Source organism: Ixodes scapularis, unplaced genomic scaffold (genome assembly GCF_016920785.2).
Source record: "Ixodes scapularis isolate PalLabHiFi unplaced genomic scaffold, ASM1692078v2 PGA_scaffold8__174_contigs__length_109621045, whole genome shotgun sequence".
NCBI lineage: Eukaryota > Metazoa > Arthropoda > Arachnida > Ixodida > Ixodidae > Ixodes > Ixodes scapularis.
Genome location: NW_024609883.1, coordinates 18544512 through 18616600, shown reverse-complemented (window position 1 = coordinate 18616600; position 72089 = coordinate 18544512). Strand labels below are relative to the sequence as shown.

The following is a 72089-nucleotide window of genomic DNA, read 5'->3' as shown; positions in this document are numbered from 1 at the left end:
CAAAGGAGGAGAAGGAGGGTTGGGAAAAAAGGCTAAGATGACCCTAGAACTCCCCCTCCCTCCTTGTGCCCTCGTCCAGACCGCGTCGTCGCCGGTGGACACCAGTAATCCCTCCCCCCCCCTCCCCCCCCCCCCCCCGACATATCACCTGGAGTGCCCTGAAGTCATACGACGTTATTTGTCACCACCTGTCCATTCAAATAAATACGAACGCAGTGGTTAAGGTGGATTCAATGCGCTAATTCAATTTTATACGCCACAGTCTCATCCACGTAAACGCCGCCTTTGTTCGCAAAATCACGTCGAGGGCCGTTCGACGTTCTTTGTCTTTCGTTTCCCGTGAACGTCGAGCAGAAACGCTGGAATGGCACGCACTTAGCAGCCCTATTTTTTACAGTGGAAGATAGCACGAAAAAGGGTACGCAGCATGCATAAGAAAGATAAAGTGCAAACTTCGAAGAAAGACCGGAAAACTTAGAATGCAAAACTGCAAAACATAGGTAGAGAATCGCGCTGAGCCGTTTTCCGCAGTCCAAGAGTGAGGCAAAGATTTCCAGCTGATAGCGGGCGCGAGAGTCGCACCAGCTGCATCATCATCATCAACATGGCGGCGGCCTAGGAGCGTTTTCTTAGAAAGGTGTACACCACGAGTCGCTACGGCAGTGACACGAAAGCACATTTCTTTGTTATGCCTATTATGCCATAAACATTATTCCAATACCGCCTTGCGCGTGCTGCCAACTTTTTCTTTTGTAAGGTGTCAGATGCATCGTGAATATGTGCAGTAGCTCTTTTCTGTAAGATATCAGACGTTGCGTAGACGTCAACCGCTTTGTGTTTGGTTTCATTCGAGACCAGTCTGGATTGATTTTATTTACCGCGGCCATACAACTTCCGGGTACCCTTACGCGTACAGTCACAGTTAGCTAAAAGGGTTTGGCTGCCTAAGAGGGCAAGATCATTGATGAGTGCATGTCTCAAACATGTGACAAATTACCAACAACCATCTTCTAAATGACTAAATGTCGTCTGCGAGCCTGGTGCCAAGGCCAGTTGATGACTGTGCTCCGCCACGGCCTGTTATTTCACAAGGGACGGTTTGCTAGTGATGCGGGTGTTCTCACTGGCGGGTATAAGGGGTTTCAGGGTCACGTTGCCGGTTCTGTAAGAGGGGGAGGGGGCTACTTAGCGCTTCAGCAGATTCCACTCAGGAGACATAAACCGTGCCCATAATTTTCTTTGATTTTCGCTTATAACGACCTCTCCCATAAAAAAACCCGCGTGCGGCCCCATAAACCGCACCAATGCAATTAATTTCACTTAATTTCCTCACCTGGTCACCTCCTTTTTGCGAAAGAAATCGTATTTGAATATTAGAAGCGAGGACGACCTTTTGGCATCCATTTGCCTGAACCGCTATCGGCGTTAACAGTGATTGTGCTCTAGTGTCAAAGCTGGCGTAGCTTGTACACAGCAGTAATGCAGACAAATCTACTTGTGCGAGCGCGTCGCCTTGTTTGGCGTCTCCTTTGCACGAGAGTGCGTGGGAATGAGACGTCAAACGAGGCCACGTGCTTTTGCAGCAGTGCTGAGCGACAGCCTGAGCTGCAGCACTGCGCAAGCGACGCTAGCCTTGACAGCGTAACGGAAAAGAGTTGATGCGGAGTTGTTTAATAAGTAACTCGTCCCCACGAAGCAGGTCACGTGACCAAATATCTTTCTCGCTGAGATTTTAGCCACCGGGAGGGGAACCCGCCTTTACCTGCAAAGCGGCCCAGGACATGAATTAATTTAAAAATGCTATTCAGCCGAGTCCCCTAAGCTCGTGGCAGGAGGCAAGGAAAACGCTTTCAAGCAATGGTTTTGCGTTGCTCGGGCCCGGAGCCCCTTTAGCTTGTTCGCCACCGGACATTTAAACAGGGTTCAGCGCAACCGGGCTGAATGCCCATCACGGCACCCACCTCAAGCGCTTTTGTTTCCCCCGACAAAAAGAGCTACTCGGCAGTCCGTTCCAAGCGAGGTGGGAACCAGAATTGGGGGGGAGTGAATGTGCTGGTGATCACCACTAGTGTCTTCCCAGTCTTATCTATGGTTTTTGAAATTGTCGTACTTTCTTCAAACTTTCTACACTTAGCTTTACTTAATTTTGTCATGAAATGACACTTTCCAATGCAGATAAAGAAGATTAAATTCATCATCGTCATTATAATCATAAACTTTATTAATAGATAAAGTGAAAGGACCTGGTGGTCTCTGATCGGTGTCATTTGTCCAAGGCTCCGTGTTGGCCGCCCAGATTCGGCGGACTCGCTCACCCAGTCGCTGCTGGTCACCGAGCTCTTTGCCGGATAGGGCCGCCTCACAGGAGTAGAGGGTTGGGAAAGGAATGGGGGTGATACTCTCACCGAGGAGGGGGGGGGGGGGGGCATTCCCAGCTGAATTGGGACACGTTAAGATGATCCCTGCCACATCCTGGACAGATGCCTGGGTAGCGGTTGGGGAACCTGCGATATCGCTAGTGGAGATTAGGGAACGTAAACGTTTTGAATTTGTTGCCAGTCCGCTGCCTCCGCCCGGGATAGCACCCGATGCGGAGGGGGCAGGACCCGGCGGGTTGTTCGGTAGTATTCTGTTATCAGGTGGTAGGCGTTAAGGTGTGTTTCAGCTGGGGGTGCGGAGGGACTGGAAGTCCGCGGGTGCGTTTGGCTCTGGGTCCCGCTGTATCCTGATCCAATCCGGCAAAACCCGGTTCGTCGCTACCGCTCGGGCTAGTGCGTGAGCACTTTCGTTGCCGGATAAGTCCAGATTTGCACGGGTCCAGATGACCCGGATGACCGGTATTTGTAACCATTCGGTGGTTATGGCGTTGATGAGGTGTGCTGTCCGTTGGTAGAGGGTGTTGCCCGCAAACGTTCTGCACGCTGCTTGCGAGTCGGTGGCGACAATTATCTTACGTTTGAGGTCGGTCGTCTCTTTGCGTGGGATTGCGTGTGAGATGGTCAACGCTATGGCCATCTCCTCCGCCTCGTGGATTGATACTTTGTTTGAGATGGAGGCCGTGCTGTGGCAGGTGCCGTCTCTGTCTGTTACTGCGATGGTTACTGCTCCAGCTCTTTCCCTGTGGAGGGCAGCATCTGTGTACCGTGTTTGTGGGTCTGAGCCGTAGACTTTCTGTAAAGCCAGGACCCTAGCCTCTCTTCGTCCTGCGTGGAAATCTGGGTGCATGCTCTTAGAATAGGTGCCGCCTGTACGCGGTACAGGATGTCCGGTTTCAGGCGCGCTGGGGCGGCTGGTTCTTCCTACGTGAGATTGGTGTAACCAATCTCATGCAGGACATTTTCATTGTGAAAATTTCATTTACGGTGACATTTTCATGAAATGTCACGTTCAAATGCAGACTTCCAAAAGGATTCAGTTCCTACAATACTCCTTCAGTCACATAATCCGACACGTGATCAACGACGATGAGAGTGTGGGCATCATTAGGTTTAACTCGTCTTGTAAAGTACTGCAGCACCTCATAAAATTGAGCATAAGTGGGGCACGCGAAAACCTTGATGACATGGTGGATCGCCTTGAAGTCGGTGGTGGGACCTCTATCGGCTGCGGTCTTCAATTGGGCATAGAGGTAAGTCTTGCCCCATCTGGGTCGGATACAAAAAGGCGGTGCGTGGGCGTCTGGGCTATAGACAATTGCAAGCATGGCCCCTCACTGGTGCCCCATGCGTGCAAGCATGTGGAGCGTGTAAATGAACGTATCATTAGCAAAGTTGTAAAAGCACGCACTTGCTAGCTAGAGAAGAGACATGGCGGCGGCCAGATGCGCTGCTTGCAGTCGTCTATACAGAGCCTTTTGACGTAATAGTGATGTCATCTCAAACTTGACTGGTAGATATATTGCTCTTCGCACTAGACGATGGAATGTAGAATGTATTGGAGAAATTAAAACTAATGAGTGCGCACGTAAAAACGTAGAGAAAGTCTCCGGGTCGACGGAGCTTACAAGACTTCTAACAGTTACATACGCCACATTTTGATAGATGTAGGTGGAAGAGAAAAAGAAGAAATTGACTGCACCACCTTTTTGGTCCTTGATAAACCTCTGAGAATCGACATAAATATGGGCTCGAAAGCACTTATCAATTGTCTGTCTAGTAGTAATTGATTATTCAAAATGCTCTAAAATTTGGCAAAAATAGCACGTACTTTTTACTACTCTTCTCTTTTTTAGCTTTTCACCGTTGGTAATTTCTAGTCCACAACCTACTCAACTCGTTTATTTCTTCTCGAAGTAGCAAATCAGTTCTAAATTTAAGTTGACCCGTTCGTGTTCGTAAACAAACTAAGGCTTCGGTCGAAAGAACAAACACAGTGTTTTACCAAAAGAAGTAATAATAATGAACACGAAGCCTGAAATATTAGTGCGAGATTTCTTCGTGACCGCACTATACATTGCGCTCTATGTTTGCTTACGAATGAAATCTATAATTAACAATTTAATTACTTAAATTGTGAAACTTAACTTTTTTTTTAATATTGACACGTGCGTGACCGAGTGGGCAGGGCACGCGGAGGTCAACGGATTGAATGGCGGTAGCCTGTGTTTTTCTTTTCGTATTTGTCGCTTATCTTTGAAACATCTAGTGGATTCTCCATATTTGTTTGTGTTCTGGTTTACAACCTTTGGGAACAGAAAACGTCTCTAAAAGCAGCTACATTGAGTCAGTCTGTTGTAAGCGTTCGATCCTGCTGATACGTCGCCGTCATTGCTCTCCATGTGAATTGTAATTTTGGGACGATCTGGTTACATTTTTCATCGAATTTCTGAGTTATTTAATATTTTCTTACTTGTCATTCGTGAGATTTTGTGAACCTTCTGGGTTATGTAGTGTCTAAGGTTGTTCGAGGCTCAAAGTTAAACTGCTGTGGAACGGTTGGTAAGAATACAAACTTTTCATTTAGTAAACTGATTGTCACATGGCCAAATTTAGAATAACGATGAAGACGCGATGTCGGAGTCTGTCACGGCCGCTGGTTCCTAGTCGTCTCCGTTGCGTCTCCTTGGTGGTCTTGCGCGGTATTCCATTCTACCCTCGTGCGAAGGGTTACCTCTTGGTGACGTGAAGTGATGCAGCCGCGAAGCAATACGGTAACCAGACGAAAGAGCAGTATCCGTGGTGGAATGGTGAGATTGTAAGGATATTATCCAATGTTTCGCAACGTGGATATTGCGCGAAACTTATGTAAGCGTGCGATAATTTCCTCCGACGACGAGCACTTCGAGTTTGGAAACGTAATTCGAAGCTCTCGGGAGGCGATCGAGTCGAGCAGAGATATGTTCTCTCGGAACCCGCTGCGTGTCCACACGTGACCACACTACCTATGACCTTCGACCGACTCCCCGCAAGGCACCGAAAGACAAGTGCCGTTTGCAGTCCAGTAAGAGGTTATCTTGTAGAAGAAGCCCGGTATCGAAAAATTCTGCGGATCCGAGGACAACTGCTAGAGTTTGCTCCCCTTCCAGAGAAGCCAAAAACCAAAAAACCTGTTGTATATCTGTATATAAAGCCTAGCACACCTGCACCATTCCCTTTAAAGATCCACGATCACGTCTAAGACTGGATTCAGCACAAACAAAACGGTGGCCTGCCACAACAAATGAACGGCCAAACGGTCCTCTTACGGCGTCTACTTTCCATTGGAGGAAACAAGGCGGAAATGATTCGAGAACCAAGAAGCTTCCTTTACATAATGAGATGCCTGTATGGCTGAATTGAAGGACAACTTAACCTGTGAGCACTGATGGCTGCGAGCCATAAACTTTCTGTAAACAAGAAATCAAGGCCTCAACGAAAGCGTCACCAGCTTCATCGAACACGTGCTACTCCTCAGTTTGTGTGCCGACCTTCAAACCCCCGAGGAAAAGTTCGCATACTCGCATATTCATGGAGGGAGTGAACATCCGAGGCAATCTTGTCCGCAAACAAAATTCCGAAATCCTACGAGCCCTTGTCGCTAGGGCCTCCTTTCACCCCTAGGCTGAGACCTCGGTGGAAGCTATGTCCTTGATGGACAAGTCATAAATAGCTTCCTTTCGCTGCTTTGTCACGCTCCCGCCCATACCCCTTGGAGAAAGCAGGGTCGTGTGACGAAGAGGAGGCTGATTGGCCCGGCGGGCACTTAGATCCGACCGCAGTTTCAGCTGAGGGCAGCATGCCCCTGCGCCGTCTAGCGGCGTTCAATACTTCAACCTCCCTGATCTCCCTTGCATTTTCGAGATCGATCGGACGTCGTACTGGAGGAGCCCAAGAAGATGAAACCTGCTACGGATGGCCCGGCATACCTCTTCATTGCCGAGATTGTGGTCCGGGAAGAAGTACAGCGGGCTTTATTATGTTAAGCTTTCGTCGACGAAGCATACGGCACCCGTCGAGCCAACGTTGATCTGCTCCGCGATGGCTTAGAGGCCACTGCCAACTACCCGACCGTACTCAACGCCACGTCCACGGGACCCTACCGCGCCATAGAATTTCCGACGTCGAGAAGCACAGCCCCACTACGTACGCCTCAAACAACTTGCGCCGTAGATGGTGTTGTGACGATAATGCCGACCGTTGACTGCTGTGTTACCACTGCGGTGAGGCAGAAAATATATATCGTAGGTGCCCATGCCGCCAAGTAAGCCTGTGAGGATTTGCGCCGAAGAACCCCCGACAACTTCTTGGAGTGCGACCATGAGACATCGTGAGTATCTGCAACATCATATGCTCCTGGAGCCATTCCCGTCACAATGTTCCTGCTTGCCATCGCGTAGACGTACGCCTTCACCCGTCCGCTGCACTCTCAGGGAAAACCTGTCTCCCCTGTTCCATCTCAAAATTATGCTCGGCAAAGACTGGATGTGGCCTTGTCGAGGGTGAACGATGCAGAGAGCCTACAGAGGTGTCAAAGAGCTCCAAGTCAAGTGGCGACAAACCCCCAGAACAACGATTTCGGCTTGGCGTCGAATTACCTTAAAGTTCTCATAGATAACACGATGCGACAGTCCTCATCGACACTGGAGCAGACTTTGGGTTTGAATGAGTAGGTCTCTCGCAGCCTTGGGAAACTATCGAGAGGTTGACACGGTCCAGAAATTGCAAACTGCAGAGGTACAGTGCTCGCGTTACATCCACTGAGGCACCTGTCCGGTGAGATTCATCGCGCTTCAAGACTGCTCGATGCACATTATTCTTGGCGTGAACCTCTAGGGTAAGTATAGAGCTGTTATCGAACTCGGTTAAAACACGCTAAAGCTCAGAAAGCTTGTTGTGTTGTCATGATAATGCAAATATTGCAAAGCAGCAAGCGATCGGGCAAGATTGACGATAATAATCCCTGGACAATGGGAACAAGGGGGACAAAGAATAACCACAAATCTCCAAACACAGCTAGGTGACTGGTGCGCGATCGAAAAATCCGTCTGGTCTTGGTATCCAACGAGGGACATCTAGAGGTCCCTGATTTGGTACCAGGGCTAAGCGGATTTTTTTCGGTTGCGTACAAGAGGTTCCTGGTGCAATAAGCTTCCCCAATATTATCTTCATGAAAGTCATATTATGTAATAATGTAAAAGCCCTTCACTATAGAACATTTTGTTTCATTTATTCCTTCCACTCTTCATATACTAGCATATCATGATTACTCCAGTCAGGACCTAGACACACTTAAACTCTGCCTCAGTGTCCATGTCCTTCTCCTGGTCATCGAATATTTTACGACAATAAGCATCTAAAACAATCTTCCTCCTCTCCACGTTTTCCCTTGTTTCAGGCATTCTTTTTAATTACGTGCAATATTGTTGTCCACGGTCGGTTATCAATTATCCTTGGCAATCGAAGGCCGGAATGCACTACTTGACCACAATGTTTTATGAATAACTCGCAGGTTTGCGGTAGCCACAACTTTGCTTGTCTCCTCTACATCAAATCCAAGGTCGTTTTTAGATGTAAGTGTATGTCACACTTTCTTGTATAATACAGATATGACTTTTCAAGCAGAAGTAGCTTGTGGTGTTACTTGACGCTCTTCTGGGTCGATAATATTATTGCAAAACAGTCATGACTTTATTTGAAGTTATTTTTTCTTATATAGTAATATCAGCCCTTATTTATACAAACTGTACACAAGAGGCATTTTCGTTCATTTTTATCAAGTTATATATATATGAATTCCAGAGAAAAACTCACCGGAGAAAAGCTCACCGCAAAACCGGCGGATGCGGAGAAAAGCTCACCAATATTTTTTTCTTCTTTTCATATGGAGGTTGTTGGATCACGCTCAACATATATACATATATGAACATAGAAATCCGTGAGCTTTGTAAAAATAATAACATTCGTTTTTGTAATATTTGCTAAGCCTATTGGGTAAATAAATAAAAAAAATTGTGGCCGAGTGTTTTCGGCAGTTTCCTCTCTAGGCAATGACAGCTTAAGTGAAAACTTTATGAACTTGAAGAGGATAAAGGTCGAGGACTTAATAATGTATGCCTAAATCCTAAAAAGGAAAATTGTGAATTCCCAAAATTCGAAAGTGCATGCGGAACAACGCGGTGTCTGAAATTATCTTTGAAGCTTTTGTTAATCTTTGAAAAAGAGGATAGAACGGTCAGTAGGACATCAAGGCTTGTTTCTTCCACGGACATGCACGTTTTCTATCCTGTTTTTAAAGGTTAACAAAAGGTTCAAAGAGAATTTCAGGCACCATTCGTACTGGTGCTTCCACACGTTGCCTTTGTGTCATAGTGCCCTTCTACAGCGAGCCACTCATGACATTCAGAGCTGCGCACTGTCGCCGTTCTTGCTCGTGACCTATATAACGACTAGTCTTCTATAAGGTAGCGAATTGGGAGAGTTGGTAAGTGTTATACATGATGAAAACCGCTCAAACGAGGGAGACGAAGTAAAGACAAGAAACACGATAAGACGAAGCTGTTCTCGCAACTACAGATTTAATAAAGAAAATAACAAAAATCAAAAACAGCGTAGCTGATGTTGGGTACATCAACAAACACCTATTTATCTATCAGGCACCACACAATCTTCAGAGGTGAAGCGGTTCACACCCGCTATTCTTATTAGCTCGCAAAAAAAACAAAACTCTTTATCTGACAGAGCTACCGACGGCGCACTGTCAAGCTGTTAATAAATTGTATTCTTCATGGATGTCCGAAGTTGTCATTTTATACTTGCGGCGTTATTAATATACAGAATGCGTGATTACTAATTCCTGAGGAATTAATTAATATGCCTAATTAAGTTGAAGGATATTACAAACAAGAGGACAATGATATTTAAGTGACGAATTCTAATTGTGTTAAATTGCCACGTTTGACGCACAATCCGCTAAGCTAAGAAAAAAAAATCGGTGAGCTTATCTTCGCATCCACTAAATACCCTGTGAGCTTTTCTCCGCATCTGCTAGTTTTGCGGTGAGCTTTTCTCCGCCTCCCATATATATATATATATAGGGTGTTCCAAATAAATAGCACTAATTTTAGCGAAAAAATGGAAAGCTATGCGAGTGTGAAACCAACTGTATTAGTCATGTTCAGTTAACCTGTGACTGGAGTAGAGAGGAAACATCAAGACGTAGAAGAGACAGAAAATAGACAGGAAGGCGTCTCAAACTCGGCTAACTCATTTATTTAGTCCACCTCGTTATGTAGTGTCTATCTCAAGGTCATCTTCACCAACACAGAAGCACAAAGTCTATACGGTTCAAGCGCCAGTCTCCATCACACAATGCGAGAATGTGGACGACCTTACAGGTAGGCGCGATAAGAGAACATCCATTTGAACTTGAACAAAAAAATATCTTCCTCTTCTATTCTAAACAGAATAGCACCTCTGACTTAAAAGAGCCTTCTCCACCACAAAAAACAAACAAACAGTTTTTGGGTCAGCACTTGTAACACAAGATGTGTTTTACATTTTTTCTTATGGTCACAGTCAAGATCGCCCTTCAAACAAAGTAGCACATACAAAAAAGAAAGAATTTACATCATATTAAAAAAAAAAAAAACTTTTTAAATTGCTTCCGAACTGTAGCGAAGCCTGACATATACAGTTGCCAAGAGATTTTATCCGCACAATCTCTCTCTCTCTCTTCCTCTCTTTGTGTATGATTTCAGTCTCCAACCAGAGCGCCGTGAAGTTGTTGCATTCCTGAATCTGATTGGCGATTTCCGAGTTTTGTGCATTGTTCTTTACATTTCCTTCATGTTCGGTTAGTTTGTCATTGAGGCAGCGTGACATCTGTCCAATGTACTTAAATCCACACTCCCGGTCCCACTCAGTAAGAGCGACATTTCTTCGATTTTTTTACCACTTAACTTTAATGGGGGCACAGACCTCTTAATATAATATGGGGATGCTTCCCTTTAGTTAAGTGAGACACCACCCCTCTTAAAGTAAGCGATACGGCGTCCCCCTTAAATTTGAGGTCAGAGTCCCTTAGTAAGAGAGACATTTATTGTATCGTAGAATTTCTGCTCCTTCGTGTTTTGACTCTCAGCTGACATGCTGCACTGCAGTGATATAGTTCTCACGCTTTCGCTGATATTGTTTAGCCAAAGTTGTTTTATGGTGCGTAGCAGAATTGAAAATTGGTCGGTATATTATGTTTGATGAACGAAATCAATATGAAAAATAAAACAGTAGTAATCTGTAAAAGTAGACACGTGTTTTATTTGCCATGACACAATACAATATATATCAAAATACTAATTTTATAACAATGTTCCGGTAGCTTATAGAGACAAAAAATACGTTAGAACGACGCCAGAAATTGGCGTTTCTTGGGAACTATCACACAAAGAATTTTGTAATGCAAAGTGACTCTTTTTGGCTATCATAAGCGATACTAATGCGACCGTGCTGAAATTGCCGTTTTTCAGTGGATATTACAAAAAATAACATTATATATTAAAAAAAAAGCTCGTGCGTCTACTTTCCCGTACAATACTTGAAAAGCCATTCACCATAACTAACTCAAGAAAGCAGCTCAGCGAAAGTCAATGCCGAAACGTATGACTATACAAAAAAAAAACAAAAAAACAGTCTGAGTTGTGATACTAAGCAATGCAACCGTGACTTTTTCTATTGCTTAATGACACAACTCAGACTGCGTTTTTGGTCTATTCATATGTTTCGGCATCGTCATTCGCTGAGCTGCCTCCATGAGTAACGGTTATTGGCTATCCAAGTGTTGTTCAGAAAAGTAGATTCATGTTTTTTTTTTTTTTTTTAGTGTAGTTACCTGCTTTATAGCATTAAACCAAATTACGCGGCGTTTCTTGCAATCAAGCGAAGCTCAAAATTGCTGTTGTTTTTGAACGGCCATAAGCAGTTTTCTGAGCTTCTACGACCTGAATTGAATCGAAAACTCGTCATTTTCAACGAGCAGACACTGGAGGAGCCCAATGGTTTGTCCATATGCCGCAGGGTAGGAGAGTCCCCCTATGTAATACACGCCTAAGCACATGACTAGTGCCTCCTCCTGAGTCGTGCTAAAGGAGTTTCACTGACTGCTTCCCAGAAACGATCTGTTTTCTCGAACCGAAGAAAATCTTGGGTCCTGGAACTCTTTCGTCTGGGGTACGCTTGTCCTGCAAGCAGCAATTGTTTGGAAAGTGTGGCAGCGTCAAAATTACAATTCTATTTTTACATCCACTTTTTCACGTACCGTGGTGATGAGAGAACTTCTGGCCGATCAAGGCCGGAGGTCGTCTTCAATGTTCAAAAACGTTGTTGGGTCGTCTCCGCAGAAGGCCCTTTTCACCTCCTCCAGTTTTCTCATCTTGGTGACCATTGTGCTTTGGAACCGAAGCTCTGCTTCCACCTTTAGCTGAATGAAAAACCATAGTGTTTTCCCTTAGATACAAAGAGAGGGAATTACAATGAAGTTAACGAAGAGCTTTAACCTGTTTTCAAGCAGGCGGTGGGAAACAAGTACGAAAATAAAAATGCAAACAGTTAAAAAATTTGAAATCCAATCTGTAGTGACTGAATCGATCATCTAAAAAGGTATAACATTAAATGTTGTAGGCAATAAAGAAAGGATGTATGATTTCATTGAACTTTATCGCACCAAACGTCGAACTTTATGGCACCAAAAACGTACGTTCTTTTTATAAAATTAATTTTCTAAATTAAAGTTCTAAAAAATTACATTATGCCTTGGTCAAAATCAAAACTCGTAAAATTGTTTTTCGTGCGAGTACTGACTCGCACGAGAAACAATTTTCCACCCTGCACAGGGACCCGGTAGAACTCTTTACACGAGCATTCCGTGCAGAACCCCCGACTTATACCCTCATGTCAACGTTCATAGCCATTGCCCTACTCTTAAAACAAGATTTTTAACGGTCATTTAACGCGTTGCCAACTTAGCCCCAAAGCGCCTGGAAATACAAAAAAAAAGAGGAAAAAAGCAATCTTTCGTCTATAATTTTCGCACGTTTGCGACATAAAAAAAAAAAAAGAATTCAACCAGCCACAAAAAACAAAGCTGAAAACAAACAACATGCATAAAATCTCCAAAAAACAAACGCATGGTCGGCGCCAAAAAACAAAAAGAGCGGTAGCTTTGCCGGCGCGACCGTCAAAATATAATGCAACACGCAAAAAAAAAAGATCAAGAAACATGCACACCTGGGACACCGTGCCTCCTTCCCCTCTTTCCGCAGACGGTCGCGTCGCACTGGACTGACAATCATGGAACGCAACGTGAACGCGCAAAAATAACTTTTTTGTTGTTGTTGGAATTAGATGCTTCTTCTTTTCCATCCCCCTCACACACACACACACACACACTATGGCTTTTTGCTCGCCTCCCATTTGAAGCAAAAGTTGATACCCTCTGCAACGCTAACGGTCTACCATATAACGTTGCGGCTACGAACACTGATTGCCTGACGAGCTAGGGCACCTTTATCTGCACTTTGCCTTAAGGAGGTTGATTCCATCCTTTGTGGTACCCGATGCCGACAGTGCAGACTCACGGATAAAGTACAAAGAAACTGCCGGTAATAAAATTGCGGGGAGGCAGTCCCAAAACTTGCAGCTCGAGCTGGGAGAAGATCGAACGCGCGTTCCAAATTAAAAAATAGACAAAACCGTCGGACACAAAATGGTCTGATATCACCAGCCTAAGACAGACGCATGCACATTCGGACACCCTAGCCCGTGCAGTACCGCTACAAGAGTTTTGGGCGAAAGACAGTCATGCGGCTCACGGCATGGCCAACGACGGGCGACGTTTTGTCCAGCTCAACGAGCAGATAATGGAAGCGACCGCGCACTGTACTGCAGTCAAGCTGAAAACTCTCACTCTACATGCAAAGCTCGAGCATTTCACAGCCAGCGTGAAAATATTGGTGGCTCGTTACTCCCACCCGCAATGTACTCGAAACAAAGCGTCAATATGGCAGGATTACTCACCTAAAGGAAGTCAAACGAGCATCATGACGCTTGCGACTCTCCAGCCACAACCGTTTCCAGCTCCGCGAATTGGCGCGAAGCCTTAGCACCGCCTTAAGGCCACGGTCCCACTGAATGTGGCAGTTTAGGTACTTTTTGGCAGGTTATTACTCATCTCCTTTTAAATACTGTTTTGCGGGATTGATGTCAGTCGAAAGGCAATGCAATTCTCTTTCATTTGATATTATGTATGTGTTGGTTTTTACTGTTCATGCGCGTTTGTAGCGTTGCGAATATGATGGCGCGGACCCTCACTTGCTCCGCTAGTTCATGTTTTATGGACGATCCATTAAAGATAGCACGGTTCCAATATAGCAGTTTTGTTAAGATAATGTCGGAGCAGAATGTAACGATACACTTTTTTGGTATTTGCACTACTTTGTTTTTTTCATCAATCCAAATATTGCCTTAAAATTGACATTTTTCAGCACAAATATGTTTTTAATGACAAGCGCTAGGGCAATGAAATTAGCTACAGATGTAGTGCTTATAATTGGTGATATGCTAAAAAAAATTTAATGTTGTGTAAAATTTTTTTGTTTAGATATTTCATATCAAACGTAGCATTTTTTTTTTGTGCTTCCAGTCATAATACTTCAAATGCCGCTGAGAAAATAATTAAACTATGATAAAATCTTTTATAACATTTAGAGCTACAATGGTTGCCCAAGAGGTGGACGATGGCTTTTTTTCATTTTCAAAGTCATAACACTCCAGGAGCCCTTCAAACTTACCTGTTTTTGACGCATATCTTTCTTGGGCATCAAACAGATTTATTGGCATCTAAGAATATTTATTGCTTGGAATAGATATAGATAGCGATGTATTAAATTTTCACAATAATCTTGCGTTGGTTTCTTGTTAGGTGTAGAGCTTAGCTAATTTTAAAAACAATTAAAAAGTGTTTGGGTATTTTGTCGCGCTACCTGGCGGATGGTAGACAAACGGCTGATTTCTAGTGTTCAAAAAATTTCCGAGGGCGGCGTTGGCGTCTGCATCATCATCAATCTCCGTGTCTCTTTACCTTCACATTTAAAAAAATATATTGGAAGATTTACTATCGATAAGTGACTGGTTTAAGTACTGGGTCAGGTTAATAAATCTAAGACAAATAATTACACACGCGTAGTTCGATATAATGTGTTCATTATTCGATATGATTGAAATCAATAAACAATGAAGACGAAGAGGAAAAGAATACACCAGCCTAGAGTCACTAACCGAGCTTTAAGGCAGTTCATGCCTAGAGTCACTAACCGAGCTTTAAGGTATCGGCATTCCTAGAGCCACTAAATGAGCTGCGCTTAGAGTATCGGCACTCTTTTTCGAGTGTACTAAAAACGTTTTCTGCGCGAAATGTGTTTCTGTCTGCATTTTTAACGGCCGTTCGGTTCCTGTCGTTTCCCTAAGCGTTCGTGTCCTTCACGTTCGTTTAGCAATAGCAGAGTCACTCCAAGTCTTTCAAGTTTCGCATTTCGACGATAGGTTCGCGGCATCAGGATGATTTTCCGTCGGGAGTCAGTGGTGGCGGTCACCTCGAAGACGAAGGCCTGACGATAGCGTTTTGGCCAAAACAGTTATCGACCGTAACTTTGGCGTCAAGCTGAAGCGTTTATTCTGATTCTCAAGAAAGACCTGCGTGGAACTACCAAGCCAATTCCGATTCCCGGCGTTCTTCTCATGCCCGTTAGTGGGCGTCCACAGATACCAGCGGACGAAGCATGCAGTATTATGCGCAGCTACGGGGCATGCGAGGGCCAGTGTACTAAATCCAGACATCTGCAATGTATCGGAGTCGTCAGTAGGCATCCAAGAGCAACTGAAGTCTGGGACGATCAAGAGTGCAATACCTTTCCCGTGTCTTGTGGGAATTCGCGTACCGCCGCCGATTCGCCGTTTCCCACGTGGTCCGTCAACAACCCGAGTCCAGCCTGGTTCTTTCACGGGAGCGGGATTCCGCTCCCAGTTTATTGGTACAATAAAACACAACACTACAAAACACTCAATCTAAACTACAAATACAAGCTACATTACACAATTATTTACAAATGCACGTTAAGGCTAAAGCTAAACACAAAGGAGGCCCTTAGGCCTCACGTCCCGCGATATCCTAGATCCGGTCGCCACCCACTTGCCTGCCAGTCCCTGCGTCTCGGTCGCGTCCGGAGTTCTTAGAGGCCTCTCGCCCCCTGCCCCACCGAGTATACCTATCGATGGGCGAGGAGGTTTCTCCTCGCCTGCCACGGGGGCGCCTGCAGCGCCCTCCAGTGGCTAGGAGAGATAGCGGCGCGTCGGGAGCCGAATTCGAGATCCCGATCGACCCCGCGGCAACACGACCATGTGATCGTGTCGCGGCCAGGATTGGCCGAATGGTTTGATGGGCGCCCTCGTGAATTCACGGTGCACCATACTCCCCTTTCCTAAAAATCGAAGTACGCCGGAATTCAGACGTACGGCTAGGCTGCTGGGAACACCGTCGCTTTGTTTGGCCTGCAGAGACCCCCCCCCCACACGCACACACACACCGCTGGTCCCAGGGGTCGTCCTCACTGAGGTCCATCAGTTCTCCCGAGCACCTCACAGTAGACTGTGTCGACTTCAGCTTGGCGGCGGCCTCCGGGGCAACGGGGTCCTTGAGCAGTGTGCCTGGCCACCATGAGACTGGCCCCTCCACAGAGTGGTGCACCGGAGAGGGACTGTGGTTGCGACTCAGCTGCGACCGCCCTCCCGGAACGATGCGGGGCTGGAAGTCCAGTGTCACTGAGAACTGCACCCCGGCGTCCTGCGTGGCGTCGCGGACGTCCTACAAAGCTCCCCGAGCTGTGGTTCCTGCCGGGGAATACGCTGCCAGAAGACGAGGAGTTCAGCCCAAGCTGGTGTTTGTCCAAACGGCGACTCCTCCTTTCATCCTCTCCCAGAGAGGACCATTCGTGCACACCAAGTTGCGTCTCGAAGGAGCAGCCGCAGGGGCGATGACGCACAAGATGGGAAAAGTCCAAGGCGTGCGCCCAGCGATGGAGCAGTACCCCAACACAAACAGCAACGCCGCACAAAAAAAAAAAAAAAAAAAAAAACATTCAAGGCAAAAACAAGAAAAACAAGCACTAAGGGTTCCGAGGCACCCTCCCCCCACCCACAAAGAAAAACAAAAAACAATGAAAAAAATATATGCCGGGAACGCCGATTTCGGATCGTCCCCCCTCTTATTCCCTTTCCCCGGCCACGCACTCTACGAGGTTCCGATCCCATCGGGTTGCCTCCGGCTACGCGTGTTGGAGCTGTGCCGCGGTGGTCCCAGGAACTCCTGAGATTGTTGGCGCCCGCGAATGCCCCTTTGCGGCCGCTTGACCGGCTCATCCCCTTCCCTGGGGAAAAAGGATTTCAGTTCGCCGATGTGAACTGTCCCGCGGACGAGATCCGAATTCTGGTCCCTCAGCGTGTATGTCAGTCGAGACTTCTTGGAATCGATGACAAAGGGGCCAACCCACTTGGGGGCCAACGCCGCCGAGAAGAACTTACTCGCATCGCTCTGCACGTGACTTCGCCGCAGAACGGTGTCGCCCACCTCGAACTGCGCATCGCGGTGCGCTTTGTCATAGGTGTTCTGCTCCGCCCGCGCGCGAGCCCTGTTTCCGCGGGCGGCGTCCAGCGCCCGCGACAGTCGCTCTCTTGTGCGCGTCGCGAAGTCCTCGTGCGAGGGCACCGCTCTGGCCGCGCTCTATCGCGGGCGAAGAACCGCATCGGTCGGCGTAGAGAGTTCTCTGCCGAAGTTCAAAAGCGCAGGCGTGAACCCAGTGCTGCGGTTGAGGTTGGACCGCAATGCAAACGAAATCGAATCCAAATGCAGATCCCAGTCCCGCTGCTTTCGAGCATACGCCCCGAGCAGCGGCTTGATGTCGCGGTTCCGCCGCTCGGTCACATTTGCTTGGGGATGGTAACACGAAGTCTTACAATGCTTAATCCCGAGGGCCTGGCAGGTTGCCGCGAAGACTTTCGAGCAAAATATCGAGGCGTTGTCACTCACCAGTCTCTCGGGGAACCCGTAGCGACACCAGACCTCGGACAGCCTGCTCAGGACTCCCTTGGCTGTCACCTTCCGCATTGGAAACATCTCGACGAATCCGGTGAAGTGGCAAGTGACTACCAACACATGTTGATAGCCTCCGCTTGACCGCGGCAGGGGTCCCATCAAGTCGCAGGCCGCGATCTCCCATGGCCGCGTACTCACGATGGGCTCGAGCAGGCCGGGTTGTCTGCCCCCCTGGGCTTGCGCTCTTGGCACACTGCGCAGCTACGGACATAACGGCACAGCTGCCCCTTCATGCCCGGCCAGGTAGCGAAACGGCGCAGCTTATGCCACGACTTCGGTGCACTGCCATGACCGTCCGCATCGTGGTAGTGACGCAGCGCTGCCACTCTGAGATCGCGGGGAATCACGGTCTTGAACGACTCACTTGAATCGCTCTCTTCCGGGAAGTAGCGCAGCAGGACGCCGTCCCCATCGATTAGGTAAGATTCCAGCTCACCTGCTTCGATGTCTGACTCCTGGGCGATGGCACTTGGCCCTCTCGGTGTTCCGGAGTGCCGGAGCGTCTTTTCGGCTGTCTGGTCAGGATCCATCTCTTGCCTGAGCCGGTCGAAGATAGCGCGACAAAACGAATCGCTCTGCTGTGCTTCGTACAGTTCCGTTCGGTTGAACGCCGGTCCCAGTGAGGTAATCGCCTCCGCCAGCTGCGCGACGCCGCCACAGTGGGGAGCGGAGCGCGAGGCGGGATTTCCCGTCTCCCGGGGGATGGCCCTGCGTCCGCAGTCTGCTGTCTCGCGCGGTGGGGGATCCACGGGTGCGCGGGAGAGCGCGTCGGCCACCACATTTGTCGTGCCCTTCCGGTACCGAATTCGGTACTCGTACTTCTGCAGTGTCAAGGCCCAGCGCGCCAGTCTTCCGGCGGGTTCCTTGATTCGGGAGAGCCACGCGAGGGCCATATGGTCCGTCTCGATCGTGAATTCCGTCCCCTCGACATAATGATCGAACTTCTTAAGAGCAAAAATGATGGCGAGGCATTCGCGCTCACTCACCGTGTAGTTCTTCTCCGCCGGGTCCAGCGCCCGGCTGGCAAATGCCATCGGGCGGATCTCTCCCTCTGTCTCCTGCAAGAGCACCGCGCCGAGTCCCTGGTCGCTGGCGTCCGTCTGGATCGTGGAGGGCCTATTCAGGTTTGGCAGTTTGAGGGATGTTGTACGCGCCAAGGCCTCGGTCAGCTGGAGGAACGCCTCCTCCTGCGGCGCTTCCCAGCTCCAGGGAGCAGCTTTCCTCAGCAACTGCGTGAGGGGTGCCTGCATGGCGGCGCAGTTCGGGATGTAGGCTCGGTAGTATCCTATCATGCCGAGAAAACGGCGCACTCCCCCGACATCGGTAGGGACTGGGAACTCCAAGATCGCCCGCAACTTGTCCGCGTCGTGGGAAACTTTTCCTCTCTCGATCCGGAATCCCAACAAGCTGATCTCAGAAGCTCCAATTTGGGCTTTAGTCGGGTTTAGCGTGAGGCCGGCGATTCGTAGTTTGCGCAACACGTCCTCGAGGTGACGAAGGTGGTCCTCGAAAGTTTCCGAGTACACAATGATGTCGTCCAGGTACGCGAGCGCGTGCTGCCACTTGGCATCTCCGAGCACCCCGTCGATCAACCGCTGAAATGTCATCGGTGCACCTGTTAATCCGAACGGCATCCGAGTGAACTCGAACAGGCCTCGGTGACGCACGAATGCAGTTTTGCTTTCGTCGCCCGGGCTCATCTCCACTTGGAGGTAGCCTTTGCTTGCGTCGAGGGTAGTGAAATACTTCGCCTTCCCCAGATTCGAGATGATTTCTTCGATGCTCGGAAATGGATACGCATCTTTTACGGTCACCGCGTTCAAGCGCCGATAATCGACGCAGAGTCTCGATGTTCCGTTCTTCTTGAACACCAAAACCACCGGGAATCCCCAGGGTCCTGATGACCGGCGAATGATTCCCGACTTCAGGAGCTCATCGACTGCGGCATCTATCGCTTTTCGCTTCGCCAGGCTCACAGGACGCGGATTGGACTTCCAAGGGCGTGCGTCCCCAGTTTCAATGCGATGTTGCACCTGCTTAGTGCAGCCCGGCTGTTCGGTGAACATTTCGTCAAAGTTGTGCAGCAAAGCCGCCAACCTCTCTTGCTCTGTTCGGGACAGTCCATCGGCATTGGCCAACGGGTGGCCCATTTCGTCGCAGTGCTCGGCGGAGCACGGAGTTGGGTCACTCATGGGCATGGCGTCGTCGCGGTCGGTTCTTTCCTGTTCTGTCGCTTTTCCCAGCGCTGCCGCCATGGCCCCCATGGAGCGCTCTTGGAAACTTGAAAGGGGCGCATGTGCCCCCTCTCGCTCTCGGTACCCGCCACTTGCCACGTCAATGATGATGCCCGTGTGGGCCAGGAAATCCCGTCCCAGAATGATGGGCACTGTCAGCCCGGCCAAATGGACGAACCGCTGTCTCTGCGCGCGTTGATTCCAACGTACCACGAGACGCACTGCTCCCCTCGAAGTCGTCGACCGACAAGCCAACTGGAAAGTGGTCTCCCCATGCCTCACCCGAACGGACTTCTGTTGGAGATGCCTGAGGACCTCGTCCCCAATTAGCGACGCACTAGCCCCGCTATCCAGAAGAGCTGCGAACTCCTTTCCCGCCACCGTCAGGGAAATAAATGGGGCCGCGGTGCTTGTCGCTGCTCCGACTCGATACGCCGTCGGCACGCACACGGTCGAAGGGGTGTCGGGGACCCGCTCGTTGGTCTGTTTCGCCGCCGATAACTTTATCGGCGGCCTCCTCCGTTTCCCGGAATCTCCCTTGTGCAGTCGCGCCTATAGTGCCCGATTTCGTGGCACCGAAAGCAGCGGCCTCGCCAACCTGGGATAGGATTCTCCCCAGTGGGACGTCCGATGCGCTCACCCCTTTGTGGCAGCGGGTCGGCGGCAGCCTGCTCCTGGGCTGCGGCGATCCGTGGTGCGCCGGTCAGACGGAATTCCGTCGCGTGGACGGCCGCGCTCCCTCCTCGGCGCGATCCTGGCTCCAAGGCGTCATCCGTGAGCTCCCAGGGATTCCGGCTCGGCTCCCCGCTGGCCTCCGCCATTGCGGCCTCCCCCCGTCGATACCCACGTGGCACCGGCCCCTGCCACGCGCATCGGGGTTCGAGCGTGTCGATTGGTGCTGGGGGAAGGTGGTACCTGCGCTCCGCCAGTATGTCAGCCTGAACCCTGCGCGCCTCCTGTGCGAGCTCACTCAGACTTCCGAATGGGCGCCCACGGAGATACCGCGAGAAGGTGGGATGCGCCTGCCTCACCACCCGCTCGACCTGCTCCTGGTTCGTAGCATTCGGATCGGCGATCTGCAGGAGTTCCTGCATTGCCCGCAGGTACTCAGCAAAGGGCTCAGCGGGAGCCTGCGTTCTTTCCTCCAGTTCCCTGCGCATTCTTGGCAGGTGGTCTGCCGGCAAGAACTCTTGTCGGAAGAGGGCCGTGAACTCGTCGAGTGTTCCGGCTGACTCACCCACAAGGCGATGCCACCTGACTGCTGGGCCTACAAGAGCCACCGGCAGAACTCTGCCTAGCGTCTCCTTCTCTGTCAGGCCGGTAGCCTTCCGATATCGCTGGATTTCCAGCAAGAAGTCGGTCGCGCTCAGAGCTCGATCGCTGTGTCCGCTGTACTCCGGCACCGGAATGCGGATGAGGGTTTTTGGCGGCGGCGTTTCCCTCTGCATGCTCTGTAAGGCCTGAGCGAACGCCGCAACCAACGCCGCGGACTCACGGGACATCTCCGTGCTTTGCGGCATAGACACCGCTGGCGATACCGTCGGCGTTTCCTTCACTACGGTCATCCCCGCGGAGTTCCCCTCCGTCAACCCCGAGAGCCGTCGCTCTTTTTCCGCTTGTGTCGTCGCGACGTCCGCCAGAAACATTAAATCTGTTAGCGCGAAATTACCCGCGGCCATCCCGAACACTTGTTTGGACGTGCCCTTTCCACCTTCACAGTGCCGCGGTATAGACCCGCCAACCAGGGGGACCGCCCCGCGTGAACTTTCACGTGGTGTCGTCGACGGACGTTGCGACTGTAATTACGGCTCGCCTGCCCCAACGTTGATGCGCCATTTGTGGGAATTCGCGTACCGCCGCCGATTCGCCGTTTCCCACGTGGTCCGTCAACAATCCGAGTCCAGCCTGGTTCTTTCACGGGAGCGGGATTCCGCTCCCAGTTTATTGGTACAATAAAACACAACACTACAAAACACTCAATCTAAACTGCAAATCCAAGCTACATTACACAATTACTTACAAATGCACGTTAAGGCTAAAGCTAAACACAAAGGAGGCCCTTAGGCCTCGCGTCCCGCGATATCCTAGATCCGGTCGCCACCCACCTGCCTGCCAGTCCCTGCGTCTCGGTCGCGTCCGGAGTTCTTAGAGGCCTCTCGCCCCCTGCCCCACCGAGTATACCTATCGATGGGCGAGGAGGTTTCTCCTCGCCTGCCATGGATGGATGGATGGATGGATGAATACGGCTGAGCCCTTTGGATCGGGCGGTAGCTTACGCCACCTAGCCATTTTGTTTTACCATTTAAGCTTAGAATATTTAAATGTGAAATCTATATTCACTCCGCAGTGCAAAGAAAGTGAGGCTATGAAACCCCCTTGCCATCAGTGGATAAGAAAATACCTAGTTTTCTCTCGATTTCTGCCACCATTCACTTAATCTTTGCTTGGTAATCTCTACAGTCTTGAAATCCACTCTCCCTTCGCTGTCTATAAAACCCAATGACTTTATTAAATCTATGTTGTCTTCGGTAGGCATAGGGTGAAGCCCTTTACAGTAGAGTATCAAGTGCTCAGCCGTCTCGTCCTCCTCTCCACAAGCAGTGCACACTGTATCAATTTCCTGGTACTTCACTCTGTATGTTCTGGTTCGCAGAACACCCGTTCTTGCCTCAAACAGCAATGAGCTTCCCCTAGAATTGTCATAAATGCTTTCTTTGGCAATAACTCTTTTGTTTAATCTATAGCTTTCCAGAGCCGTCGTTGTCTGCATTCCCTCTAGCCACCAATCTCTTTCTGTGGCCTTAACTTTCTTCTTAACTGAGACTTGCTCTTCGGTATCTTCGCTATAGCCCAAAAACTTTCCTCTTTATTTCCTAGTGCGCTGTCTCCACTTTGTGTCTACACTCCTCATGTATAAATAGCTGAAAACCTTTCGTGCCCATTGCTCCCCGTCCATTTGCCTCAACCTATCCTCAAATTCTACCTTGCTCACCGCTTCCCTGCTCTCAAATGATGCCCATCCCATGTCTCCTTGTACTCCCTGGTTTGGCGTTTTGCAATGTGCCCCCAAAGCCAGTCTACCTACTCCGCGCTGTTTTATTTCTAGTCTCGCATGCACTTCGGATTTCATGCATAGCACTGCGTTTCCAAAAGTCAAGCCAGGCACCATGACCCCTTTCCAAATCTCTCTCACCACCTCATACCTGTTGTAATTCCAAAGTGCTCTATTTTTCATTACAGCTGCATTTCTGTTGCCCTTACCTATTATATACTTTTCATGGTCTCTGAGATATTCTGCACCATCACATATCCATACTCCTAGATACTTGTATTTACTAGCTCTCTCAACTGTAATATTCTGTATCTTCAGCCTCTCAACTTCATCCTCGTTAAAAATCATGACTGCCGATTTTTCGCTACTGAATTCTAAACCTAATTCCTCTCCTTCCCTACCACAGATGCTCATTAATTCCTGCAACTCTGTCCTGTTGTTAGCCATTAGTACAATATCATCCGCATACATCAATCCCGGCAAGGATTGCTGAATTTTTTGGCCTAGCTTACTGTAAGAAAGGTTGAACCCAAGCCCACTCTTCTCTAGTCTATCCTCCAATCCTCTCAGATACAACATAAACAGCAAAGGCGATAACGGGCACCCCTGCCTAAGGCCTCGTCTTATCTCTATTTTCCCTGTCGCCTTTCCTTCCCATGTTATAATCACCTTGTTATCTTTGTAAATGTTCCTTAATAGTGCTGTTAGTCCTTCATCTAGGTTTAAGTTCTCCATTATGTCCCACAGGTTTCTTTGGTTCACATTGTCATAGGCACCCTTGATATCCAGAAATGCCAGCCAGAGCTGTCTGTTTTCTTTTTGCGCTATTTCTATACACTGTGTTAAAGAAAATAAATTGTCCTCCAACCTTCTTTGTTTTCGAAACCCGTTCTGTAATTCGCCCAGTACGCCCTCGCAATCTACCCATTCCTCCAGTCTGTTCTTTATAATCTGCATTACCAACCTGTAAATAACCTGTAAATAACCTAGCCACGGGGGCGCCTGCAGCGCCCTCCAGTGGCTAGGAGAGAAAGCGGCGCGTCGGGAGCCGAATTCGAGATCCCGATCGACCCCGCGGCAACACGACCATGTGATCGTGTCACGGCCAGGATTGGCCGAATGGTTTGATGGGCGCCCTCGTGAATTCACGGTGCGCCATAGTCTGTAAGGAAGAATATCAACACTTTGGATCCCCACATAGCATCAAAAAGAAACAATTTACGTGAGCCAACATTTCAACACTTACCACCGGGAGCCAAACCTACACGAGCAGGTGCCTAAAACGCTTTCAGAATATCATAATCAATCAAATTCCTACCCTCGGTTATAATCTCAATTCCGCGTCCACTGCGGGTACGTTATTATCATAAATGAGAGGGAACGCAACCTCCGTATCGGCGTTATTCTTACACATCGCAGACATTTGAGCAAGAGCTGGGAAAAAATGGCACCGCGAGCAGAGACGGACGAGGAGTGTCGTCTGCTATCGCCGTCTGCTCTTGTCGTCTGCTTTTGCACGGACGCTGAACTGACTCCGGAGCCGGTGCAAGATTTTGAGGAACTGGGTCTGAACTCGTTCAGAACTGGGATGAATCGAACGCGCCAGTGCAGCGGCCGTGCAACTTCCGGTTGAATCGAATGCACCAGTTCCTGCACTGCTGAACTAGTTCAGCCAGTTCAGGCGAATGGAACAGACTAAATATTGCAATGCTCTGTCGCCGGTTGTTTAAACATTTGTGGGGGACGGAAAAGCGTTTCCTGTGATTTTAGATAAAGATTCAGGTAACTGGCAACCATGATTTTAAGCCACAATATGGCCAAGTGTCGTTACTCTGAACCGTAGCTAATTTACTGGCACAGGCGGGAACAATGAGGAAGAGGCAGGTGTCAAAAGCTAGTGGCTTGCGGAATCCACGGGGCTTACGTCATGGCCCCTCCAGGTATTACAAGCCTCTTGAACAAGAGCATGAATAGTGTCATTAAATAAGCTACGCGTCAGAGTAGCGACACTTGGCCATATTGTGGCTTCAAATTAAGGTTGCCAGTTATTTGAAGCTTTATCTGAAATCACAAGAAACGATTTTCCGTCCTCCACTTTAAACAGTTTGCGACAAAGCAAAGCAACATTACATGAGCTTCCTAACACCGAATCTAATGCTGAGGATGTCGCACTTTTGAATCATGACGATTGGCAGTTGCGCCTGCTCTGCACAAGCACCAGAATGGCGGCGTTCACAACACTGTCGGGGAAGACAGTGCTGATACTCTAAGCGCAGCTAATTTATTTGTTCTAGTTCCCGCCAAACTCCTTTTCCCTGACTGAAACTGAAAGTAAATATGAATATTACACCATCATTATAGCTTATTTAGTTGTAACCAACTACACATAATGAGAGGAGGAAGCGGCCGGGTAGGAGAAACGCGGGTTTTATGTGCGACCGTTTTAACCGTCTCAAAAGAGAGAACGCGCGAGCTTGCGCTGGTTAAAAAAAAAGGCATTCAAAGAAAGGAGGCGGCACGCTGTGCTTTTTGTTATTATGCGTCTAATTGCAAATTGTTGTGTGTATGTCTATACAGCCGGAAGTTAGACCGCCTTAGTGGGCGTCTGACTCTCAGCTGTAGATGAGCAATTTAGCCAGTGCGGTACACGACCGCACGCCGGTACGATATGCTCTTCCAGATCGAAACGGGCGGAGGCGGGGTGGCTTCTGCAGCGCGAGCTTTCGCTCCAAGTGCTCCGAGCTGGTGTGCGCTAGACCATGCACTCGGCCACCAACCCCCCCCCCCCCCCCCCCCCCCCTTGTGCGTGTAATTTATATACAGGTACAAGATTTGAAGATCGACGATGGACGTCGATCGTCTCGAGGTAATGTAACGTAATAACATTATATAAATAATAAACTTGTTGAAGGACTGAACGACTCAATTTTTTAATTCTTGGATTGTAATATGGCGGTAGCGTATTGCACTTACTGTTGATGAAGAGCAATATGATGTGACGAGGTAATGATTAAATGATGAGGCTCTATAAGGACGACGACATTAGTGGGTGTCGCACCACAACGTACAGTGCCAGACTTGTTTCAAATATCGTGTACCCAAAGACTTTCTTCACCCACAACAAATATGGTAGAATCAGTGAGGATACTGCTTTACAACTGTACGTGGAACAGGAAAACTGCACTGTGCAGAAGTGCGGCTTATTCGTTAATAGGAGGGACGGATTTCTAGCAGAATTCCCTGATTGACAACTTGGAACAAATGGCCTCGTTGACGTAAAGTGTCCCCGTTCCAAAAGATTCTTCAAGCATACTTAAACCGCAAAGGAGTATGAGGCGAAAAATAAGAAAATGGAGCCCGGTGTGAAAGGTTCAAATCACCACTATAGCTTCTACTATCAAATACAAGGGCAGTTACACAATACACAAAGAGGGGTTTGTGATTTATATTTACACTCAAGGGTATTGATATCCAACGTATTCATTGTTAAGTTGACCTTCTGGTCAACTTAACATGGAACCTTTTCTACTCAAGTTTTACACGGAAGGCCCGACTTCTGCTGAAATTTCTTACGTAGACGAGTTGTCCGACCGAATAAACTGCAATTACTCCCGATCTGAGAATCTCTCGATCTTCGTTCGTAAGCCACGGTATCATGAGATCGAGAGGTGTGGCTCTTCATCCGCCGAATATTGCTTCGGCGGCTGTTTTTACCGTGTAAGATGAGACCGTCGCGTGCTGCTGGAACAACAATCTGTCGATTCTTCACTAAACTGCTTCTTCCGTAAGCTTCAAAAGGGCTTTTTTTTCACATTATTCGTTTTGCATGGCCGTTTGTTGCAGGATGGTATAGTGCACTAATGTGATGCCTGATGCCGGTTTTTTTTCTTCAAAACCTTGTTTATTTTGTTTTAAGCAAGATTTGGCGCGTTATCAGAGAAAAGTATTTTCGGTAGGGCAAAAGTAGGTAAAAGAGACTGTAGAACGTGAATGACGTGTTTGGACGTCGTGGCAGGCATCGTGTAAACTTCCAGCCACATAGAGTACGCATCGCCCATATGGATACGTTTCGCCACCCACCGATTGAATAGTGGATCGTTTTCAGTTACTGTTCATGATGGCGTTGGACTCAAGGAAGGCTTTGTCTTTCCAGAAAGTTAGCCTCGATGCCAGAACTTTTGTCGAAAGCGGTAAGTGTTCGAAACGTCGACAACGCCGGCAGCCACGTGTTGTGCTTGACACTGGACACTTACCATTCGCTGAGAAGAAACTTGCTTGTTCGCCTGCCACGAGTCGTCCGATATCAGGTCATCACCCCAACACCATCTCCCGACAAAAACACATGTCCATAGTAGCAATCACGTGAACTTAAAAATTCCCGAACGCTCATAACTTGCCGTCGCTAAACGCCGTTCATTCATAGCGTCATCATTGCAAATAAACGTCTTCCTATTTCTTCTGATGGTTTTCGTCATATTCCTCCTAAGCTGTACTTACAACATTATGTGTGTCGGCACTTTCGAAAATATTGCAACGGCGTTTGTTTTCTGGGAACTATAACGTAACAACCTTTACAACATCTTCCGGACCCCGTGAAACACAATATTTCTTGACGAAGCAGTTTATTGACGTCCGCTTCCACTGGTGTCTTAAAAGATTGAGTCTACTGAGCGTGCATTCCTGCAGAAGAAATTTTCATTGATAGAATATTAACACGTCAGTCAATATTTGATTCCTTCTGGGTAAGATTTATTGCGAAAGCCCGCGACAACCGCCTAACAATTTATACCCAGCCTGACTTTCTCGCATACATCCGTTTGCTGGGCCACGCTACTTGAGCTAGCTGAGCACAGCTGGCAGCGGCGCGAGCAAGGCCACGAGGGGAACGTGATGGTGCTCGAGCCATCCCACTGTGAACCAATGTTTCGGCCACCCCACAGGTGCGTGTCGCCATCTATTGGTTGAACTAACGCTTTGTTTAAGATGGCTGCCGTGGGACCGCAGCCTTAAGGCCCGTTCACACTCTTGCGACCGAGTACGACTGAGAGAGACGAGATCTCTTACAACTTCTTAAATGTTTCTAGAATGAGGGAACACACTGACATTGTGGCGCCATCTATGCGGTGACCCTAGAACTGCATTTCACAAAAGCGAAGGTTCTGCGGGATTTCCGAGGTCAAATGTGCGTAATACCCATAGAAAGGCTCGTTTATAACATTGACAAAAGTTGTTCGAGCCAAAAAAGAAAGGATATTGCGCGAGAAATAAAAAAAATATGCCGGACCGCCGAGTTTACACTGCTTCCCAATAGATGGCGCCAGTGTGTTCTCTGGTTTAAGAAGTTTTAAGGAACCCAGGTTTAAGAGGTCGCAAGCAGTCACAAGCGTGTGAACGGGCCTTTAAAGGGATTGTCCGGTCAAATTTTGTATTCGAGAAAACAATTGAATATCATTGTTATTGCCTCGAGAAGCATCGTACGTGCAATATGCCAATATCCTAATTTTATATGCCCCTCTGCGTGAGTAATTGAATTTATGCTGCTCATATCGCATTCTAGCGTAAACGCTGCTTTCGTTGGCAACATTGACGCTCTGACGTCACAAAACACAAAGCGAGCATTTTTGTCTCGTTGCTTGCCTGCGAGTGAACGCTTCAGCGTGCTTCGTTTTTGTTGTTGTGCTCGACTTGTTTCGTGGTTGGGTGAGACTTTTGTTGCGCGGTTGGGTGCCACAACCACCGGGCAGCGCATGCGAGCCAAGACATGACGTTCCACACTTTTCCGCGAGACGTGCAGTGACTAGCAAAGTGGATCGTCGTCGTGCTTTGGGACTGGGTTCCTGTCCAGATCGAGATCCTGCTCATGCAGCAATCATCTCACAGAAGAAAGCTACGAGGTGAGCTCTTAGCGGACAGAAGGCTTGTAAGCGGAGGTGTGATGCTGTGCCAACGATATTAAACTACGTCCACCCACTCCTCGCCCAAATCGGATCAATCAATTTAGGTCTGTTCGATTCGCCTGAACTGGCTGAACTAGTTCGGCGGTGCAGGAACTGGTGCATTCGATTCAACCGTAAGTTGCACGACCGCTGCACTGGCGCGTTCGATTCGTCCCAGTTCTGAACGAATTCAGACCCAGTTCCTCAAAATCTTGCACCGGCTCCGGACTCTGTTCAGTGTCCGTGCAGAAGCAGACGACAAGAACAGACGGCGATAGAACTCCTCGTCCATCTCTGCTCGCGGTGCCATTTTTTCGCAGCGCTTGCTCAAATGTCTGCGATGTTTAGCAATAACGCCGATACGGAAGTTGCATTTCCTCTCATTTATGATAATAACGTACCCGCGGTGGACGCGGAATTGAGATCCTAACTGAGGGTGGGAATTTGCTTGATTATGATATTCTAAAACCGTTTTAGGCACCTGCTCGCGTAGGTTTGGCTCCCTCTGGTGAGTGTTGAAATATTGACTCACGTAAATTGTTTCTTTTTGATGCTATGTGGGGATCCGCAGTGTTGATATTCTTACTTACAGACACGGGAAAGGTATTGCCCTCTTGATAGTCTCCGCCTTCAGTTGCTCTTGGATGCATATTGACGCCTCCGATACATCGCAGAGGTCTGGGATTTAGTGCGTTGGCACTCGCATGTCCCCGTAGCTGAGCATAATACTGCATGCTTTGTCCGGTGGTATCTGTAGACGCCCACTAACGGGCCTGAGAAAAACCCAAAGTTACGGTCCAAAGTTACGGCCGAAAATTGTCTTGGCTAAAACGCTATGTCAGGCCTTCGCCTTCGAAGTGACCGATATACCAACCGCGCGCTGCCGGCAGTGACTCCCGACGCAAAATCATCCTGATGCCGCGAACCTATCGTCGAAATGCAAAGATTCCCTTTGAGGGGCATTTGCCGCTACCGACTATAGTTCAGAACTTCCTGGCCGAATTGAACAGACCTTGATCATTCAGGGAAACCGAAACCAACAGCTTAGCCATTTCGAAATGATACCCGAAGTTGTATTTAGCACGCGTGCAGCGCGATATCTGTTTGACCCGCGTGTGAAAATGGAGTGCAGCTACGATTCACCAAGCTCGTCCAAGTCAAGTGACGAGTCCGACATGCATTTGAACGGTTCGCCGTTTGCCTTCGACCCGCGGACGTCGCCTTTGAGGGAATGACCCGCAGCCTCATCACCGATCCAGTGGATCCACCGAAATGCGTACCCATATGCCGCTTTGTGTACCTAAGTGCCGCTTCAGAGGCTAAATCTGCATCCTCAGCTTTGCAAGCTCCCCTAGTTCGATCGGCGTCCGTCGCAGTTGTGTTTGCGTGAAACGGCATACGTTTGCTCGAAGCTTATGACTGTCTGCGAGTAATATCCTGCTAAAAGACGTGACTTTTTTTGCACGTGCTTGGGAACTGCATTAAAAGAACCGTATTTCAGTAACGTACTGCCTAGGAGACTATATAATTCGAAACAAAATACAAGACATCCATCGACCAACGCTTGTTATCCCGACCATCCGACAAACCTTTGCGTTTTGTGACGTCACGCAACCCCTACGGATGTCAGCCATTGACACTGGCGAAATTCAGGGTGCAGTTCTGTACATAGGATCATGAAAGGTTTAATTAATAGCGGGAGATCATATATCAAAATAAAAATGACGCTTGTCTATATAAAGGCTCACTCGACGTAACGAGCGCAAGAGCTTAAGTGCTTCCGGTTTCGACCGGACAATCCCTTTAACTCTTTGCCGCAGATTAGTGCGCCGGCTCCTCTCCTCTTGACCGAACCACATTGGTCCAGTTAAGAGGGACCAGTCCCCTCTTAATATAAAAAGACAAGCATGCATTTTTCTGTCGGTCTTTCCTACTCAGAGGGGCCAAGGAAACGGATTCCTTGGTCTCACTTAATATGTGTCCCTCTGGATGTTGCTATTTTTTTTTTCCATTACCCTCTTAAAAAAAACTTTCCCCCTGAAAGCGTCGTTGTCCCCTCTAAAATAAGAGGGACAGTGTTTTTTATGAGAGACCGGTTTTAGAGTGTACACCACACGAGACCCGCAACAAACCGATGGTTCCCGATGGGCCTTTTTGCACCCACTTACATCTGCTAGAATTGGCGTCAATTTAGTACACCCCAAATCTGAACTAAAAACCGTGTCCACCCCAAACCGCCTTGCACATGCCTTCAGAAGATCCGTACAAAATAGTCCCGGACATTATGGTCCCGGACAATACTTTACCGGACAAAATGTTCCTGGACAGGGAACCGGTCAAAATGGTCCCGGACAGAATGGTCCCAATTGCCAACCCGGACGAAATGGTCCCAGCGTGGCATTATTTATTTGCTGTTCGCAGGTTTTTATATTTTCTACTCTTAATGAATATTAAAGACTTCGAAAGTAGTTTGGCAAATACTTGTCAAACGCAACGCTAACCCTTTTTCATTTTAACTAAATTGCAGGTGGTTATGAATCTGGTTTTTAATGGCGCTTTAAGTATTTGCTTTGTTGTCTTGTTTCCTAAATATGGAGCTCGGCAAGACTAATAAGAAGGGCGTGAAGCTGTTTTTAGAGGGATTTCAGTACACGAAACACAAGGCTATCTTCTCCGGCATTCCGTGGTGCTGCGTGGAACGAGCAAGAGTCTGCAAAGGAGCTGTGATCACAGACCGAAGCAATCAAGATTCACGATTCTCTGTTCCTCATGCGCACCCTCCAGATCCAGCGCTGACGGAGACAGCGAAGTTTCGGGCAGCCTTGAAAAAAAGAACTGCAATAGAGACGAATGGGCCTCCAAGTTTAATCTGCGCCCAAGCATTGCAAAACCTTCAAGAGTCGGCCCAAGCTAAAGTCTCATCCGAAGAAATCCTGAAGAGAGACATCCGTCGCCAGGGGAGTTCTGTCAATCTTCCAGCACCTGGGAGTCTCAACGACCTAGTCATCGATGGCGTGTCTAAGACGACCACATGATTACCACCTGAGCCATTCCTCATCTACGATATCAGACCCCAAGCTTGCTCGAGAATCGTCGCTTTTGCCACAGCGGAGTGCTTACGGTTGCTTTGCCAAAGCTATACTTTGCTTATGGATGGCAACTTCGCCATGGCTCCGAGGTTGTTCCTGCAGATCTACGTTCTACACGTCCCTTTGGAAGAAGCCGCAGTACCAGTGGTCTACGCTTTTATGGAGAACTAAACCCAAGGCTCATACGAGAAACTACTGAACGCCGTGGTTGCCGCTGCGGAAGCCACCTCCGGGACATCACCGAATTCAGGTCTTGTCATCACCGATTTCAAGACTGCTGCTATGAACTCCGCACGTGCTGTGTTCGGGGAAGACGTCACCACAAGAGGATGCTATTTTCATTTTCGCCTAAGCACGTGGCGAAAAATCCAGGAGCTGTCTGTAGTGTCCCTTTATAACGAGAGCGACGTCTTTCCCCTGTTTTAGCATGATGAGTGGACTGGCATTCCTCCCTTTGGACGACATCGCACGTGGAATTGAGCTTTTGCGGAATACAACACCTTTAAAAGCGGGAGTTTTGCTTGATTGATTCGACAGTATCTATATCACTGGTACGTTTCACAGAGTTCTCCCAAGGAATGGAATGATGAGACTCCGAAGATGTGCACCTGAATTTCCTCCGAGGATTTGCAACATGCACTTTGCAACGATGACCGGCGACGCACCAGACTAAGAACATCGCGGGAGCCTAGAACAGGAAGTTTTCAAGTGTGGTTGGGCACTGCCATCCCACCATTTGGAGGGAGATCGGCGCTCTGCAGTCTCAACAAGCCTCTGTCGCTACGGTTATGACACAGGAAATGGTCAGACATCCCCCAAAAAAGAGGACAAAAAGAATTTACGAAGGGATGCAGCGCCGGCTTGTAACTCAGTGCCCACAGTACTTGCAAGGGCTCCGTCCCTTGAACGACTTTTTGAGGCACGTGGGTCATATAAATACATTTTCGTATTAGGCCTCCGCTTCAGCAGCGTCCATTACTTTTCTCTTAAGTGGTCTATGTAGTAAATTCGCTCATACTTGCGAAATCAATCTTTGATTTCTCTTATATACCTTGTCCACAAAAAGCGAGGTTGTTTCTGAAAAATGGAACACGCTTGTACGACAGCTTCATTTCAGAAAACCACGTCAAGGACTTGAAGCACGTGTGTGATAAGGATTTTCATTCCGGATATCGTTTTGAAGCTTCGTAGCGCTAATTTGAAAACAGGTTCTGGCGATAGAAAGATATTGGTTACACACGTGGAATGTATCGGTAGAAATCAAAAACCTTTGAGAAATAGGATTACATGGTATAGATAGAAAAGATTTAAAATTTGCTTCGAATGATTTTACTGAAAACGTTAATATCCTTGAACGTTTGTCGAAATAAATTTCAATGTACCAAACCATTTTGTCCTTTTAAGAGCGCTCAAAGTATTGATAAAATCACCTGGGACCATTTTGTCCGGGATGACACTTGGAACATTTTGTACGGGGACATTTTGTCCAGTACCATTTTGTCCGAGTTCATTTTGACCGGGACCATTATGAGCGGGACCATTTTGTACTACAGCTTCCCGGGCAATATGCTCCCGGAAAAAAGATCGTCCCGAGTGTTAGGCCAGACAATGTGGTCCTAAGTCATTTTCGCGGCGATTTTCTTGTTTTTTTTCCTTACCTTTCAAAGGTGTGTAGATTACGTGTATTTATTTTTTGCGAAACACTTATAACATGATTCGTTCAACATTTTGAAGTTACTTTTTTTATTGCTTGCTCTTCACAGATTTCCGTCATTAAATGTGATTCTCAAAATACTGATGTTGCGACGCGTTTGTCAATCTAGAGTTTATATTTTTTGCGCATAATTTTCGCCATTCGTTCTTCTTTTCGTGCGTTGAGCTTGAGTTTAGACCTAGAGCCTGGAACATAGTCGGAAAAGGACCTGGCACAGCATCTGCCTTTATGACTGTCTTAACCTTGAGCATGAATTTTGCCAAACCTTGGCAAGTTGAGACCGAACTTTCCGTGGGATCTGCGTTTGTGGTCCCCTTGACGTCATCTGCTTTGTCAAACGTCGACCTTCAAACATAGCCTAAAAAAAACCTTGAAGGGGCATCTTCTTTATGGTTGTATGCGTCAGGTTGTAGGGTACAGTACGGTAGATCACACACTTCTCAGTAGATATTTCTAGGACAATGTATGGCCATAAGCTTGTGCCACCACCAAGCTATATAAGTAGGGACAGGCGAACGCCATAACGCTGTTCATTGGTAAACCGCGAAACCTAAGGATTACTCTTCAAGTTTGCCCAACGCGCCTGCTACAACACGGTGAGTATGCACCTTGGTTAATCCCCTCGATAATATTTCGCTAAGCTTGGGGATAAGAAAAATTGCTCGAATTTAGATTTAACATTTGACAAAGCTAGTATACAAGATCGAAAAAAGAAAGCAGCTCTGTTAACCGTCCTTTCTTATCATTGTAATTAATTGCTTTTCAAAAAATTAGACTAAGAAGTGCTTCACGGGCTGGGAAGTGTCCACGTGAAAATAATGCTTCACTGAAGAAAAACTCATCTTCGAGCTTGTGCTGTTTGCCCGCATCTTTTTTGCGCGTTGTATTTCTTTAACGTAATTTCTGGATATTGATTCATTAATAACGTTAAAGTTCGGCTGTTTGAAACCTAGCTACTATTTTTTGGCGATTGAGTCGATTTATTAAACGTAGAAGACTGTCACATCTGTGGAACACTTCTACGAGATGAAATAATTTTTGACTAACATGCAGAATAACAAAATGAATGTTTTAGTAAGACAACTTCGTCATGAGTGTTTCTCGTTCTTTTGCTGGTGTTTCTCTTTTCATTTGTGCTTTCGATTACCTTGTCGATCATTTCATACTTTAAACGCCTAGTATGGGCTATATTCTTACGTTTTAAACATGTTTTTTTATTTTTTTTTATTTTTAAAAATTTTTCAGGTAGGGGGTTCAGCGACATCAATCAGAGTGGCAAGAAGCTACATTTCAAGGGATTTAAATATGCTAAGAAAAAGGCCGTCGCTTCAGGCGTTCGTTCGTGTTGCATGAATAGAAGCCGAAGCTGCAAAGGGGCTGTTATTACAGAAAAAAAACGACCAGCAGCCAGGAGTCTTCGTGCAACACATGCACCCGTCAGATTCAGCGCTTATACAGGTGTCGAAGCTTTGAGCAGAGTTAAAGACAACTGCACGAGAGACGAACGGACCTCCAAGCGCAGTCTGCGCGGAAGCACTTCGCAACCTCCAGAATTCCGCGAGAGCTCGAATCTCAGACGAAAAAATTTTCATGAGGGATATTCGCCATCTAAGAAGTTCCGTCCATCCACCAATATCAGCGAGTCTTACCGATCTTGTCATTCATAACGCGTGGACGACGACCAGGGGATCATCTCCGGCGGAATTCCTTATCTATGACAATGGGCCACAAGCACGCTCCAGGATCATTGCCTTCGGAACAGCAGAATACCCACGGCTGTTCTCCCAAAGTGATGCAATCCTCAGGGATTGATACTTCACAATGGCACCAAAACTGTTTTTTCAGGTTTACGTGCTACACGCTCCTCCTGGTGAAGGCGCAATCCCAGTGGTGTACGCCAGTGGCGTGACAAGAAAATACATTCGGGGGTTTGTTTCAAAGTGCTAGTGCAATCACGCACACAATAGTATATGTAAAAAAGTAAAATTTCGGAGGGTGTTCTGACACCTGCACCCCCCCCCCCCCCCCCTGGCTACGCGCCTGGTGTACGCCTTCATAGAAAACAAGACGCAGGAATCCTGAAAGAACTTCTCATCAGTGTTGTTGCCGCTCAAAAACCAACGGAGCTTCGCCTGACCCGAACCTCGTGATCACCGATTTTGAGACAGCTGCCATGAACTCTGAGAGTGCACTTTTCGGAGAGAGCATCACTACCCGTGGGTACTATATTCATTTTCGCCAAACACACGACGAGAAATACAAGAGCTCTTTTTAGTGTCTCTTTATGAAGGAAGCGACTTATATAGGCAGTTTGTTGGTATCATGAATAGGCTCGCATTCTTACCTTTGGATGACGTCGCAAGCGGGATGGTCTTCTTGCGGAGGATCACACCTCCTGAAGCAGAAGAGCTTATCGGCTACTTTGACAGCACTTATGTCAAAGCTACGTTCCGCCTGATTCTAACGAGGGATGGAACGGTGAGGCTCCGGAGATGCGCACCGAGCATTCCTCCAAGCATTTGGAACTTCCATGTCCCAACAGTGACCGCAGACCACAGAGCAAACAACCTGCGAAGGCTTGGAATAGAAGATTTTCAAGCATGGTCGGTGACTGTCATCCCTCTGTTTGGAGAGCGATCGATGCCCTGTGATCTCAGCAGACTTCGGTCGCCCCGGTTCTGACGCAAGAGTTGGCCGGACATCCACCAAAGAAGAGGACGATGAAGGTACACCGAGAAATGCCACAGCGACTAACACTCTCCCACAGTACCTGCAAGGGAGGAGTACCATAAATGACTTTCTGAAGGGCATGGGCCATATTAACACATTCCCACAAAAAGTGGCGCTTCAAGATCATTAACGTTTTGCTGAAACATAATAAAACTTGTAATGTGCTCAAGAGCATGTTTATTTCCATTGTTATTTTCTAACATTGTATCGGAAGATGCGGTGTCTGCACGATAAATTACTTATTTTTATTGCCCCTATGGCGAATCGACATGTGACTAATGGAACGTATTCTATTTTTATCACTCACCTTAAAAATAATCGCTGCAGATATCAGCGACATTCTATACAGAGCGTCAAACGTGTTTAAAAATTAACTTGGGAACATTTTGTCCAGGTTGGCACTCGAGGCAAATTGTCCGCGACCATATTGTCCCGCACCATATTGTCTGGGACCATATTGTCCGCGACCACGTTGTCATACACCCGCCTTCACGTTGTGAGAAATCCCATAAAAATATGGGAGTAAAGCAGAGCGGTTCCTTTATTGCTGTTCCGTTTCTCTCTTGCCTTTCATAAACATTTCTAATTGCCGTTTGATAAAACTGTCATCATATTCTACACGAGTCAACATCTTCCCCTACCTTTCTGTTGGTTCAGTGATGTGATAGAAACACGACATTTCTAATGCGTTCCTGGCCAATGACTTTACAATCCAAACCTTCAGGGTCTTCGAATGACAACTCATTCTTGGCAAAACCGGTTTCGAATTTCCCTTTTTGTTTTTTTAAGATAACCCTCGATTCATAAGGATACGAAAATCTAAATACTGCGGTACAACTTCCTCCGGTTGTTCCACTGTGAACTTTAATTCTGAAACCATTGATCTTATCACACCTCCTTTGCTCGTTGATAGACCTGCCGTAAACGTACAAATTAAGATGTCAACAAAAATAATAGAACGTGTTATAAGATCAACGGCCCCAGAATTAAAGTTTACAGTGGAAAAGCCGAAGGAAGATGTTCCGCAGTATCTAGATTTATGCATTCACATGGATCGAGGGTTATTTCGGGAATACGGAAAAGGAAATTAGAAACCGGTTTTGCGAAGAATGATTTGCCCTTCGAAGACCGTAAAGGCTGGGGTTGTAAAGTCATTGGTGAGGGACACATTAGGAAGGTCGTGTTTCCATCATATCACTGACGCCCCTGTCAGACAGGCTATTTTAGTGTCACTACAAGCGAGTGCACTTCAACCCGTCGAAACACACTCCAAGTGTGTTGATGCTACACGGGAAAACTTAGTGTCACTCCAAAATTATGGCAATGACGAAGGGTAAGGTAATGGGCATGCAAAATATTAAAGTGCATACAAATATTTTCATAAATAACTTCGTCGTCTTAATAAAAACACGTTACCACACATTGTTGCGCTAAGTCACGAGCTTTAATCCAAATTTAAATCCAACTTGATAATTATGATCAGCCATTGCAAGCCAGTGATGCACGTCTGCACGCCGGTATACAATGCTCATCCAGATCGAAACGGGCAGGGTGGGGATTGAACCCAGGATCCCTGGGGTCTGCAGCGCCAGCTTTCGCTCCGCGTGCTCCGAGCTAGTGTGCGCGAGGCGCCGCGACCCCACTGGCCAATCGGCCACTCGCCCCTCGCCACAGCAAAACATCATAGAGTGTGTGTGGGGGCGAGCTGGAGAGCGATATCTGCGATATTGGACAGTGGAAGCGCGTGATGGGGGCACTGTTCTCCGTGAGAGCCGAACGCCTTTCAGATGAGAGGTAGCTGGAGCTGGATGCCGACACATGCAAGAATTTCGAGTGACATCAATCAGTAGTTGCGGGTCAATGCCTTCACCATATCTGCTATCATGACCGACAGCCTACCCGTGATGAGTCGAGAACGGTGGAGTTTCCAGAGGAACGAATGGTGGTTTGAAAACATGTTGCCCCGTTTGGGCGAGCTCCATTTCAAGCAAGCCTTTGGCGTCTCTCCCGCCAACTTCAGATTCCTGCTAGAGTCTCGCAGGTGCCTCCTGGCGATCGCTGGCCGTCGCGAAGGGACCAGGGCAGGAAACCAGATTAGCCGGTTGTATTTCTACAATTCACTACTTTCTTGCCAACAGAAAAGTGCGCGGCTAATATTACTCCTATCGAAATAATACTAATTTTACGCAGCGTTATTCTCTTCTATTGTTTTTTTTTCTCCTTGAACGTTGCTATCGATATTACACACTCGGTCTGCCGGAGCGAGCGTAGTGTGCTCCACAAACTCACTTCATCGGAAGTGTGTTCTTCGGGCAGGGCTGGGCATTGAGCTCAGGATCACTGGGTTCTGAAGCGCGAGCTCCCTCTCCACGTACTCCGATCTGGTGTGCGCTAATCCCACTCGGCCACCGATACCCCTCAATAAAGACACGTTAAAAAATCAGTCGTTTACAATTCTCTGTAATGCCGAATTGGAGCGCCGCTCTTGAGGAGAAGGAGGGGAGGGCACGACGGAGAGGCATTGCAGCTGCTCCCCCTCTGTACCCTCCCATCCTCCTCTCCTGCTCCCATCCTTAACGGAAAATTTTCCCTAAATTCTCCGCTAAATTTAGCGGGGAATGTTCCCGCTGAATTGGCGTGTGACGTCATATGACAAATCAGGTAAAAATTTAAGTACGACGCCACGTGACGTCAGACGAATAAAAGTTTCCCACTAAATTTAGCGGAAAAGCTTTCCAACAAACTTAGCGAAAAATTTTACCTCCAAATTTAGCGGGAAAGGTTCACCCTCATGACATCACACGTGACGACAGACGTGACGTCAAGTGTGGCGTCATTTGGGAAACATCCCATGATGCAACGGGCGGTTACGCCGGTGCCGACACCGCTCAGACCGGAAACGGGTTCCTAGGAGCTCCGCTCTACAACAACGTTACATCATGAATGATTTTTACGCCAATTGGATGATTCTGATCGATCTATGAAAGCCGAGATAAAGAAAGAAGCATATCCAACTTTGGCGTTCCGCTTCATCGCACGGAAGTCTACAAGGAGGGCCTGACACTGCTTAATTAAATTATAATTATTGTGTTGTCTCGAATAGTTACATGCTGAGACGAAAGTAGGCTCTATCCTTCTCTGCTAACCAAGATAGCCTTCGTAATGACTGACTTTGTCGTCGTCCTTTATCAATTCACAGCGGCGCTAATCTTGGTTCAAATCAGCCCAAACTCAACGTTCACACCACTATTGTTTTCGCAATGCCACTCTTCTACATGTCCTTTCTTTCAAGAATTTCTTATTCTTTATAAAATAAAATGTACGCCACGTTTCTGGCTTTTGTGTTGTTATGTTTTACTGTCTAAACACTCCTATCGATGCCACGCACTCGATCGAGTGAAGTGAGTTCGTCAAACTCACTCGAACCCAATTGTGTTCCTCAGGAAGACGTCGTATGGCGCACCACAGAAATGACACTAAAGGCGAAGTATACTTGGTTGAAGTGCTCTAACCTAGCCCGTCTGACTGGAGTGTGGATCGGTAGAAAGGCAGTGGAAAAGGTTGATTAGTGTAGGATAAGACGACAGTTGAATTAAACGCCAATTCGAATTGTTTATCCAAGGCAGGAAAGAAACAAAACCGCTTTGCTGTAATCCCATATTTTCATGAAATTTCTCACAACCTGAAGGCATATGCGAAAAAGTTTGGAGTGAACACGGTTTTTAGTTCAGATTTTAGGTCGAACGAATGGACGCCGTTTCAAACAGCGGCGAGTGGGTGCAAAAAGGCGTATCAGAAAAAAATCGATTTGTTGCGAGACTGGTGTTGTGTATGAAATACCCTTGGAGTGTGGATTTAAGTACGCAAGGCAGACGTCACGCTGCATCAATAACAGACTAACAAACATAAAAGAAACACGAGGAACAATGCACAAAACTCGGAAATCGCACAACATATTCATGAATGTAAGAACTGCACGGCGCTCTGGTCGGAGACTGAAATCATACACAAAGAGAGGAACAATGTAAGGAGAAAGTGAGGGCGACGGCGGATAAAATCTCTAGGCTTCGGTACATTTTGGAAGCAATTAAAAACGTTTTCTAAAAATGTAATGTCAATCCTTTCTTTTTATGTGCTACCTTGGTTATTTGAAGGGCGAAATTGACGGTGATCGTCAAAAAGAACTGTAAACCCCTATTCCTCTACATGTGTTGACCCCAAAACCGCTTTGTTTTTTTGTTCTTGTTCTTGTGTTGGAATTTTTTTTTGTATTGGTTTTTTTAGTCAGAGGTGCGCACTGTGTTTAAGATAGATCGGGAAGATATCTTCTTGTTCAAGTTTGGATGCGTGTTACCTTATCGCGCCGACCTGTAAGGTTGTTCACGTTCTTGCATTGTGCGATGGAGACTGTGGTGCTTGAACTGTATAGAATTTGTCCTTCTGTGTTGGTGCAGGTGACCTTGAGATTGACACTATATAAGGAGGTGGACTAAATAAATGTGTTACCTGAGTTTGAGACGCCTTCCTATCTACTTTCTGTCTCTTCTACGTTTTGATGTTTCCTCTCTACCCCAGTCTCAGGTTAATTCAACATGGTTAATATTCACCAGGTCGCGTGCACCCTTACGATATTTTCTCTGACCGAGTCTGTGTTGTTAAAAAGCTTTTTAGGAAAGTGCAGGAATTGTTTTTAGTGTGCTTAGTTATTTAATGAATTCACACTAAATCGCTTAATTGTTTTTATTGGTTTAGGGGTCAAGCTGTGATTTGGAAAGTGGTAGAGCGCATTAAGCAACAGACAAATAATTAGTTTGCAAGCTGACACGCTTTGCACTTATTTTTGTTAGCCTAACAAGAGAGGAAGAAAATTATACTACTTAAAATACCATATGACAACGCGCCCGCGCTTTTCGCTTGGAGCGCTCTCAAACGTTCCCTCAGGGAACAAAGTCGACCTCATCACTGGCGCGCTATTCGTGACAGGGTTTTGCGGTAGCAGATGCTCGCGCTTATCTCTGCGGACTACCCCAACACGAAGCCCTGTCTCTGACAGCGCGCCAGTGCTAAGATGGGCTTCGTTCCCTCAGAGCACGCCTGATGGCGCTGAAGCTCGATGCGCGGGCACCCTGTCATGTGGACTTTTTTTCCTGTATTTCGCGGGATTTTTTTATTCTATTTAATAGAAGCGCGCAAAGCACATCATGTAGTAAGCACCTTATTTGTGGGTTTTTTGATGCGCTCTACAAGTTTCCCATTCACACATCGGCCCTTAAACGAAAAATGAAAGTAAGCCAATTAGTATTAATTAATTAAATAACTAGGCTCACCAAAACCACATCGTACACATTCCTACGACGCTTGCTAACACATAGAGTTGGTTGCACTCCCCCAGAGCGCTTCGCTTTTTTGTGTAAAGTTTTGTGCAATTTATCTGGCACTTCCTGTAAATAAAAAATAAACAAGTTTTTTTTATGGTGTTCACATTTCCGCCAGACTGCAAGGTTTTCAAAGTTTTGTGGGAAGTCGCACTATTTCAGAGTTCTCTATTGGCCTGTCGTGGGCTGGCTGTAAAACAGATTGTTTCTCGACATTCTCGAACACCCTTAAATTGCACCACCGGGTGCCGTTTAACGGTGATTTGCCGCCTATAACAGAATATTTCAGTTGTTAACCTAGAATTAAAGAGCACAAGAAATTCGCGGAGTTCCGCTGTGGTTTACTTGAGATGTACACTTACTTGACAGGAGCTGGAGTCCACCGGCATGCTCGCCAATGGTGGCACGATCATCCTTATATCAGATGGAGAAGAGAATGTGGGACCATATATCGCCGAACAGCTCCCACGGCTAGTCGCAAAAGGCGTCACCGTTCACACCTTTGCTCTTGGCTCGCGAGCGGAGCAGAAGTTGCAAGACGTGGCGCTTCAAACAGGAGGGAGAGCATACGCCTTCGGAGACCTTCAGAAGAACAGCATTTCTTCGCTGGGGATCTCTTTCGTCTTGTCTACCACGTCACACCTCGAGGACAGCCAGAAGCCGGTCTTTGTGAGTTTGCCTCAGCGTTATTAGATGAACTCAGTTACGGAACTGCCCAAAGTCAATTTCGGTCACGAATTTCTGAATTGAAGCTCAAAACTTTTTATCTTTACAGAAGTTCATTTTTCTAGCCTCATGACTTCAAATATACAAACTCGAGCTCTTTCTGAATAATTGTAATTAACTGAGGATGCGTGCTCTAATGTACACAGTGGGACTCAAGGCTAACTTTATGGGCTAAACTTTGCTCAAAAAACTTTTTTCAATTACTCAAACAAGTTGTATGCAGTGCTTAGGCATCAAAAGTGACGTCATGGGTTGTAGTAGAGAGAAAAAAAACTGTCATTTTTGGAACTGATGCAGACAAAGAAGTCATACTTGCGGCTTGAGGCGCACTGCCGTCGGTGATTCTTACAAATATGGCTTCAGCTGCAGTTACTGATGCCATTCGTCTTTCTCTTACGCGTGTCACTCGATGGCTGTTGGCAAAAGCAGAAACAATTCGATTGCCATGCAAAAATGGACACTTTTTGTATATTCTTCGCCACTCATGGCGGCGATAAGTTTGGGGTACACTACTTCCCCACCAGTGTATGAAAACTTTCTATTTTTCTTATTTGTAATGGATAAACGAATATAGACAGCGATAAACGAGCCCAGCTTCTCATTGGGCCTAGCTTGCGTGGCGAAGCGGCAGTTAGAAAAGAGCGAAATTTTGTGCTAAGCCCGTCGGCGCATCAGTGATATTTAGTGGGCATGCGAATATTTCAGTTTAGATTTGAAAACGAATACTGATTGACCGAATAATTTGATTTGATTTCGGATTCCTATTAATCGAGTTTTCAAATAACTCGCTTCATCGAATATCGGTGCAACTTGGAAACATTATTGGAGGCTGTTCATATCATGGAATAGTCCTCACAGACTTGTGTGGCCTGCATTAAGAAGCCTTGACTGATAATACATCTCTGCAAACTACATATGGCACAAATGTATTGTTAGTTAAGGCTGCTTAATGCTGCAGGCTTGATGCAAGCAAAGCCGCTATGCTTCAAACTTCTTGAATGCGCTCGGGCAAAAACAGAAAACTACCCACGTAGACATTTGTAAGTGAAAAATATCGCGTCCTCTGCAGCGAGCTCTGTGCACCATAAACCTACACTCGTTTCTTACGTTCATATTGCCGCCTATGGAGAAAGAGCGGCAAGGGCTAAACTGAAAATAAAAGTTTAATCGGCAAAGTTGTACCAGAAACAGAAGAAAGAACGAGAATTGAGAAACGAGCAGTAAAAGCGGCAGCAGCGAGCGTCTAGGTGTCGGCGTGGCAACTCGCTAGTAAGTCAGCACAGCCATGCTGGACTCCTTATCCACTACACTCGCTTTCTCTAACATTCGACCTAGAATGGCCGAGCGTCGACCATTTTGGAGACTGACTGGGCAAGGTTATGCTGGGATCTTTATCCATATCTTCTAGGTATATCTCGAAAATTCGAATCGAACGTCAAATAATTTGGTGTAACAGTAAATGCGAATCTTCCAGAAGTACGAAGAAGCGTTCATCCATGCACGTGGCAGATATTATGACAGATCATTGTGAAAACACAACTAGCAGCGAGAATTGAACCGGGCTCTTCTGCTAACCTACCATTGCCCGCGGTGTCGAGCGAGGGGCTATGCTTCGTTTCAGCATACGCCCGGCCGCAGCGGATGCTACGAGCCACTGGAGCCAATCCGAAAACCGTAGGAGTCTCAAGTGACCTTCGAGAGAAACTGCCGCGACACGAGGAATGTGTAATCACGTGCGGTGGCAGAGTAGGGAGCGGAACAGACCTGGATTGGCTCGTGGGGTCAGCTTCGGCCGGATGTAACGTGAAAGGCATTTAAGGTTCAGTGGTGTAATACGCCGCCAGATTTAAACGATTCAGTCATATTCGTCCATTTATTCTGCACGTTTGGTATCAACGCCTGGGAGGGAGTACATCAGTTGTGTTTAAGGGGGATTCAGCCGCTATTTATTTGTACCCTTTTCCTCATAGATGGCGCGGACATTTTTAGGAACAAACGAGTTGCATGTTCGCAGCTGCGCATGCAGGTCGAAACCTCGAGGTGGGCTTGGGCCACGGGCTGTTCGCCGCCGGTCTCGAGCTCGCTCTTCTTCGCTCTGCGTCCGCCGCTGCCGGAAGCGGCCGACAGACGACGCGAGATACGAGTCAGTACAAGCGTAGATTATAATGGCTTACATAACGTATAAGCTCTGATTTCCGAATGGAGTCGAAGTTTTAACCACGTTCGAAATTATCTAAAGCACAGGGCGCGGCGTTGCGGCCGTTTGTACCGCCACATTTAAAACGCAAATGTTGTTTTGCAAAAAAAAAAAAGTCTATTTTTACATTTTTATTTAAATCTAGAAAAAAAATAGAAATAAAGCGGCAGGTTTGCGCTTTCTATATTCTCTAGCGGCCTGCTCTTCGTCTGAATACTGGTTTGCAAACCGGTGACCCGGAGGTGTGGAGGAAAGCCCATCTATCCCGAGAAAAGGGGCGCCATTCATTGCTGTGGAAATGCTCGAGACGCGTTCCGCGCGCCACTTCTTGGAAGAGCATGGCGTCTGAAATCTAGCTCGGTGCTGCAGCGCTGTACCGCCATGATCTTCTCAAGGGCTGCACGTTGCACGTGCCTCGTGCGCCGACGCACCTTGCTCAACTTTTAAAACATGGAAGTGCTTTAGTGTCAAGTAAAGCCTCTCGATATGTTAGCGTTTGTCTTGCAAGTGTCGTCAAATGCGCCAGTGCACGAGGCGAGTGTCTCGAGCGGCCCTTCGAAGCAAATTGCGGCGAAACATTGAAATTAGCAGCCCTTGGAAGCGAATGGCGGCGGAGCACCCGCTTGTTGCACGTGTCTTGCGCGTTTGCATAACAATGGTTGGCGGTACTTGTAAAAAAACATCAAGGGGCTTTAGTGTGAAGAACGCGAAAACGCCCAGAGAGAGACTGGCGGCGAGCAGGATAACCGCGGCAAATAACGATTTTAAAGAAATATACGAACAATAATGCTGTTTCAGTTGGCATTTAGAAACAAACTAACTTTTTGTGTTCGCTAAAAAAAGTGTGATAAGGCAGACGAATGTTTTTTTGTTTTTTTTTATTTTGTCGTCTGCTATCCGTTCGCGCATGTCTGCTGGGCGCGGACGAAGCGTAGGGAGGAACTAAAATGTTATACAAATAGTCAAATACAAAGTGCACCCCCTCGATGGGCATTATTACAGTATTACAAAAAATTTTTTTTTTTTTTATTATTGCAGAAATAAATTACGCTTTGCCGAACGATGATTTTCCGCCCAAATGTAGTGCGAGAGGTCTGAACCAGATGCGAAAGTTTGAGCACTAACCCTTATTTTATTAAACAGTTATGAGTGATTTCCTGACATTATATTTGGGAAAATCACTGCAGACCGAGCTCTCAATTACATGGAGCTCCATGGCGAAAGTTACCGAAGGTGGGCGAAAATGGTCCCCATGTTCCCACTGAAACTTTCGGAAAATCACTTATAACTTTTGCATAAGATAACGATTAGTGCTGAGACACTGGCATCTGGTTCGGACCTTTAGCGCTACATTATGTCGCAGAATGAGCGTTCCGCGGTACATTGTTCATGTTTTCAACTAAAAAACAAACAAAAAAAAACAAAAAAAAAAAACACTCGTTTTTTTTTGGACACGTTTAGTTTTGGGAAAAGAGAACTGTGTTCTTTTGGCCCGGGTAAGTAAACTATGCATTGCAGAAAGCTCAAACGCCATGTGAAGGTGATAGCGGTTAGGAAAGAACGCGGAAGTTTGAGACATGAAGTTACCTGGATCAAAAGGTAATTGAGAAAAACAAAATATCTCTCTGAGGCGACGAGCACCAAAGCCTAACATCGCCCAAGCAAAAAGTAGCACTGCGGGCTCCTGTAATACCTATTTTAGTAAAAAAAAAAAAAAGAAAGAACTTGTCAGCAAGAAAGAAAACAATGTTCTCTTTCTTCCTGACAAGTGTTTTTCACTCCTATAAATCCCAGAAGCGTTCACAACGTCAGTTCTTCTTTTGACAATATTAGGCTTAGGTAGACGTCGACCCAAACAAAATTCGTGTTGCTTAATATTTTCTTTCAGACACGGAGCGTTACGTTTTCAAGCTTTCGCGTCTATCCATTCTAACCGCTAGCGTCACATCCTAACTGAGTTTGAGCTTTCTGCGATGCATAGTTTATTTACCCGGGCTCAAAATCACGTGCCTCTTCTCTCCGAAACTTACTTAATTTGCTCGCGAGTTTCATCGTTCAAACCTTGGGAGCTACAGGCCTATACTTCTGTTTTATAAGTAGCACATTCACTAGATTCTGCCAAAGTTGCGCCAAGCTCCCAGTATGGTCGCCATTTTGGTTCACGGTGTGAGCAGTTTATCCTTGACTTCTCTATTGCGTTGAGCTGATTCTAAATCGGGGTGACAGGTTCTTTATAAAGACATTTCTTGTACCCTAAGATTGTGTTATTCCAACACCAGCTCTCTAGAGTCCTGCTGGTGCCACTTCTAAGTAGTGCGTCACCCCCCCCCCCCCCCCCCCCGGCCTGGACAGCTTCTTCCGGCTCATCATTGACACGGGGGGAGGGGGGGTGGGAGGGGGGGGGCAAGTCGGGTCGTGCCCAAGCAGGACCAAACCTCCGGCGGATCCCACGACGTGTCCAAAAAATGGCATCACTCGATCCATCGGACCCGGCAAATCACGACTTCACGTGGACGCACGCGACACCGTAATGAGCCGATGCCTGATAGAATTCGACTTTTTTTCCGACGAGCCATTTTGCAGTCATTGATAATTTGTATGCAGCTGCCCAGGCGTGGGTATGCCCCTCTACTAAAAAATGGTAACGGCCGGCCGCTAAAAAACTGCTGCACCGATGGTGCAAGAGCATTCGGCTACAGGGGGAATATAACGAGAAAGTTGTCATATCTGCCTAACTCTAAGTTGCCGGTATCGGCAGCGAAAAAACAAGCTCAATAAAAACAATCCTCGTGCCGAACTCATAATGCGCTGTGAATTATGTATACAATGAATATTGCATACATTAGGTTGCATTAAAACCACAAAGACAATCTGAAAAGAAGGGTGAAACTATAGGCCGTGTTATTTGTACCCTTTTTGTTCACTGGTATCTGTGTTTCTTTTTTTCCTTTGTATGAACGTTGCTATAGTTACACAATATACTAAACAAACACTTCACACAACAGTAGAATACACGAAAATGTATTTTCTACCTCCGTGTTAGCAATAGAGTGATGTAAATCTGCAGAACTATTTTACGGCAGTTTTATCTTTTTAGCTCTACATTAAGGCGGAAGACGTGCTCGCCTCGCTCAAACTGACGGGCATTGAAAAAGTTCACTAGGATGCCGTGATGCGAGCATTCGCGAAAAACTTCCTGCTGCGTACGAACGTTATCTAGGAACGGGCCACGTTCCACAGGCGTAAATAAGAGGCAAATGAAACTGTTGACGACGGTGTCGAGGACTTCTACAAGATGACAGAGACGTGCGACTACAGAAACTAGATAGAAGAGCTAATAAGAAATAAACTCGTTGTGGTACTCAACAATGTCATGTTGAGTGAAAAACTTTAGCTCAATGCAGTCCTGACATTATAGAAACCGCCATCTCTACGGCGAGCAGTTCAAAGACAGTAAGCAGCAGCTAAAGAAACTGCGACCACTAGCGCAGTAAAGCACGACGGTCGGCGATGTCCACACTTCTGCGTGGCGTGTCGAAAGCAACAAGAAGCAACCGTTTCCCACCCGTGAACTGTACCAAGCAGTTCTCTGTCCATGCAACTGGCGCGGCTCTACTATACTCCGTTTCGCTTTATTTTCTACCGCAGACAAGGCTAGAAGCGCGAGCACATAGCGTTGGGAGTTACTCTTAACGCACGAGAGTTTGTGCCGCCGAGATGTGTCCTAGAGCAAGGACCTCGCGCTTGTAGCCTTTCCTGCGGTACATCATAAGGTGAAACAGAGTATACTCATCCACAATCGCGCGCCAAATGCCCAGCAGCCAGGGTGTTGGAACGAAATGTTTTTCGTTCCGTTTTCATTTTCGTTCCATACGAAAAATTTCCGTTCCGTTTCCGCTCCGGAACGAAAAAATAATGCTCCGTAACGGTTCGTAACGGTTTCTTTCTATAAAAAAAAAAAAAAAAAAAAAAAAATCCCAACAAAAATTAAAAGGAACGTAACGTTTATTTTTACACAAAAATAGATAATTCAGGCGCTCCAGAGGAATCCGCGGAAACGACATTGCTTCTGAGATCATGTTCATAGCCTTGAGAATGAGATCATGATCAAGGCACCGAGCATGATCTCAGAAGCAGCACGTCATCAAGTGTGCTCGGTGAAAGGCAGGACCTCTGGTCCGATTAAAATAAATTTCAGCGCCAAGAAGGCCCTGAAGGCCCATAGGGATGAAGAAGTGCACTTTTGCAACAAAGTGTCAGACTGCCGTATCCGTAGAAAAACAAAAGATGGATTTCTACAACGCCGGGTCAAAAACTTCCCGCGCTTGCCGTGATCTGTCGTCTGTCTGTGTCGTCCGAAGAAAGCATGGAGGGAGAGGGCGCAAGTGCCAAGGAGTGCATTGCGAGCGTGTGGAGGCGTCGCGCCACCGCGCTCTCATTGGTGGGAAGCAATGGCGCCTTGAGTCATGTTTTTTGTTTCTCGTTGTATATTTTGTCTGTTTTTGCTATGCTTGTTCGCCCGGAGTTTAGACGCGGGAGCGATGGCTTGCTTGTCTTCTCTTTAATTATGGTACAAACCAACGGCAGTCTCTTCGCTGCGTGAAACGAATTACTGAAATACCTGATATTTTCCCTTGAACCGAAAACCGATAAGAAAATTTTTCGGTTTCACTCCGGAACAAAATAATAAATAACGTTTCGATTACGTTTCCGTTCCGCCAAAAAAATATCGTTTTTTTCGTTTTTCGTTTTTGGTTTTCGTTTTGTTCCGATACCCTGAAAGCAGCTGACAACATTGGCAATGGGTATGGCAAGAACAAGAGGTCACCGAGAGCAATCGTCTTTCTGATTGCTCTCCCATTTTTCACTAGATTTCACCCTAGTTAAAGCCCAAATACAATCAGCAAGCAATCCGAAGCGCAAGTTCAAGCCCTGGCGACATCACAAAATCGGTCCTCGATCAAGACGGGACCACCACCGTTTTCAATAACCTCGGTTCCCGGATAGGGTTGCCCATTCCCTCCTTTCTATACATTCTTTGTGGTGAGCTAAACATCTTGCGACGCCTGACGAGCGAGACCATTGACGAATAACCCCAACCCAGGTGGTATTTTTAGCCTCGCCAACTAACAAGATGTCGCCATTCCAACGCTTCGTATTGGGGCTCGCAGTAATTTCAGCAATTCACTCCGGTTTGCTCGGTGCTGTCGCTTCATTTAAACAAAGTGCGAGCACACGCGCCGGCTCCCTTACACATTTCAACGAAGATATTATTTGGATCAGCGCTCTTCTGCGCCGGACCTCCACTGGACCAATGTCGACTGGTGTGCCGGCGAAGCTCTGTGCCCAGATACATCATGAACGCCGTCTCCCGACTTTCTCATTACTCTCCTGCCGCAGTACCCAGAATCTTGCCATCTGGTGCCTTGTCCTCTCTGGTGATATCGCGTCCAACAATGGTCCCAGGCGCACCTGCTGCCGATGTGAAAGGCTGGTATCTGCCAACGTGGCGGCTCTTCGATGTGACGGCTGTGGACGATGGGCACACCGGAAATGCGAGCTCATGCCCCTTCCTGTGTACCGACGACTGTCAGCGTCAACAGAGTCTTGGTTTTGTGCTTCGTGCCAACTGCCCGCTTTTCACGACTCGTTTTTTGAGCTATCAGAATGCACAAGCCCCTCTAGCATCGACACAAGTGCCACAACCGGTGCGCCCAATGCATCTGTGCACTCAAAGCCAACGGGCATTAACAGATCCTCCACTTTCTGGTATAATAACTGCCGCAGTGTAAAAAACAAGATTTTAGACCTTCAGTCACTTGCTTCCTCCCTCCCACCGTATTCGACCATCCTGCTAACCGAGACATGGCTTGACGCGAGTGTCGCCGACAGCGAGTTACTTCCTCTCGACTCATACACCGTGTTTCGAAAGGACAGAGGTGGCAGAGGTGGAGGTGTGCTAATGGCGATTCCATCGAACATGCACGTTAATCGCCGCTGTGACCTCAAACACAAGGACCTCGAAGCGCTTTTGGTCGAGTTTTTTTTCCCTCGTGAAACCATCCTTGTGGGCGCCCGCTTCACGAAAGGAAGCCTATAGACTACTAGTACACCCCTGGAATCTGCCGCATCTAAACCTTACTCAAACATACTTCTTTTCGGCGACTTCAACGCACACATTGACTGGCTTTCTTACGGGGACCCAGTCCCTCGCGACCGTTCCGACGACGTCCTCTTTGAGACTATGAGCGCCGCTGGCCTGGCCCAAGCATGCCAACAGCCAACGTATACGACCCACGACGGTACACCAAGCTTTCTTGACTTGGTGCTCGTTTCGTACCAGACGAGCCTCGAAGCTGTTGACGTATCGGAAGGCCTCCACGGCAGTGACCACAAAGCCGTGGAACTTCGCTACGCAGTCTCCTTGCCACGCACAGGGCATTACGCTCGAATGTTGGGGGGGTTCCGGCAACTTGACTTTGATCATATGGTGCAATAGGCCCACCTGGCACCGTGGTGTATGACCTCCACAGGATAAGGCTGGCTATCCAACTATGACCTGTGGTGTGACTTCATGGTCGCCATTCAGAAGGAATGTGTTCCTTGCTCCGTCCGCTCATCAAAGCGAAAACACTCGCCGTGGATCACAGCCATCACCAAGGCCGCGCGAATCAAGCGATCATTGTTTCGGCGGGCACGCCAATCCCAGTGTCCTGCCACTCTACAACTGACAAAAGATCACCAACGGACACTTAAGGCTACGATCTACATCTCCCACCAAAACTACATTCGCGATATTGTTGAAAGGGCTAAGAAAGATCCGAAAGTCTCCTGGAACTACACTAGATCCCTACGCCATTCATTCCAGCGACCATGTTTCGGCGTCCACGGCAAGATGGCTGACTCCCCACAAGAGATCGCGAATCTTTTCGCCGACCACTTTTCCTCTATAAGCAACAATGGCCCACCCCCGAATCACCCTGGACTGATTTTGCTCAACGAACATTACGCTGATGCCCCCGAAACCTCCGCAGCGCGACCCTCGACAACGAGGTGGGAAGCCTCGCCCAGTCGAAACTTGACACTGTGTCCTTCACAACCGAGTCTTTACAGGAGGCGCTCTCCAAAATCAAGCCCTCTCACAGCTGCGGTCCAGATGGTATCGCGCCGACGTGGTTCAAACGGCTCTGTCCGCTAATGCTGCCGACCACGTGCCAGATTCTGCAAGGGCTGTTCGACAGCGGTACTGTGCCAGGAACGTGGCAACGAGCTTTGGTCACTCCGCTACACAAAGGAAAAGGAAAGCCGACGAATTAACCAAAACATTACCGTCCTGTGTCAATCACCTCGATTGTCTGTCGAACAATTGAAAGGATAGTTAACGGCCAGCTTCTCAACCACCTTGAAGAATCCGGCTATCTCCCCGACAGTCAGCACGGCTTTCGAAGAGGTCGCAGCTGCGAATCAGAGCTGGCAACTATTACCCATTTTATCAGTGATCACATGGATGATCAAACCATGACAGATCTAATCCAACTTGACGTAAGCAATGCGTTCGATACGCTCGACATTAATCTCCTGCTTCAGAAGCTCACACACGCAGGCATACACGGTTTCCTATTCACCTGGATATCAAGGTTTCTGCGGAATCGCAGCCAACAAGTTGTGTACTGTGGGGCATGTCTACAGAGAGTGTCATCTCATCAGGAGTGCCACAGGGCTCTGTCCTCGCTCCGACGCTCTTTCTCATGTACGTGAACGACAAGCCACGCAACGACAAGTGTATTCTAGTGCAATACGCAGACGATACATCGATCGCGACGACAATTTCGTCCCAGTCTGACGCACGTCACTTGCAAAGCTATCTAGAAGATATAGAGAGATGGATCTCGAGACAACACCTAAGCCTGAGCGCATCAAAGAGTTCCGTGATAGGTTTCTCAAACTGCAAAAAACCGACAAGCCCTGTATATGCAGTAGAAGGCACTCCATTACCCGCATCAGACCACCTGTCCATCTTGGGTGTCACGTTTTCCCAAAACTTGGATTTTTCCGCACACATTGCCGGCGTTATCGCGAAGTCCCGCAGGACGCTTGGCTTCATCACCCGTGTCGCAAGGCCAGGTGGGCCGGCGGTCCTGCAGGCACTATATACATCCTTAGTCCTGCCTTCATTGGAATACTGCTCTGCAGTTTGGTCTCCCCCTCAACAACACCTAATCGAGAGACTGGAGAGTGTGCAGCGCCGCGCAACCCGCAAAATCTGCGCTTGGTCCCCTGGCACGACCGACGTGCCGCACCACACGGGGCTCACAACCCTTGGCTGGCGGCCCCTCGATCAGAGACGGCGGATTTCTCGAGTTCGCGTGCTGTGCCGATTGCTTGACGGATCTCTTTCGGGGACTCGCCTATCGGCAGCCGTACGTCTCGGTAGAAGAGCAGATCAGCCCGAACTTCTTCGAGGCAGGACTGTTCGTCACACCGAATCCCTGCTGCCTGCCGCCATTAGAGACTTTTTGACCATACCATTAGCTTCTCGTAGCCCTCTGCCAACATCACACGGTGAATCCCGGGAACTTTGCAAGGTATTCCCTAGACTAATGCCTTCGCGTCAGCTGCCATCATGATCTTCACTCCCTCACCCCCTCTTCCTCTTGAATCATAATCATCACCATCGCCATCGTCATCAGCAATATCCTCGTCATCACCACCACCTCTATCATCACTTCCATCATAATTTTAATGCTTCTAAAGCTTGGGTAGTGCTATAACTCCGAACGCACACGGCGGCAGGCTGGCAGACGCACACGCGTGAGGGTTTTTGCCTATCTGCTTTGCCTGGCACGCCGCCGTGTGCGTACCAATTTAAGTGCAAATAAATCACTCACTCACTCACTCATTTTACGTCACTCTGCCTGCCACCGAAAAAGAACCATTCAATTACACAAAGCCATGTTGCACTCCAGGAGGCCTACTCTCCTTGTAGATTCCTAAATTTGAAGGTGCTGCTGGCAAGTGCACCCTAAATTCCTTTGATAAAATTCACGCTCACAAGTACCGCCAACCATTTTTGTGGAAACGCGGAAGACACGCGCCAGGAGCGGGTGCTCCGCTGTCATTCGCTTCCAAGGGCCGCCCATTTCAGTGCTGCGCCGACAACTGCTTTTAAGGGCCGCTCGAGACACGGGCCTCGTGCACTGGCGCACTTAACGCTACTCACAAGACACACGCAAACACATCGAAATGCTTTAGTCCAAAGGGGGATCGGTAGCCGCGTGAGCTAGCGCACACTAGCACACACCAGCTCGGAGCACGTGGAGTGAAAGCTCGCGCTGCAGAATCCAGGGATCCTAGGTTCAATCCCCACCCCTGCCCGTTTCGATCTGGATGAGCATCGTTGCGTGCGGTCGTGTATCACTACTGCGTGGTACAGGCTAAATACTCTAGGCTAGCGGTTGTACTGCACTGGCTATATTGCTCGTCTACAGCTGAGAGACAAGTCGCCAGTTGAGGCGGGCGACTTGTCTCTCAGCTGTAGACTTGTCTCTCAGCTGCAGACTAGTCTCTCAGCTGTGTCTCGGTGCTTTTGAAGTAAGCACGTAAGCCTGTCAAATACACATTGGAGTGCGCGATTCATTTGTTTAAGGCGTGTCGGTGTTGGTTGTTTCTATTAGTAACCCTCGTTGGACTTGGGCATGAGCATAGCGATCCCGCAACTGCCCAGAGCGGCAGTACAACCGGGAGCTCGCGCTTTTTCAAAGCATGCTCTGTCAATCATCACCGTAAACCTTAATATCGAAAAGTGAAAGGACCTTGCGGTCCCTGGTCAATGTCCTTAGTACTGCAGGGCTCGGTTGGCCGCCCAGATCCGGCGGGCTCGCTCAACCAGTCACTGCTGGTCACCAAGCTTTGTGCCGGATGGGGCCACCTCCCTGGAGGTAAAGGTGGGAAAAGGAAGGGGGTGATACCCTCCCTGGGGTGGGGGAGGAGAATTCCCAGATGGAGTGTTACACGTTGTTACAACCTGTACCATACAGCAGTACAACTGTACAACGTGGCCGCAATCGGTAAAGCCCGGGAAAAGCGGCGCCATTCATTGTTGTAGAAATACTCGAGATACGTGCCGCGCGCCACTTCTGGGAAGAACACGGCGTCTGAAATCTAACTCAGTGCTGCGCTGTGTCGCCATGATCTTCCCAAGAACTGCACTTAGCACATGCCTCTTGCATCGACGCACCTTGCGCTACTTTTAGAACATGAAGGGGCTTTAGTGGTAGGCAGCGGTAACGATCTTCTAAAGGCTCATAAACAGTTGTGTTTGAGAGCGTTTGTGTGTGCTTGACTGCATTGCAGCAGCGAAAAACCAGGACATCCCTGCTTCGTATGTCGCGTGCCAAGATACTCTTCCACGCTTTATACGAAGCATAGATGGGCAGGTAACTCGCTTCTGTTTTTTTGACGCAGCGCAGTCAAATGCACTAAAACGCAACTGTGTGTATGGGTATTTAAACACCCTATTATGCACTGCATTAATTGTTCGTCAGAATCTAGTTTCGACAGAGCTTGCAAGCATCGATATTTCCCCCGTGTCATCAAGGAACACGATCGCTTTCACTGATGTAACGCATAAAACCAAGGTATTCGTTTGTAGGTAGGTTTGTTTTTATTTGTGCTCATAAGAGCAGGTGCCACAGAGAGGCATGTGGCGCGTACAATAAATGCCGGAGAGGCCCGTATAGGGGGTGATAATGATAATACAGTGCGATATAATGTGGGGCACTGATAATGTACTGTTAGCCATCACAGTACATTGATCGCAGGTGTGTGGCAGCTTCGCGACAAAGTTGGGGAACCTCAGCTCGGTCACTAATGAGCACGTTAGTTATTCTGTTTTGCAACGTTCAAAAAATGCCAACCAACGGAGCCATAAATTGATATTTTGTTATGTGTACATTTATACTACAGCGGGAAGTTAGTCAACCCCGAGGGCGTCTGGTGTCTTCGTTGGAGATGAAACCCAGTGCAGTATACCGCTGCTTGTCTGACGTCTTTAACGTGCACCACGCAATTGAGTCCGTAAGTGTGACGCCATGGGCCCAAACAAACCGTTGCTAGGGTCGTTGTTCTGGACAAATACATGTGGCTAGGTTTCGCTACGAAAACCCGACCGTTCAAAAATCAGGGGTAAGATTTAAATTTCTAAAATCACCGATATAGAAAGCTTGAATGTCATATATGTTTCGACAGAAGTGTGCCGGTAATCGCTTGTTTCTGAAATATTTACGACTGCAACTTCCGGTCCTCAAGATGCCTGCAGCAGGCGACGAATGCAAGAAGTATGCAGTCTGCCACACGCCGGCAGGCCAAGCCGGCGCCGTCGTTTGAATCGTGTGAATAAGGACGATATTCTGATATTGCATTTGTTTTAAATATAATGATTTTCAATAACTTCAAAGAATTCACAGTGGGGTGCGATGCAAACGGTATATTGAAAGTCCGGGCGTCAATCGAGATGATCGTCTGCTAAAAGATCGCATTGGTCGCGATAGACATAGAATCCTTTAATAACCTGAGAACCTGAATAATAATAATAAACGAATTACTTTGACGGCGTACGATTTGTTTCTCATACTGGCTTGCATTACGCCGGTAATGCACTTCAGGTAGTCGTCGTAAATGATCTGCATGACGTGGTTTGATTTTACGGCATTTTAACCCCTCTGAACTCAGCTGGGTTCTTCACGGAAAAAGGAAAAAGAAACGCACACTGCGGAGGCCTCTACGGCCACGGCAATGCACTTGTTTTCGTCGCTTGTTTACCGCCGCAATTCAATGAAGACGCCCGCCGCAACAAAGGCCACAAAATCTATCGTGTCGTCTGCTACCAAAGCAAAGCGGAGTGTAATGCTTCAGAAATGGCTTTTATCGTTGCAATACGACACTGAGACGACAAGAACATCTTCATAATTAGATATCAAGAAGTTAGGTTGCTTAAAAAATTTCTTTACTTACTTGTAAGCAAAAATCTAGCCTCATGTGGAGTCTCCATGCATTAGGCCATAGCAACGTCCCTAGCAACGGTTTGTTTGGACCCAGACGCCATGTTGTGACGCCATCACTTACGGGGTCAATAGTGACACATGACAGAACGCCGGTACGATGTTCATCCAAATTGAAATGGAGAGCGGCGGGTGATTGAATGTACGATCAGTGAGCTTTACAGCGCGAGCTTTCGCTACTCGTGCTACCGATTCCGAGCAATCAGACATCGCGGTCGAATTGGAACTCGAGAGAAAAACAGCAACAAGAAGACAATCTCCGCTATGAGGCATTTAGTACTTGTGTCATCATCTCGTTTAAACAGGTTGGAAATAAAATTAACGGGGTGATTTTATTTACACACATACGAAAATACAACATTATTTTGTTTTCTCGTCTTGGTCTTAAAATTAAGATTAGAGGCACCCCTAGTGCGTACGGCCGAGCGTTTTGTCCGGTTCGTCTTCTAAATAAATGTATTTTCAAAAATGCCTAAAAACGCGCTCGAAACAGTCAAAACGGTCATATTTCTGGATTGTATTAAAACTTTCTAGCGCACTTAACGAAAAATCTAAGGGCCGCACGACCTTCATTACGTCTTCATAAGTAAGCCCCAAAAGAATGAATACTCTTGCGCATTCCTCAAACTCAGGTTTGTGTAGCGAAATTTACTCATTGAGTGACGAGCGGTTGAATCCCCCTTAAGTTTGTCGTGTTACGCCCGTTTCACATGGTGCGATTTTACTTTCGATCTTGATGTCACGTCGCTTGTGCGGCAGCGATAAGCGTGGTAGAAGCTGCGGTGCCCAACGTCACAGCTCCGAAAACAAAAGCATATGAATCGGGCTTAACATTAACGCCACTTCTATTCGTGCTAGCTTTTTCTCGTTATATAGCTTTTAGTAGGGTATTATTTTTAAACACCTCTGCGGTTTTTAAAAACTGGATAGAAATTTTTAGCATTCCCCGTAAAAGTTTGATCTATACTGCAAAACGCATTCACGGGAGAGCGATAAGTGAATAAAGTGAAAACAAAGAGCGAAACGTTTAATATCCCTCAAGGAGTGTTGAGCCCAGGACTCCAAAATGTTGAACTCGACGGTCAACCAGTGTGTCGAAGGGACACCCGTGAAGCGATAGCCCGACATCAGATCAGATCAGAAAACGTTTACTGGGTTAAAAAAAAAAAAGCTAGTGGTCGGTTTTCCTTAGTCCAGGATGCCGTTGGCTTCCGCCGCCTTGCAGGCCCTTTCAATCAGGAATTCCTGATTTTCCAGGTCGCTGCACGCTAGCTTGGCCTCCCACTGCTGCCGACTGTTGTCTTGTACCGTAGGAAGTGTGGGGTTTCGGGTGCATTCCCACGTGGAGTGGTAGAGGGTCGCCCTGGCTTGGCACCAGGCACACCTGTCCGAGTATGATTCCGGGCTTATGTGGTGGAAGCGTAGCAAGCTGGGGAAGGTTCCCGCCTGCAGCTGTCGCCACCTGACGGCCTTGTTTCTGCTGAGCTTGGGGTGCGGGGGTGGGAGACTCATTCTCCCCGCTTTGTAGTAGTTGAGTACGCTGCTGTAGGTTTGAGGTACTGGTTCCGTTGGCCCGCTCGCTTCTTCCGCCGCTCGGTTGGTGTATGCTCGAGCGACGGCGTCTGCGATCAGGTTACCGGTCAATCCCTCATGCCCTGGGATCCAAATGATTTTGTGGATCACGCCTTCCTTCCAGGCGCGTTCTAGGGCTGCTGCTGATGTCTTATTGATAAAACCCCACAGGTAGTTCCTGCAGGCATTTTGTGAGTCGGTTAGGATCGTGTAGGATTTCTTTGTCCTGTAGCCGTGGATCATGGCGAGGGCGATGGCGTGTTCTTTCGCCCCCTCCATGCTGGCGTTCTTGATGGAACAGCTGGATATGCCACAGCTACCTTGGCATCCCGGCGGTAGTCCCCTGCGTCCACGTATACGAATGTCTCGTTGTCTTTGCCTTCACGCTCATAGTATTGCGCTCTTGCTCTTCTTCTTCCCCGGTGCATGATGGGGTTCATGTGCTTCGGTATGGGCCTAACTATGTAGGTTCCCTTGACTCCGGCGCCCAGTTCCCTGGAATTTTGGATAACTTCTGTACAGTCGCCGTACCCGAGCTTTTGTATAAGCTGTCTGCCAGTCCCGCTCTTCTTTAGTCTGCTTCGTTGTGCCATCAGTAGGGCTTCCTTGTGTTCCTGGAAGGTGTTGTGCACCCCCATTTGTTCTAGTTTTGCAGTAGGGGCGTTCTGCGGAAGCCCGAGCGCTATCTTGTATGTTTTTCTGATGAGGGCTTCGACCTGCTCTTGTTCTTTCATGTCGAGGTAGACTGTACACTACTCTGCTAATAACCAGTGCTTGTATAAGCTTCATGACGTCCTTTTCCTTGAGCCCTCTTCTCCGGTTCGTGATCCTAGTGATCATCTCTGTCACCTGTTCAGTTGTTTTCTGTAGTAATTGTATGGTGCGCGTGGCTTTCCCGTTATGCTGGATCCACATGCCCAGGATTCTCAACTGCTTGACCTCGGGTATGTCTTGTCCGTCCAGAGATACATTAATGGGTACTCCTCGGTCGTATCCATTCCTGTGAATCCTTATAATTTCGGATTTCTTTGGAGAGCACCTCAGTCCGCGGCTCTTCACGTACACATGGACCGTGTCTGCGGCTCTCTGGAGTCTCTCTTCCTTCTCGCCGAGGGATCCTTCGGTGGTCCAGATCGTGATATCGTCAGCATAAATTGCGTGTCTTATCCCTTCAATCTTTTCTAGCTCCACCGGCAGGTCCCTGAGTGCCAGGTTGAACAGCAGCGGCGATAGGACCGCACCTTGCGGGGTGCCTCTGTTGGGGACGCTAGTTTCTTTCGAGTTTACGTTGCCGATGGTTATGGTTGCCGTTCTGTCCGTGAGAAACGTCTTGACATATTCGAAGGTTCTCTCACCGCAGCTGATCTTGTTGAGGCTCTCTAATACTGCCTTGTGCGAAACATTATCGAAAGCGGCTTTTAGGTCCAAGGCCATCACGATGTTTTCGCCGTACTTGGGGATGTTGTTGTCCCCAAGTACTTCTTCCTTTAATTGTAGAAGCACGTCCTGGGTGCTTAGGCGGGCCCTGAATCCGAACATCGTGTCGGGCATCAGGTTCTCTTCTTCGAGGTGTCTCACGAGCCTTCCCTGCACCATACTCTCCATGAGCTTGCCGATGTTCGACGTGAGAGAGATGGGTCTCATGTTCTCTATACCCGGGATCTTTCCAGGTTTCGGAATGAGTTTTATCTCAGAGTTCTTCCATTCTCTGGGTAGGGTTCCCTGGTTCCAGTTTTTGTTGTAGAAGTTGGTTAAGTTCGTTTGCTGCTCGCAGCCCAGGTTCTTGAGCATGGCATTGGAGACTTTGTCGCTTCCCGGGATAGTATTCTTTGCGTCTTGTACAGCTGTGATCATTTCGGCCTCCTCGAACTCCCGATCCAGCTTCTCGTTGGCTCTTCCCGTGTACCGTATACATCTCGCCTCGTCTTGTGGTGGTACAGGCTCACCAATATATTTCTTTTTGATCTGTTTCAGTAGATCCTCGTCAGTTCCCTTGTAGGAGTGGACGATCTTTAGGGTCGTTTTGCATCCTTCTGACTTGGTTTGCGCTGGGGATACCAGATGGTGTAGTAGTCTCCACGTCTGAGCAAGTCCCAAAGTTCCCTGGAGGGAGTAGCATTTCTGGTCCCAGTTCTGCTGGGCTAATTGCGTGGCGTATTCTTCGGTCTGTTTGTTTAGCACCGAGATGCGGAGCCTGAGCTTTCTGTTGTGCTTTTGTTTCTTCCACCTTTTGACTATTTCCTTTCTCTTTTCCCACAGCCATACCGGGGGTGGATACGCACCGTATCCACCCCCGGTATGGCCTCGGTTAGGCTAATCTCCTTGGTGCAGTGAGCTTTGGTGGCTTGTAGCTCCGCCACCCACGTCTCCAGGTCCTAAATACCTCCTTCCGGTCCGAGGTGTCTGAACTTGTTCCAGTTGGTCATTTTCGAGGCGCCAATCTTGCGTCTGTTAGTGCTCGCTTCCACACTTATCTCTATGATTGCGTGGTCGCTGCCGATCGTTTCCTCGGTATTCCTCCAGGTAGCCTTGTGCTGGTCCAGATTTTTTATCATAGTGAGGTCTGGGTTAGTGTCTCTGTTGATGCTGTTCCCTGTGCGTGTGGGTCTGAGTAGGTCGTTGATGATCTCCAGTCTTTCGTTGTCGATCGCTGCTGCCAGTTGCTTTCCTTTCTTCGAGTCCTCTTGGTACCCCCAGCTCGTGTGTCTCGCGTTAAAGTCGCCGACCAATACGAGTGCGTTGCCTCCAACGATCTTGCTCGCTTCTCGGAACAGGGACCTGAAGTCCTGGGCGACGTATCTCGGCGGGCTGTGTGCGTTTAACACGAGTAGACTCTTGTCTTTCTTTTTTTTTTTTGGGTATGATTTCGAGTAGAACATGTTCCACCCCTTGCTCCTTGAGCTTGTGCTCTATGGCTGTGAGGTTCTTGCTTATCAGAGTCGCCGTTCTTGGCTTATTTTTTTGGCTGACCAAGGTGACGTACCCCGAGATCTTAGGTACTCCGCTGACCTCTTGAAGTGCAATAATATTTGGTCTGATGATTTGGTTTTGTATATGAAAGTTGAAGTTGCTTTGCTTCTGTTTGTGTCCCCTACAGTTCCATTGTCAGATGATTGTAGGTGCCTGTGATATTCTGATCTTTCCCTTGCGCTTAGTAGTAATCATGTTGCGTCTTTTCCATGTCTACAACCGAGCTCGAGTAGCTCTCATAGTTTGATTCGTCCTTGCTGTAGGGGTTTTTTCTCCTCTTGTTGGGTGGGTTTTCTTCTGCCCCCCTTCCAATTTGAAGGTTCTTGAACATGTCGGTCATCCATTTTTGTATCTCCTGTTTCAGTTCTTTTATCATTTCTTGTTTCATCTCTTGCGCCTCGTTGCTCGGAGTCTTGGGTACCGGTGTTTCGCCTCTTGGTTTCGGTTTTGCTCGGTATGCCGGTTTCTCACTGTTTTTTCTTTCCGTTTGCGTCTTGAGCGCGTTCCTGAGTTGCCGGATTTCGTTTCTCATGGTAGCCATTTTATCCTTCGTCTTCTCCACCTCAGCTTCTTTCCTTCCAAGATGGGCCCGTAGCCTCCTTGTTTCTTCAGTTGGGCCTTTTCCCATGGTTGCCGTCGTCATCGTTGCCGCTGCTGCCCACGGGCTGGCTGGTAGCTGCGGATAGTACTCTTCTGAATACTTCTTTCGGATGACTTCATTGCGTCGTGTCTCGGGTGCCGGCTCCCACTTCCTTTCCTTTCTCTCTTCTCCCTCCTTTCGTTGACTCATTCCTTGCTGGTGGCTACCTGCTTGGAACCTCGCCTTGTACTTTTGCTTGCATTCTTTGTCCCCGGTGACGTGTTCTCCCCCGCATAGTACGCATCTGGGGACGCACATGTGGTTTTCTTCAGGCTGCCTCTTGCTGCACCTCTGACAAGCTTTTACGTCTGGAAATGGACAAACGTCGATCCTGTGCCCCGGTTTCATGCAGCTGTAACACACTTGTCTCGTGGGGACATACGGATTTACCGAGATAATCGTGCCCATGCCGTAGACTACCTTGGGTAGTCTGTCTCCAATGAAAGTCAGCAGAGCTGTCTTTGATCTTCCCATCATTCTCGCCTGAACGATCCTGTTACTGTCGTTCCTGGTGTCGAGAAACTCCATAAGCTCTTCTTCTTTGGTGCCTGCCGACATTCCGTGGATGACTCCCTTCATGGTACCGTCCATGACGACGTGGATGTTGAACTCGTGGAGCCTCCCACGTAGGCAGAGTCTTGTGATCTTCTTGATTTCCTCGGCGGTGTCCGTTCTCGCCGTGCTGATCACGACGATGTTGGAGCCATATCTGATGTAAGCAGTGAAGTCGTTCTTTCCGCAGATATGTGGTTTTCCAACCTCGGTAATAATCGCTATTCCGAGCTCGATGCTTCCTACCTGCCCGAGCGCTAGTCCTTGGTTGGGTCTGAGGGTGATCTTGATTTCGTTGGCTGGTATGGGCGTCGTTCGACGTCTATCAGGCGGCCGCGTGTCAATCTGAGAAGCGCCGATCCGCTTCTTGTTGAGCTTCTTCTTCGTTCCACACACGTACGCCCATCCAAGTTCCGAGTGTGTTTTCGCACAATGTAGGGGTGCCGCGATAGCCGCGGGTGAAGCCCCTTTGTTGCAGAGCCTTGTCAGGTCAGCCTCGGGGTCCCGGGCGTCCTCGGAGAGCTCGGCGAAGCTGTTCGACGTCTCGAGATCAGTCTCCACGGGCTCGAGGACGCCACTCGAGGCTGAGTGGTCTAGTGCATGAGTATCTTGGGGCTTCATGCTTTCCATCGTCCCGCGAGCTGCAGGAGTCGCATCCGCAGCCCCGGCGAGGGCACCGAGCTGAGAAGCCGGCTGTTCTTCGGCATTGAGAGCTCGGCTGCGACTCCGCAGCCGCGATGCGAATTGCGAGTTCAGCTGCGTCGACCGGCCCGACATTCTGCCCTCCTTATCGCGCGGATGCACTGGTCTGAAGGCTATGAGCTCAGTGTATGTGCTCCAGTCTAAACAATGTCCTGCAAGATAAGGGAAGGAGTGAAGGGTAGGTAAGTGAACAGAAGCGATGACGTTCTGAGTCATATTGCTATCCAAGCTAACGCGCTGTCATTACATGAAAAATGAATTTGATGAGCGAACGGGCACACATGCCGCGCCATAAAAACATCGACTTGAGCGCGAGACACATGGATGGCAGAATCGTCCGATCCGACAGTCCGAACGCCGCTCCGAATTGCCGTAAGGGACAGTTTGAGACACACGCTTCCTACCTTGCATGCGACACGACGATGCTTTCGGCTCCGCCCAGGAGATCCAAGCACTCCGGCGGAGGTCTGCGTTCATAGATTTCTGGTCCCATAATGACGGTTTAGCTCGCACAAGCGAAGTTAGGAGCTCTTTCTCGCTAGCGCGTGGATTCTTTGCCGGGGCCATCTTTTTCGATTGAATCACCGGGATCCACTCGTCCGGCTTCCCGTCGCCTGTCCCGTTTTCTTGTTCGTCCCGCCAGACCCAGTACGTAATCAAGACGTTCGCGCTAGCTGCGCTGTCATTGGCTGGACGCTTCCGACAGTCCGTCCGCCGTCCGAAATTATCTGGCACGTTGGACGGATGCCGGATCGCCGATCCGACGTCTGAAGTGACCAAATTTTTTGGATCAGGCAGTCGTACTGCCAGATCGGACGTCGGATCGGATGGATTTTTCGCGCAAGTGTCTCGCGCTTAACACCAACTGAAACACAATGAAGGCTTGTTCACAAACTTTTCACTGCTGACGAGTAGACAGGCTAACAACTGGTTTCAATCCTCTTGTGACAGTCCGCTGCACAGGTGATCGTAATCAGTCACAAGAGGCTCAAAAACCAGTTTTAGCCTCTCCGGTTGTAAGCAATCCCAAGTGTCTGGTTCAGATATTAGTTTCGAGCGTCGTTCGGGCTAACGCTTTTCATTTCATGGCATCATGGTGTTTTCTGATTTTCTCTTACTTCCGTTCTGTGGAAGCCTGACACCAAATCCTTAGATTAGCACAAAGATCACAGGGCCTGTGTGAATTTTCTATCGCTTGAATGCTTTGCTGACTCATTGGGCGCATTCGATTTTCAGCTGGTGGAGACTACTGTGGACTTGGACTCCATAAGGTCGGTACAAAGAATACCCTTCGCGATCCCTAAAGAGCTTGGCAAGGACACTTTTGTGACGGCTTCCACCACCAAGGAACAGCCATTTAAAGTTTACCTTCTGGGTCCGACGGGAGTGAAATGTATCAGCGAATGCCCTACTAAGACTTTGGGACCTCTAATGGTTCAAGTGCAGCTTCCTGAAACAAAAAAGGTACGTGTCATTGGCACTCCATAAATTAATAGCTGTACTCATTCCCGAAGCTTCAGACCTCGCAGAACGTCAATCCTTTTGGTACAGCCTTCTGCGTGTATGTCTAGTGAAATTGTTTTAAAATAACAACCTTACAGCAGATAACTTATCGTTCAGAACAAGCGTGTTTGCGTACAACACCAGCGAAAATCGAGCAAGGAAAGGAACCCGGATTTCAAAGCGCGAAACCTTTGTGCATCACTTTTGCCGCAAACGTTGCCAGGTTAGCCTTGCGTCGAAAATAAAAGTTGATTCATGTCATTAAACCTTTTGCGAGAAGAGTAGTGCGCATCCGGGCGTTATCATCAAACAGTCATAAAATTTGTTAATAATTGCGGTGAACGGATACTAAAAAGACGAAAGCTTCCTTGAGGACTTGCGCTATATTTCTTACCGCCTCTGCAACTCATATGTTCTTACTTCGTTCTACATGAGTGTTGCGTTATTTCGCGCAACACATACTTCACGGAAATGAACGTTAAGGGTAACGCCAACACTACCGGGCCATGACCCGGAATTATCGCAAACGTGTTCCTACAGGCATTTCTCACTTCTCTTGTTTTGATCACAAATTTACCAATGTACGTGCAGGGAAAGCCTGACGAAACTGAATGTTAGACTGAAACGATTCGAGAGAATAATATAAACCTAATTTGGTCTAATAAAAATTCAGCAGAATCGAAAACCGGCTGTCGGCACAGAGCTTGTTCTAGTCCCCGCGGAGCTATTCAGTGACTCAAGCCAGGTCTCAAATAAACGGGCCCAATCATGCGGATTCACGTGTTCATTCTTCCTACTTTATCGAGCCTAGTCCATGTGCCGCTCGCTTGGTTCTTTCTTTGTATGAAAAAGGCTCACTCCTAAAGGCTTAAAGGTAAACAACATCAACAGAAATCTGTCCGATTATAAAAAAAGATTACAAGGAATCGAAACTCACCGCAAAGTTTTATGAATATTCCCGACAGTTTGGGTACAACTCGGTCGCTTTGTCACGTGTGACTGTGAGGTAGATGTAATAGAGCGCTGTTTATATTTTTTTTCACGCTGTGTGAGAGTCCTAAGATTTACAAGTTTGGCAGAGTTGCCAACGACCTTCTCATATTTTCTTTTGTGTTCTGGATCTACCAGGATTCTAGATACAGACGTTTCTGCCAGTGTTGCTCTCGGAAGAGGATCTCGCTTTTGTCGAAAGACACGCAGTGACCTGACTTCGCTGCGTGTTATACGACCGCACTTGCAGGAGGGTCGCTTTTCTTCACGTTGTAGTGCGTCACAGATGCGTTCCGCGAAGTTTTAGGGGCAAAGCTCCTTAGAGTCTAGCCTTGTCCCTCGTCCGTGCTCACATCGATTGCCATCCCATCCGTCTTCCTAAAAAAAGAAAAAAAAAGTTTGCGCAGCCGGCAGGATTCGAACCTGTGCGTGGAGACCCCAATGGATTTCTAGTCCATCGCCTTAACCACTCGGCCACGACTGCGGGGCGAGTAGGGGGCTCTGGGATGAGGTAGTAACTCAAGAGCTGGGGATGTCATGGATGAAGCGTTGCATGTAGCCGCTCAACGTCTATACAGGAGAGGGCGCTGCGGTCAAATGCGTATATAATCGTGTTAAACTTTGCATGCATTGACTCAATATTTATAAACGAGAGGGCGCTGCGGTCAAATGCTCAAATGCGTATATTAGCCCCGAGAGCGAACACAAGCGTCGCTGCGGTCGCCGCGCCCTGATTGGGTGAGGTGTACCGTGACGTCAGGGCGAGTACCCCGCTCCGCGATCTCGCATCGGGTCGCTTCCCAGCACCGGTTTCCTGGTTTGGCGTTGTGTGCCGCAAGCTCTTCGAGGAGCCGGACTTCGTTTACCCGGTGTACAAGACGTTGAGTTAGGCCGATATTAACGTGCTTCCGTACATTTTATAAGCCTGCTTGTCCCTCTTACCTTTAAGATTGGGTTTCAAATCCCGAAAACTATCGGCGGAGGCAATTACGCCGATGAACCTCCCCGTCCGTCCACACGACGCAAGGCAATCTTGAGAGGGGTCGCTGAAGCGGTGACGCAAGTGTTTCAGACGCTGGAATTCTGTTCCTTGCATGTTCATGATTTAGGACGATATTACATCCCGCTTTCAAGGCATCTGAAGCGGCCTTTATATCATGGGCCTTTCGGTGGTCGGCAAATTAGCTCGCGACCCCGACTCTGCGCTGCCACTCTGCATGCGCGGGTTCGCAGATGTTTTAAAGGCCCTGCGTCTGATGATATTTGAAGTGCTCATGGAACAGGGTTGTTTTACATAAATGTAGCTTCTTCCTGAATTAATTATATAGTTTATACGCGTATGCAGGCATATTTCTTAGAGGATTCACAATTACTGGAAATTAGTTTGTATGGTAGCAGCAAAAACGGCCGAATTTCCCCCAGTTGCCTCTATGATATGTAGTAAACTGCCCCAAATATGCACATCAATAGTGCCGTAATTTGGAATGTTTATACTTTTCCCTGACATTCTTTATTCCAGCCTTTGGTATTCGGAAAATACACCGTTTTGTTTGAATTGTCATTTCCATTTAAGAGTCACTGCCGCAGGTCCCCAAAACCTTCCTCAGCCTCCAAACTCCCTGCAACTGGACTCTCTGACAACAGAGGAAAACAGGAGTAAAAGCAAGCATTCGAATGTCTGTCCAGTGGAAGATGCAGCACTGGTAGCAGAAAATGTGGAACCTGTGAAGGGCGACAGTCTGCGTGAGAAAAGCTTCTGTACTTTAGCTTCAGGACAATTCGATTTAAGTAAAATCTCAATTTTAGGGCTTAAGGGACTAATAACGAGCTAGACACCATAACTTACGTTTGTTATATATACATGCCTTGCAAGTGACGTCACGCTAGGGAACATCTAGGGAAGGACGGGGCCCCGCACCATACTGGTGGTTGACTTCACACCGCGCGGATGCGCTTACCAAGGCGTAGGATGCAGCTAACGGCCCGGACATGCGCTAACATGCATCATATTTTCCACAAAAATACATTGAACTTAGAAAAACGTGCTAAGTCTACGATGATAACGTTTATCCAGTACGTGCGGAATTTTTTGGCATTGGTGCGATTGCGCTACGAGCAGAAAGTTTCGAAATGCCGCCGACGAAGTTTGACGCAAAGGGATGCCGTGTCGCCAAAAAAAGAAAAAGCTTAATTGCGCGCTTCATAATTTGACGAGCGGCTCTAGGAGTCGCTTGTAGAAAAATTGTTACGATTTTGCGAAATACTAGTAAACAACGCAATGTTACCTGAACCCTGAGACAAGGATAAATCAAATAACGGACAAGAAACTCTCATTGTCTCAGGGTTTTATGTTTCCTAACCGGCTCACCTGCATACTTTCGCTCCTTGTAAAGGTTATCGTATCGCGGACGGCACAAACCGATGACCCGGCGGCGGCGGCTCGGCGAGCTTGGACAAGGGGGCCGCCGCCGACCGATCGCTGTCGGGCCGGGCTCGCGGCGCGACACTCGCCCGGACTCGGCCGGGAGTTCCGAAGGTGCGTTCGAAGCGTGAAAACGGCGTCATGCAACGAAGGTCAAAGGCCATATAAACCACGAACGAGCTAAAGCCGATGCAAAGGCGAGCGCGAACGTAAACAACGGTAGAGAAGTGCCGTCGTTCGCCGCTATGAAATGCGTCCCGCAAACTCGATAATCCGCGGCCGCATCCCTTTCCTGCCGCACGTACTTTCTCTAACTTGACGGCTACTTTGTCCTGCGGGGCATGCCGACGAAACGATCGGACGATCATCAGGATACGGGGTAATTGCTTCAGCCGAGCGCGGCGCAGTTTTCCATTGCTCTCGCTGCGAAGGGCCGTCAAGTCAACCACCAGCATGGTAGATACCGGTGTTCGACGTCATCATGTGACGTAGGTGCAAGGCATGTATTACTTGAGGATTGATATAAACAAGTACACAGATACCACCCGTGTAGTCCATTGAAATACTATCCGAATCCAGCAAAGGTCAAGTGCGAGCAATGTATATAATAAATTTTCCTTGTTTTTTCACTTTGCCCCTGCACTTGGGCTGTCTTACTTGTGATTCTCTCCCCATGGCCGAGACTGTATTTAGCACGTTGCTCGAGCAGCATGCAGCTTTTCTGCTTCGGCGATCTTGTTTAAAGACAGAGATACAAAAAAAAAAAAAATAGTATACATAACCTGCCAATTCATTCGCACATCAGCAGCGTTTATTGTGCGAGATGTGAATCTGTAGTGATGCCCCTGCAATTGTGGCCAAATTTGTTTTCATTTCACATACCAGTTGTGGTTCATGCGTTGCCTGGCCTGTCAGCCATGCTTAAAATGTTCGTTGAAGTTTCGGCTGTAGCTACAGGTCATACCTCATCAAAGGCACATATAAAAATTTACACTTCCTACGAAAAACACGCCAAAAAAAATTAAATAGAAACGAGCGCGCCGACAGCTAGCGTCGTCACAGCCTCCACAGGGCGAGCGGGGCGAGTCGGGGAAAAATTCTCTCCTCGCCGTGACGTCACCCCGGTTCGCCGTAAGGGGGCGCTAGGCGAACTTCTCGGGGCTAATAGACGCTTTCAGCGCGCGCCAGATTGAGCCGCCATAGCCGACCTTCTCTTGTCTTACCGAGATGCCGAGCCACTCAAGCGGGCATTGATCAGCCTCCACAAGGGCCTATGCTGGGGAGAATGACGCAGTAACACCTAAAATGGCAATAACCTGTACTGCAGTGGTAATGATGAAGTGTAGAAAACAGAATAAGAGGGAACAAAAACTGAAGGTCGGCTATGGTGGCGCCCATGCACAGCTGCCTGAAAGCGTCTATTCAGTGATTCTAACTTGACCCATGCCAACATCAACCAGGTTACCACGTAACCCATTGTGGCAGTTCGCTAAATTTAGCGATCGCGTATCGTGTATCACTACTGCGTGATGCACGTTAAAGGCACCAGGCGAGGTGTTATAGTTTACTGGTTAAATTTCTCAACTAGTAAAGCTGAGACACCGAAGGCCCATTGAGTCTGACTAACTTCTGGTTGTGTAAACCTCAGAGGTATTTTGTGCTAATTATAATAACTCTGTGTTATGAACATACATACATGATTATTATTATTATCATCATTATTATTACTATGTTATTATCGTTGTTGTTGTTGTTGTTGTTGTTGTTGTAGTTGTTGTTGAGCCCATTGGGCTATAAACTTTTAAGATCTTTGAGTTTCTGTGAATCAGAACGTGGGTTACGGAAAGGGCTATCGTGTAGTACAGAACTGACTGAGCTATATCGGGATTTGGTCATGAATGTTGACAAAGATGGACAAGTTGATTGTGTTTTCTTAGATTATTAAAAAGCGTTGGATGCGGTATCACACGCACTAATATTACACAAATTAGGGCGCCTTAACTTTGACACGGATATTCTAAAATGAATAGAAGTGTATCTATTATAACGTTACCAATGTAAAACTTCAAATTCTGTTAAGGCTCTGTTTTGCGACCCTCGCTATTTTTAATATTTGTTAATGACAACAATGACGGCGTAAATTCACGGCTACGTTTGTTCGAGTGTGATTGTGTTGTTTACACCGGCATGACAGATGAGGAGAGTTCCAAAGGGCTCCAGAGTGGCCTGAACCGGATAGATGGTGTAAAAAGTGGAAGATGGAATCAAATGAAAAATGGTGTCCCTATCAGTTTCATCCGTAAAACGAAAACAAATGTTGAAATACGTTGTCAACTGAATGAATAAACCGTACCGATAAAGCAAACAGTTAAATGTCCATGGGTCACGCCATCAACCGACTGAACTTGGAGCGCACATTGTGACGATGCTGTTAAGAGGGCCGGAAGAGCCCTTGGATTTTTAAACCGAAATTTAAAGAAATCAACTAAAGCTAACAAAGAGCTCGTCTATCTCTCGTATGTACGACCAGTTTTAGAGTACGTCTGAACCATCTGGGATCCTTCTCAGCAAAACCACATTTTTTGCACTAGAAAAAATTCAGAGTCGTGCAATGCTTGTTTCGTTCTGTTGTGGTACGACCGTTTTGCGAGTGTAACCGACACGATTAAAGAATTGGGATGGTCTACGTTGGCATTGAGACAAAAAATCTTGCGCTCGAAGTTTTTTATTTATACAATATGTATATCACAATATAACTGACATTCATAGCCCATCTTACTTATTACCTAAAAATTATATCTCTCAAAGAAAATATAAATTTATAAGATACTAAAGCTAAATCAAGAAAAATATTTTTTTTTATTAAACTTATTAGTGGAATGTTTTGCACAGCGAGATTGCGTGTGCCGCAAATTCAGAACTGTTTCTTTGACGTTTACTCGCTCCCTGCAGTAATGCCTGATGTCGCTGCGTAGGATCAAGATAAATAAAGAATAAAGAGAACTACTGCGCAAAAACGACGAGCCTCGTGAGGATGCGCTTTTGGAGCTCGATGATTGCCTCCTTCGGATCGTGGCTTTTGCGGCGGTCGAACTTGATAAGTAACACCGGTACATATTCTCAATTTTTTAGCTTATTAATACTCTTAGTGGAGGAAGTGTCCCTGAATTACGAGGTGTATTTTCTTTCTTCTCAATGCGTCATCTAGTTTTGTAGATATATAAAATAAAACTTTTGTTTCGGGGGTTTATACGGTGAGGTCGAAACTACCGGCTCGAGGAGATGGCAACTCTGGTGATCAGCTGCATGACCATCGTGTGATGCAAAGTTCGTACCCACAAAACGTACTACGACTGACCTCATCGGAAGAGGAGTTCGATCAGTCAGGTAAAAGGCTACTGCTGTTTGACTGCTTTGCTTCGTATATATCAAGCATATGTAGCAAATATTTATACACATTGCCGGCCGAGAAGCGAGTTTGACACGATGAATGGGTAGTATTCACTGGGCGTTGGAATCGAGCGTAGTGTTTACAGCGCAGGCTCAAAACGATCCCCCAACTTGCCTTCTGAGAACTACAATCTTGGTTGTCTTGGTTGTCGGAGAAGCGTTGTGGAAGGTTATCGTAAGCTCGTGCAGAGCAGGAAGGCTTGAGCAGGAACATGCAAGGCGTTCTCGGCCTTGCACAACGATGCCAGTCCCTCTGTCTACTCGCACTTCGGCACCGCGACGCGCTTGAGCGAGCAGGGAGTCAATAATCTTCGCGCGCGGTCACTGAGGAGCACTTACAAACGACGGCTTTAGCTAAAGCGTAACGTTACAAGCAGAAATCGTTTGCTGAGGCGGCCGAAAACCCAGCAAAAAACAAACACGGCGAAAGAAGTGGCAGTACGAAGAGTCACACCTCTTAGAGCACGAACATCACGTAGGGCCACAAGGTTGTTTTTTCACAAGCAGCCAACCCGCTGAATGCCCGCTGAGAGGCGGGTGGTAGCATTTTTGATATTAGTCTT

At 47.7% G+C, this 72089-nt stretch overlaps 1 pseudogene; it reads right to left on the bottom strand.

The window, feature by feature from the left end:
- Positions 1-54336: 54336 nt before the first annotated feature.
- On the bottom strand, positions 54337-61176 carry LOC120843971 (annotated as a pseudogene).
- Between the last annotated feature and the right edge of the window lie 10913 nt (positions 61177-72089).